The sequence below is a fragment of the Peromyscus californicus genome, unplaced genomic scaffold (genome assembly GCF_007827085.1).
Source record: "Peromyscus californicus insignis strain IS unplaced genomic scaffold, ASM782708v3 Scaffold_5__1_contigs__length_169319896, whole genome shotgun sequence".
Classification (NCBI taxonomy): Eukaryota; Metazoa; Chordata; class Mammalia; order Rodentia; family Cricetidae; genus Peromyscus; species Peromyscus californicus.
The window spans coordinates 149,184,889-149,256,977 of record NW_026294573.1 but is presented as its reverse complement, the minus strand read 5'-3'; the positions used below and the strand labels follow the sequence as shown (position 1 = coordinate 149,256,977).

Sequence of the window (72,089 nt, the reverse complement as noted above, 5' to 3'; positions counted from 1 at the left end):
CAGAGAAACACTTAAAGAAATGTTCATTATCTATGGTGATATTTTATTTGTGCTGAAATGTGATTTTATTTGTATGTTAACAAATAAAGTTGCCTGGGGGTCAGAGCTAATAGCAAGCCATAGCAGAAGCCAGGCAGTGGTGGCACACACCTTTAATCCTGATCACATGACAGGCAGATCTCTGTGGATACAGCCAGCATGGAGACACACGCCTTTAATCTCAATACCAACCGTAAAGACCTGGAGGTCTGTATAGACAGGCAGTGACGAGGAGGTCATGTGGTTGGGTTTACAACCAATGAGAAGGCAGAACAGAAAGTCAATAAAAAGACAGATACACAGGAAGTAGGTCTCTTTCTAAGGGGAAGGATGGCAGCAGCAGCAAAAGGTAAGAAAAGGTTTATAGTCTCAGCTCGTAGCTACTGCTCTGACCATTTGGGCTTTTAACTGCATTTGGCTCTGTGTTCCTTATTTAATAAGACTGTTACATCTACAATCATCCTTAGCTATTAGAGAAATAGAAATCAAAAGGACTCTGAGATTCCTCTCATCTTACACCTGTCAGAATGGCTCAGATCAAAAACACACGTGACAGTTCATGCTGGTGAAGATGTGGAGCAAGAGGAACACTCCTCCATTGCTGGTGGGAGTACAAACTTGTGCAGCCACCTTGGAAGGCAATATGGAGGTTTCTCAGAAAATAGGGAATCTATCTATCTCAAAACACAGTTAAACCACTTATGAGCATATATATGTACATACCCAAAGAATGCTCAACCATACCACAATGACACTTGCTCAACTATGTTCATAACAGCTTTATATGTAATAGCCAGAACCTGGAAACAACTCAGATGCCCCCAAAACAAAGAATAGATACAGAAAATGTGGTTCATTTACACACTGGAGTATTATCCAGCTGTTAAAAACAGTAACATTAGGAAATTTGAAAGCAAATGGATGGAACCAGAAAAAATCATCCTGAGTGAGGTAATTGAGATCCAGAAAAACAAACATGGTATGAACTCACTCATGAATGGATATTAACTGTAGTACCCAATGTAAAGGATAACCATGGTACAATCCATAGACCCAGAGAGGCTAGGTAACAAGGAGGGCCCAAGGTGGGGCTACCTGCATCTCCCAGGAAAGGGGAAATAAAGGAGATCTCCTAGTTAGACTGGGGGCAGGAGGGCAGGAGAACTTGAGGGATCAGGTTGGGGTGTGGGCAGAGGAGGAGAGTGCTACTGAGAAAGATAATTGGAAAGGGGGGTCTTTACAGAGTTGGGTGGTAGCCTGATGCCAGGGTATCTTCCATGAGTCTACAAGGATGGCCCCAGCTAAGACTCCCAGCAGCAGTGCATGCATAGCCTGAACTGGCCATCCCCTGTGATCAGATTGGTGACTACCCCGTTTTTCAGTGGAGAGCCTTTTTCCAGTGACTGATGGAGGCAGATTCAGAGACCCATAGTCAAACACTGGGCTGAGCTCTGGAGCTCCTGGAGTCCTGCTGAGGAGAGGGAAGAGAGATTGTAGGAACTAGGAGGTGAGGGACATTGCAAGAAAATTCACATGAGCCTATCTCATGGGAACTCACAGGGTCTGACCAACAACCAGGGAGCCTGGTCACAGGCTTGTCTTTCTTGGGATAGATGTTTCCTACTCTGCTTTCAATTGCTGTGATAAACACTGTGACCAAAGCAAGTTAGGGGATGAAAAGATTCATTTCAGCTTACAGCTTATAGTGCACCATGAGGGGAATTCAGCACCAGAACTCAAGGCAGGAATCTGGAAGCAGAAACTGAAGTAGAAGCCATGGAGGAGTGCTGCTTCCTCAGCCTGCTAACTCATTTACCCAGTGATGGAGCTATGTAGTCATGGCCACAGGTCAGTTTGATGGATGCAATTTCTCAGTTAAGCTTCCTTCTTCCCAGATGCTTCTAGCTTGTATCAAGTTGATAGAATTCAACCCAGCGAAATGTTTGTCATCATCATCATCATCATCAATTACTATTTTTTTTTTTTACTACTATCAAGTCAATTTCCTCATCCATTTCTTTTGGGCTCTTTGATTTGTAGAGCTGCAGTTGTTCATAATGGCCCCTATGAGCCTCTCTAATTCTGTGGTATTGGTTATAATTTTTCTTTTTTGTATTTATTATATATATTTGAATTTTTCTTAGTCTATTAAGTTTCATCAACTTCATCTTAGTAAGAAATCAACTCCAACTTTCAATAATATTTTCTATTTTTCTTATCTGTTTTACTTTTACATTCTGATTTTTTCTTAAATTTTTGTTTGGTTAGCACACAAAGTATTGGGATTCACCATGACTTTTCCATACATATATATCATTATACTTTATTCCCATTATCCCCCACTGTCTACCCCCCCCATCATTTCTCTTCCTGTCTCCAAATGATTCCACCTGCTTGTGTGGCATATATGCCATTTTTTGGAAAGATTTACTTATTTATTTTATGTATTTGAGTGTTCTATCTGCATGAATGCCTTTATGCAAGAAGAGGGCATTAGATTGCACTATAGATGGTTGTGAGCCACCATGTGGGTACTGGGAATTGAACTCAGGATGTCTGGAAGAGCAGCTAGTGGTCTTAACAACTGAGCTATCTCTCCAGCCCCATATAGGTATTTTTTTCTTATGTTTCTCCCTCCACCCTCCCTTTAGACTCCTTCCCCCCCCTCATAGTGCCCTTTCTATATTCATGTATACACACACACACACACACACACACACACACACACACACACACATACAGATTCACATATATGTATAAGTATATATCAAAATCTAGATTCCACATATGAGAGAAAATATGCACTTTTAATGAGTCTGGTTTAATTTAATTAGCGTAATGATCTTAGTTTCATGCATTTTCCTGCAAACTCTTCTTTCCCACTGAAAAAAATTCCATTGTGTATGTACCACATTGTCTTTATCCACTCATCTGCTGGTGGGAATCTTCCATAGCTTGGGTATTGTGAATAATGCAGCAGTAAACCATAGATATGCAAACATCTGAGTTATGCTGACTTTGAATCCTTTGAGTATGTACCCAGGAGTGCTATAGCTGGGTCATAGTATGATTCTGTTTTAAAGTTTTGAGTAAACACATCTCTAACTTCCATAGAGGCAGCACCAGTTTACATTCCCATCATAGTGCATAAGGGTTGCTCTTTCCCTACATCCATCCCACATCCATTAACTTTTGTTTTCTTGATGAAGCCATTCTGACTGGAGTGAGATGGAATGTCAAAGCACTTGTAATTTGCAGTTCTGAAATGGGTAAAAAGATGTTTAATACTTATTCTAATATATGTCAGATGCTTGCATTTTGTTCCTCTGAGAAATTTATATTTAATTTGTTACCCATTTTTACAGATTGGGTGATTTGAATTTTTGTTTAAATTTTAGAGCTCTTAATGAGTTCTGAATATTAATCCCCTACCCTATGCTTGCAGATTCCACCTCTTCTGACAGATGTCCCTTCACTTTCCTTTCTGTGTAGAAGCTTTCCAACTCTTAGGATTGCTTCTCTTGCTACAAGATTTCACTTTTAAAAGTCTGCCTATTTCCATGTCACAAAGTGCTGTTTCATTTTTTTCTCTAGCAGCTTCAGGGGTTTAGATCTATTTTGATTGATAACTTTTTTTGTGTGTGCAGAATGAGTGCTATTGGTTTAGTGCCGTTCTTTTACTTATGGATATCCATTTTTTCCAGTAACATTGTTCAAGAGGCTATCTTTTTTTCCTAGTGTTTATTTTTGTTACTTGTAATGGTTATTAATTATATCATAATTTTTCAATTGCTTGTTCATCAATACAGTCTTGTGGTTTTAAAAGCATTGCTATGTTTGCACTTTCAAACTAGAGTTAAAATTACTATATGTATTAAAATTTCAATAATATAGCATGATCAATATGAATGGTCCCTTACTACCAATGGGTTTTATGCTTTCCTTTACTCACAATACTAATTCCACCTCCTCCTTTTCCACTTTCTTCTTTGACTAGGTCTCATTGTATAATGTAGTGAGTTGGCCTCACTACATACCTCACTACACAGTCCAGTCTGACTTCAAACTTGCAATCTCCCCACCTCAATTCTCCAGTACTGAGATTATATACATGCACCACCATACCATCTGGTGGTTCTTTGGTTTCACCATTAAGAAATTTCTAGTATTTCTCATAAGTAAATATCCCTGGCAAGGAATTCCTTCAGTCTCTGTTTGAATGAGAATGTCTTAAAATCCCTTCTTCAATTGTAACAGGTGACTTTGGTATGTAACATATTTTTGACTTGCATGCTTTTAGTTTTTCTGACACTTTGAATAGGCTGTCTTCCTTTCATCTAGCCTGGGAAGTTTCTATTTAAAAGTCCACTGATAGTTCAGCAGAAGTTCCCTGTAAACAGGGAGACTCTTCTCTTGCTACACTAAAAATTTCATATCTCTGATTTTTTTTAAGAGTTGACTTAAAATACCTTGTCTTTGTAAATGTTGCTGTGAAGAGACACAGTGACCACGGCAATTCTCACAAAGGAAAACATTTAATGGAGGCTAGCTTAAAGTTCAGAGAATTAGTGCATTATCATCATGGCTGGTGGCAATAGTGGCGTGCAGGCAGACAGGGTGCTGGAGAAGGAGCTGAGAGTTCTACATCATGCTCTGCAGGCAGCAGAAGCAACTCTGTGTCACACTGAGCATAGCCTAAGAAAAGGAGACCTCAAGGCCCCACAGTGACATACTTCCTTCAACAAGGGGCCACACCTCCTAATAGGGGCCATTTCCTTTCAAACCACCCCAAACAGCTTGATGAAAACTTTGTGTTTATTCTGTTGGCCACTTTCCCACAAATATATTTGAGCTTCACATCTCTCTCAACATCTTAAAGTTTTTAATCTATTATTTCTTTAAATATACCCTCTAATCTTTTTCTCTTTGACTTTCCCCTCTGGAGGTACTGTAATCTTTGAATTGTTTCTCTTGATGATGCCCATGTATCACAAGCTTTCTTCACTTCTTTTTTGAGTAGTTACTTCTGTATTATCTCTTCCCCAGTTCACAGATCGACCATCTGCTTCAACAGGCTGTTTGTGAAGCTTTCTGTTGATTTTTCCATTTTATTCATTATGTTTTCAGCTCCAGGATATCACTTGGTTAAAGTGTTTTTTTTTAAAAGAAGGTTTCTAACTTATCATTGATTTTGTTCTGTCCATTGTTATTCTCTTGCTGACACTCAATTGTTTATCTATCTCTCTCTGGCTTGCTGAGATCTCTTAAAGCTATGATTTTTGTCAGGTCTGGTTTCATTTATTAGGGTCAGTTTTGAAAGTGTGTTCTGGTTCTGGTGTTGTTTTCTTGCCATTTTATGTATCTTCAAATCTTTGATAAACATTTTCACACTAACTTTTAAGTTATATTATTTATTTAGTGTGTGTGCATATGTGTGTATATGTGTGTAGGTGTGTGTACCATGATATATAGAGATCAGAGGACAGCTTGTGGGATCTAGTTTTCTCCTTCTACCATGCAGGTCCTGAGGGACTGAACTCAGGGTATTAGGATTGACAGCAGGAGCTCTTATGCACTGCTCTATTTAGCCACTCTAGATATAGTACAGAGAGTTAGGGGTACATTATAGACTAGTCATGAGGAAAGGGTGTATATATAAACCATTTGTAGTAGCAGGGATCATAATGGAACATATGACATAATTCACTGGATACTTCAGTGTAGTTGCAGTTTTCCTGGTCCTGCCCGGCTTCCACAGCCCTGCGGCCGCTTGGACCCAAATAAACACAGAGGCTTATATTAATTAAAACTTCTCGGCCATTAGCTCAGGCTATTGACTAGCTCTTACAGTTAAATTAACCCATAATTCTTATCTATGTTTAGCCATATGGCTTGGTTCCTTTTCTCAGTTCTGCCTTTACATCTTCCTTCCTCTGTGTCTGGCTGGCGACTCCTGACTTTTCCCAGAATTCTCTTCTCAGCTTGTCCCACCTATACTTCCTGCCTGGCTACTGGCCAATCAGCACTTTATTTATTAACCAATCAGAACAACACATTCACAGCATACAGCGTAATATCCACAGCACTTCAGTTTGTTTGTTTGGTTGGTTTTTTGGTCATTTTGAGCAAATATCTGACTAATGTAATCTTAGAGAAGAAGTCTGTATTTTGCTGCAGGGTTTAAAAATGGATGCAGTCCATTATGGTAAGAAGCTCATTAAAGCAGAGGTGAGGCAGCTAGTCAAATGCTGACAGGAAGTAGGGAGAGATGAACATTGTTTCTCTGCTCATTTGTCTCCTTTGACTCAGTCTGGAACCCTAGCCCATTTGAATGGTGCCAGTCAGAGAGTGTCTTCCTTCCCATTAAGCCTTTCTGAAAATACTTTCATAGGTAATTCCCAATGCTGTATTCATGGGTGATTCTAAATCCTGTCAAGTTAACAATCAAGATTGACTCCCACAGGTCCAGTTCTTGTCAATGTGACACCCCTATGTCTTAATTTTGATGCATAATATTCTACTTTGGTCCTCAAAGTCTCATGAAGATTCATAGTACAAATGTATTCTATTCATACATAAGAGTTTCCCAAGTATCAACCACTCTAATATTGCTGAAATGTCCACAGTTTCAAGTGTCTTCAAAGACTAAAGGCAATCCTTCAATTGTGAGCCTTTGTGAAATTTTTAAAATATCTAGGCTACATATCTGTCATACCATGGTTGTGGTGTTTTGAAAGAAAATGGCCTGCATAGAGAGTAGAAGTTTTAGGAGATGTGGCTTTGTTGGAGGAAATATGTCACTGTGGGGGGTTGGCTTTTGAGGTCTCCTTTGCTCAAGCTTCACCCAGTGTGACACACAGTTGCTTCTGCTGCCTGCAGATCAAGATGTAGAACTTTCAGCTCCTTCTCAAGCACCATGTCTGCCTTCACATTGCCATGTCTCACCACAAAGATAATGGACTAAAGCTCTGAAACTGTAAGCCAGCCCCAAATAAATGTTTTCCTTTATAAGAGTTGCCATGGTCATGGTTTCTCTTCACAGCAGTAGAAACCCTAACTAAGGCAACAGTACAGAATAAATATTACCAATCTAAAAGAGAGGATGGAGATCATAACAAAGCAAGATAAAGCAATGTCCAGCTAATACAAAATCCTACCAGCATCTGGGGCTTCTTCTAGTAATATTATGACTCTGACATACCTAAGTAGTCCTGAGTCTTCAGTTCTGCTACCTGTAATGTAACCTTCTCTTGGGCAAGCTCTACTCCCTGCTTGCAACTTTGCTTAGCAGATGCCCCATGGTCCTGGCATTCTTGGACATTATGGAGTCTCTACTGCAACTTAGGATTCACCTAAACATCTCCATATAATGGACTTGGAAATACCTGCCATACCTTGGTATCTCTTCAGGGACTCTGACTCTTAGCACATGGTGCTAAGCCTTATCTGCTCCCACGACCCTTTTAAATCCAGAGGTCTTCACAGCAACTGAGGTTGCACCTCCATGAATGGCCTCTCCTGGCCTCTTACAGTGCCAAGTCTAAGTTTCTGTCCATGGAACTTTCAATCCTGTAGCTTTTGTGCTTTCAAAATCATTGCCTTGTGGCTCTTATTGACATTTTGAGATGCAGCCTTGTCTTTCTGGACTACATCTTCTGAACACTGATGCTGAGGAAATACTTCCCAGAGAATTTCACCAAAATGATTCTAGTTTCTTACTAATCACAACTTATTCTTCAGCCTCAATCCACCAGCATCAATTGTCTCAGTAAAACAAAGCTTTCACTCCTACAGATTCATAATTCCAAATATTACATAACTATTCTTGATGGAGTCATAGCCATTGCTTCCCTTTGAAACTTCACAAATAAAGACCCCATTGTGTATATTTCTCTCAAAATTTCTGTGTTCCAACTTCCCACAACAGCTCATTAAACTTGGAGCATTAAGTTCAATGGTCTTTTCTAGTTCAAAACTCCAAAATTCTTCCACAAACTTCCTAAAAAAACAACATAGTCAGGTCCAACATTCACAGCAACATTCATTCACTCTTAGTACCAAGTTCTTTCTTTCTTTGCTTTCTGTTGCTGTGATAAAACATTAATCAAAAGCAATATTGGAGAGAAAAGTTCAAAGTCTCTTGAAAATATATACTAGTTTACAGATTACAGTACATCATTGAGGAAAAAGCCAGGGCAGGGTCTCAAGGCAGGAACCTGGAAGCAGGAACTAAAGCAGAGGCCACAGAGAATTTCTGCTCCCTGGCTTGTTCTTTATGACTTATTCAGCTTGCTTTAGTATACAACTCAGGACTGCCTGTCCAGGAATGTTAGCACTCATAGTCTTCTGGCCCCTGTAGCATCAATCAATAAACAAGAAAATTCCCCACAGACACTCACAGGGTTATCCAAAAAAGGCAGTTCCTCAATTGGGTTTCTTCTTCCTGGGCTATTCTAGCTTGTATGAGTCCTTACATCCCACTAAAACCTCACTCTTCACCGTTTGCATTGCTATTAGCATTCTAGTCACCTTTACTTCTACTATAATTATAAGCTCTGTTTATAGCACTTTATGCCTTCTCTAGTCCACAGCTACAAACTATGTCCCCCACAAAACCAGTTCCAAAGTTCTACAAACCACATTGTCAGGTTTATCATATCAATGACCCTCTTTGGTACCAAATTTTTATATTAGCTATGTTTCCAATTGCTCTGACTACCAGACCAAAGGAAATTAAAAGAAGATTTTCATCCAGCTTGTGTTTTAGGACATATGATGGGAGGGCATGGTAGTGGGCCATGAGGTGGCTAGCTGGGAGCATTGCATCTGCAGTCAGTCAGGAAGCAGAGAAAGGTAGATTTTGTGCCCCACTTGATTTCTTATTTGTATTTGATCTCAGGCTACTACTGACAGGATAATGCCATCCACATTCAGGGTGAGTCTTCCTTCCTTGGTTAAATCTCTCTGGGAGTACCCTTACAGATATTCTTGGGCATGTTTTCTAGACGATTCTCTATCTTGTCAAGTTGAACATCAAGACTAACCACCAAAACTGTGTTTTCCTCTATTGAGTTCTGAGTACTGGCTTGGGGAGTCTTCATCTCTCTTCTTTGTTGCCAGCTTTGTCTAACTACTGAGGTACACTGATCTTCTGTGTATATTGGTGGACTCACATAGGCAGACTCCTTGGTCACTGTTCCCAAAAGACAGAGAAGTCAAGCTCGCTAGTTTTTCCCTTTATCCTGTGGAATGATCACAAGTGGAGAGACATGTGGAGGTGCTTCCTTTGATGCCTAGCTGCACTCCTCTGGGCAGGACAGCATAGGTACAGAAGAATTGTTTTATTTATATTTAATATGTCTATCCTGTTTCTTTCTTCTCTGATGGTATTCTGAAACTCCTGAACCCCAGCAAAGACATTTTCATCTGTGGCTGTTTGTTAATTCAGTATACCTTGGAGAGAGGATAGTAGAGAATTTATATTGTGCAATCTTGTTGGGGTCACACACTCTGGGACAATGATACATTCTTAGCGGCTGCCATATAACTTCCAGAATCTCATCGTGGAAGGAAGTTGTTTTCTTGCCTATTGGCCTGAAGTTTTACTGCATGAATTGCTTTTCTGATTGGTCATGATTCTTATGATTCTCTTCCATGTCAATAAGTCATAATAAATGTTCTCTGAGCCTGATAGTAGCCAGTTTTAACCAAGACAGCAGAAGAGTGATTTTTCCTGAAAGGGATTTGACTTCTCTTGTATGTTTTATATTTTATAAACAACTTGACAGCTTACAAAATCAGAAACAAACAAAAATGTATTTTGAAATATTTTGGATTATATTTATCAAATTGGAGAAAACTGGTATTTTTCCAGAATTGAGTTATCAAGTTTCTAAATATGAGTCTCTAACTAGCTTCAGTAATGTTTTATAGTTTCCTTCATACTTTTAATTGGGTTGATTCATTCAACGGTATATCTAGTACTTTTACATTATAATTTAAAAAAAAGAAATCTCATTTTTAGTTTCCATGGCTAGGATATAAAAAAAGATGATATCTTGAATATTAAGACTGTACCTGGTAATGCTATTAAAATCACTTGTTTCAGCAATTCTAGATCAGTGTTTTTTTAATTAATTTTAATAATTAAGATTAGGGGCCTTTTCAAAATAATCTTTCCTGTGTCCCGTCTGCTACCCCTGCAATAGAGCTTGATCATACATTCAGAAAAGTTTCCCAAATGATTTTGTTGTAAAAATCTAGTTGTGAGCTACTGTTCTTTACCAATGCAGTGATGTGAGATGTAAATCAATTTTCTGTACAGTATAAGTCCTAAATATGTTTTGCTTCTGACTATCTGAGTAACTGAGGCAAAAACCTACATTGTTTTAGACACATTTGTTGGAATTTCTTTTTACCTTTGATTAGATAAGGGTAGACCATAAAAGCAACTAGTAGAAATTTAAAGACAAAATTTGTTTGTAAGAATAAAAAGGGATTTAAAGGTGAGATTCTTTGAATCCTTTAGAAGGTCTGTGGCAGAACAAGTTCAGAAAAAGATGTCAGAAATGGAGGTGTCTGGACGTGTTCTCTCTTGGCCAAGATCTCTACAAACAACAAAGTACAATGAGTAAATCACTTTTAAATGGATGAGACTAGGAATCCAGATGTTTGGAAACAAGATACTAGCTGGTAATGCACTGCAGCCTATCATCCAGGCTCTTCCTCAGGGAAACGAGAGTGAAGCCAGGCACTGTGCTTTCTAAATATCCTCTAGAAACCAATCTTGTTGTCACCAACATCACAACTTTGTTTCAGCTGGCAATTTGCCAATATCTGCTTGGCAAGGACTTTTTCCCCTTGACTCTCAGACATATATTTTCCCATTTTAAAGCACTGAACCTAACACACAGCAGAGCAAGAAGATTGGAATCACATCAGCTGTACTCCAACCTATTTGCAGGAAAACCTCCAATCTTCATATTTAAAGTATTATTTTTGCCTTCAAAATCTTGGCAACATAAATTATCAGTGTGTGTATCACTGTTCAGAGTAATCCAAAGAAGTAAAAACATATGTCTGTGTAGCCACACAGGTGGCTCTTCGCAGTTATTTTGAGTTTTATAAAGCAAATAGGTCAAATGCAGCAGTTTTAAAGCATAGAATATTTATATGCCATGTTATTAGTATTTTAATTTAAAGGTTATTTGGATTTTACAAATGACGTGATTAGCGTATGAGAAGCTTATTATGCAATACAAAATCATCAATAAATTTATTATTTGACTGGAATAAGGTCAAACACACCTTTTCAGTTCTTTGACCACTTTATGAAGATCAAACTTACCCAGTCATTTGTTGAGTGCAAAGGAATATGTATTAGGAAGGGAACAGAGTGTTTCCTTGGAGGCTAGTTGGCCAGATAAATCACGTCAGCATTGCATAAGCCAGCAGAGAGATAATTAAGTCATTTAAATGTGAGGTTTCTTGGCTTCCCCTTCCTGTTTTATTCCCTTGTCTCTTGGAAGCAGAAACTATGAATCCCGTCCCATGTCCTTCTCCAGGCTCATCTTAACATCCCTCATCCTCCCTGAGGTCAGTACACACACTTTCCTTTTATTGAGGAGAAAAGAGTATTGAGAACAAATGCTAGCTAAGATTCATATGCTAAATGATAGATTTCTGTACAGCTATGTAAGTGTGTGTGTCTTGACCTCACTTTATCTCAAATTGATCTATTTATGTATCCTCTCTCCTTTAGGATGTAAATTCTGGCAGGATAGGGGTATGGTTCATTCATCGCAGTGCTTCTAAGACCTTATATAATAGGTGATAAGGAATATTTCTTGAACAAAACTCAACTGAAGACCATCTAGAGAACAACTTATTTACTTTAGGGATAATGAGACAGACCAGATGGCAAAGTGATGAGCGCAGGTTTCCACGCTAGGCAGTGGCAATGACCTTCTTCCCTGCTGAAAAGTCTTAAAGGCCAGCACTTATTTATTTACTTATTTATCTATCCATTTATTTATTTACCATTGACCATTTGTTCACTCTGTGGTATGACTCAACCAGAGGAACACATTAAGCATATGAGGCCACTTGGAAGCATTATAAGATGTTTTGGGCAGTGGGACCATCATTTGGCTGATGGTCCTTGGCTCTCCACATTCTGTTCTCATAGTCCCAGATGGCAGCTTAGCATAATTTCCCATGCACTGTGCCCAGCTAAATGATTCTGTCCAAGCTCAATATCAAAAAAATAGGATGATGTAATTTGGGAGGGAAACATAATTTGGAACCTATAACATAGATATTCTATGTTCACTGAATTAGTGAAATCCAATTCTATCTTGACATACAAATGTTAAATGTAAATCATTTTTGTTTTTATACCTTCAAATCTAAGTAATTTTTTAAATAAAATCTAAACTTTTAGGTATTAAAAGGTCTTTAAAAATCTTATGTTTTTTTTCATTTTATTGTTATTATTATTTTGTGTGTGCGTGTGTGTGTGTGTGTGTGTGTGTGTGTGTGTGTGTGTGTTTACATACAGCATGCATGTGGATGGCAGGGGATAACTTGAGGAAGTGTGTTATCTTCATCCACCATGTGGGTTCCAGCTGGGTCATCAGGCTTTATTATGATAAGCACCTTTACTCACCATCACATCTCTCCAGACTGATATTTAAAACCTTTCAACCCAACAAAATTTGATGTCTTCTCCTTATACATTTGTCATCTAAGCCACATACCAACATGTATTCAATGATGGACCCCATGCATGGTGGTCACCCATATCACCTAGGTATAATAGGCTGTTCTATGTCTGTGTAAGTATACTTTATGTGTTTCAAATATATTATTTAACATGCATTTTTCTGATTGTATTCTTATCCTTAAGCCATGACTCTCTATATTTATATATGAATGTACACACATATACATACAAAATGTTAAACATCTAAAAATTACAATGTTATTTATGTGTTTCCCATACACATATTAGAATGTCAATATTTCATTTCTTTTATCTCATGGGCAGTGCTATCATCTAAGAAACTGTTTTGAGATATTTCATCACAAAATTATTTGAAGTGGTTTTCCTATATAACTAAGGGTTTGATTTACTTTCTATAAAAATAGGGTGCAATATTTGAAATAGGAGACATTGGTTGTTTTCCAAAAAAATTGGTATCAGCTATTTAGTTCACGTCTGAGCTATAATATAGCATTGTGCCTGTTTTGACTGCTGTTTTGACTTAAACAAAATCATTCCCTATGTAATCTTCAACAAATGTTGAATTTCAAGATAAAATTACATACATTTGAAGAAATTCAGTATACAAATAAATACAGCACGCTGCTGTTTAGGGACTGCTGGTGCAATCTGCTGCCAATTCTTAAAGCATTAAGCCCTACAACTCCTCTACTAAATAATAATGCAGGCCTGAGGTGCGCTGGAGAACAGGGTGATGCAGTTATTGAAATCAACAGAATCAAGCATCCAGTTACCAATTTGGACTGGAAACTTGCCAAGGTAGATTTTATTTATTTATTTTTTTACTACTGTTAAAGCTGACAGAATTAAGATATAAACATATACTCAAACACTCAAACTCTAAAAATAAAGACAAACATACCAGTTAGAAAGTATATTCAGCAGGATTCTTTAAAGGAAAACACACACATGTATCTATATCTCTATATCTCTAACTCTATCAATCAATCAATCAATCTATCTATCTATCTAACTAACTATCATCTATCTATTTTTAGATTGGCTTATAGCTTGATAAGAGGCCGGGTAGTCCAACAACAGCAGTTTGCACATGGGAGAGACTGAGAACCAGGAAACTGCTCAGTCCATGAAGCTGGTTGCTTCAGCACATCTAGTCCAGCACTGATGGCCTGGACTTCCCTGGAGAGTGGCTGGTAGGAAGACTAGATTGTATTAACAAAACAGCTAGAGTCTGATGGGCAGGGTGGCAGCAGTAGCAACAGATGAGCTCACTCAGGAAGAAAAAGGCAGGCAGGCACTTAGAAGCAGGTCTTCCCTTTCTATTCATTCTTTTTGGAAGTGAGCCTCACAGATGTGCGCAGAGGTGTGTCTCCTAGATAGTTTTAAAACCTGTCAAATTGACATATGAAATCAACCATTGTAAAAGGTCAGGGACCTTTGAATTTCAGTTTCTTTTTCTGCATCCAATTCTGTGTTTTTAGGCCACTTCATGTGCCTTGCCATTGAAATATCTATTCAGATGCAGTGGAACTGCCTTTGAGTCTTGTAAACAGTTCTTCTACTTCTGTGGGCCAATATATGGGCTCAGCTCTATCTTTTGCAAGTTGGCAATGATCTACTTCAAAGTTTCACAATTAAAAAGAGGTTAAAAAAAGCTTCAGATACTCCAAGAGCTGTCCACAAAATAACAGCAAACTTAAATAGTGTTAAGCTGAGGTGTGAGTGGTAGAGCACTTTTCTAGAATGTATGAGGCCCTGGGTTTAATCCCCAGCATACAGAAGTCAGATTACGTCCCCATCTCCGTTTCCATTTCCAAGCAGGGTTAGCAGATTTTTAATTGCATATCACCTCAATGCTTTTTGATATTTAATAGGATTATTCAAGAACAGGAATTCTTGGCATTTCCACGAAGTTTTATTTCTATTATCTCCAATACGTTCAGATTTGAAGGAACAGTTTTGGTGCTAATTACCAGATTTTGACTTTTATGAAAACCCCATACCACATGTCCCGATTTCCTACCCAGCTACATGTGGAATCTGAAATGTGGCTTTATCAAAATGAGCTCACACTTTGGTGTGTGGAATTTCACTTCTAAAGTAGAGATCGTAATTTCAAAAACAAACATAATTTGCACTCTGTTTTTTCATGAAAAACTACGATGCTTGGCTGTGATCTGATGAAAAATGTTTTACCCAAGTACTGGCTTTTCTACGCAATGCATCTGTAGCTAAAACCAGTTGGTCGTGAGCAGCATCTTCCTCCACACAAACACGATAGCATCTATTTAATTGGTACCTTATTAAAGAGAATGTCTTTGACATTTTTTCTTTAAAATTATTTTATTCTTCTTTAGAAATCCAAAATCCACTTTAGTATTTCCTATCTACTTGAATCAAGAGCAATGGTTTGAGCGACCAACGATGGGAGCAAAAAAGGTTTTTAATTTACTAATTAATTAAAATGAAAGAGTTGGTTAATCGTCATATGAGATAGAAATCGTCCTCATTTCCCCGGTGGCAGCTGATACATCAGAAGACAGACAAGTATTTAAATTCCTTACCACCTGCCAGCCATTTTACCTCGAGTAAGTTACATAACCTCATATGCACCAAGATTCTCCATCCAGTGAACAGCAAAACATTATAGAACAATTTTGGAGATGAAATGACAGATGAGATGTTTAGCATCTTTTGTTAAGTACTTGAAGAAAGGTGGCGGCTGGTCAGGGGTGTGGCTCGTGTTTCTGGTGAAGACGATAGAAAAGAACACGAGGCCTTGGGTAACAGCTCAGTTGGTAAAGTCCTTATCTTGGAAACATTAGTACCTCACCTGAGCTTAGTTACCCACACGTTTCTAAAAAGCTGAGCACGGTAGCATGGATGCAAGAAGATCCATGAGCCTTGCTGGTCAGTCAGCTTAGCATCATCAATAAGTTCTAAGCTTAATGAAATGAAATGTCTCAAAAGACAAGAAGGGGAACATTTAAGGAACAATACCTGAAGTGTCCTCTGTCCTCTACAGGCACATGTGTATACATATATACAAACAGACACTCAAACGCATGTATACACACACACACACACACACACACACACACACACACACAAACATCAAATGAATCACATCATACCACTTGGGTTGTTTAGACTTTCAAGTTTTTATAGTATGACATTGAGAAAGTGATTTGTAATAGTGTTATTTTTCATAAACTTTATAAATAATTATTGATTGTGTTAGACATTAAGTTAATTCTAAGAATTAATCTTCATGGTTAAATAGATACATAGTCCAATAAGAAAAGAGTACAGGAGAAGTTCCTAATAGAAGAGGATTCACACGAAAGGTTATCTTCCTAGCTGACAAGGTATACAAAGCATCCCTGGACACCACTGAGAACAGGATAAAAGGGAGAAGTACAACATGTGGTCCTGTTGTCAGTGAGGTTGGGTTCAGAGCCACTTCTATCACTTATTATTGTAAATCTTTCAGCAGGTTAGTTAGCCTCTGAGATGGATAGTAGCATGTGTCTCTGAGAGTTATTTTGAGAATCAAATGACATAATACCTCAAAGTCTTAACAAGGTCCTTGGCACATGATGAACATTCCAGAGATGCTTCAGTTCAGCTCTCATTGTGAATAGTCCTTTCTTTTGCAGGATTCACACTTAGAGGCCTGCATTGGCTTTCTTGAAAGGAAAACAAAATGGAATAAAATAGGCAGTTTTGATGTTAGACCTTCTCTTTCTGTTCATGACCTTGTCCCAAAGCTCTCATGCCTATGTAGAAAACCAACTTCTCTTTGGAGAAGAGTCATTGGGTCTACCCGACTGAATCCCTGGAAGGCATAATCAACCTTCAGTGGTGTACATCCTCCAGCAATCTAGACAAGTAGTTTTGGGCCTTTGAACTTCATCGTGAGCATTCCTTTTATAAGTCTGGTATTAAATCTGTATCTTTTTGAGATTTATCAAAGTGAATAACACTGTTAGTCTTCTAAGAGTCTCTTACCCATGAATGATTTATAACAAAGGGACCTACTTCATTAAAAGGCTCTTGTGTTCCAGAGGCCCTTGTGAGCTCAGAGAGCTAAGAGTTGCCATTACTATAGTAGAAGAAAGAGATGTTTATTCACGAGAAATAAAGAGGACATGGGATGTTTATCAATTGTTGGCCGGTTACATTTTCCCTAGGTTCCCTTTCTTTTGTATTTCTAACCAAGCCTCTTTTTCCTGTGTTTCCTGTATGCCTCAGTGTCCTAGGACCTGCTCTTAGATGAATAAGACTAGCAGTGTCTCTGCCTTAAAAGAGCTGCGGATGGTATCCAAAGTGGGCTGCTTACGAGGGCACATCCTACTGCTACATCAGTCTGTGGGTGTAGGTAGAGAACCAGAGGCAGAGAGAGCCTTCAGAATGTCTGGAAAAGAGGCAAGAAGGTTGGACTATAGTGATTGGAGCATAGCATGCTGCAGATGAGTGTGTCAGAGAAACAGGGACCTTTCTCCACACTTACAAACATTGCTTGCTTTAAACTAGTTTTCATATTCAATCAATAAAGTCTGGTCCATTTTAAATTTTATAATAAGAGTGGAATTTTACAAAGGGATTTTTTGAAGAACTTGTGTCTCATTTCAAATACATGCTGTAATTTAAATCCTACTTAATGTGGTTTCCACATGAATTTTTCAAGTCTGGGAAAAGGTGGCCTCAGATGTCTATAGTGAAATTTTCTTAATCACTTAAACTAGATGCCATGTAAATGATGTTCTGTATTTTGAGTCAAAGTCTAGTTATATAGCTGAAGCTGTGTTTGAACTCACTATGTAGCTCTAGATGGTCTTTAACTCAAGATCCTTCTGTCTCAGGTTCAGCAGTGCTAGGACTATAGTGTGTGCCACCACATCTGTCTCTCATGACAATTATTTTGTCACCATTCCCTTGCTATAGTTTACTAGTAGAATGTTCCACATACAAAAAGACCATTATGAACTAAAGGTTGGGAAAATATATTTCCCTTTTACTTGGCTCTTTATGCATAGTTTTCCTAGTATATGGTTAATTTATCATTGACCTGATGTCATCATTTCGATACTACAAAGATGTAATACCAGAGGAGAATAACATGATGGTAGTATACATGTGGGATTTTAGGAACTTATCAGTATTGTTTTGGTATGTACATTTTCTGAAACTTACTTAAAATGATAGCTGGATGAAGTTATGAGTTGTGATGCTTTTAATCTGTAATCATTATGTGGATCTGGATTCATTTTATTGCATGTTTAGAAGGATGAATGGATCTATGAAAAGTCAGCTAATGGTTTATTAGAACATTGATTTGTTTGATTCATTAGTACATAATGAAATATGAATTGTAAGAAACTACTGAAACTTTTTTTTGGCTATAGTTCAAAAACATTTACATGATTGAAGAGAATTATTTTTCCAGGAGAATCAAGTTTAATAGTAATCAGATGTTCCTTCTGGAAGCACGAGGATAGTAGTAACAGTTTTGGAATGAACTTCAAATGCTTGCCTTGTAGTTGACTTCTGTAGAACCATAGTGAAGTCAAACATATAGAAGAGCAAACTTTCTGTCATGTGTTTTGATAATACAATTTTTCCATGAAGTTTGAGTGGCAGCTCTAGACACCAGAATGAAGTTCTGCAGAGATGATAAAAAAAAAATAACCTGATCATACCTGTTCACCATTCTAGCAGCTTGAGCTCAAGCATTGCACAGGTCCATGAAACATCATTTGAACAATGCTGCCAGTTGTATTACACAGTGGGATTCCTTTAAAAAGCATTTTCTTCTGTGTCAGTTTTTGCATCTATGTGTCATTTCACAAGTTTCATAAGTGAGTTCTTTTTTTTGACAAGGCGATTTGCAGTAAAAGCTGGCCTCAAACTTGTTATGTAACCAAGGATAGCCTTGAACTTGCAATCCTCCAACCCCATTTCTCCCTCTTAAGTACTGAGATTACAGATGTGTGACACTACTTATTTTTTTTTTGTGGTGCCAAGCATCTGAAAATATAACCTCAGGCTTTGTAAATGCTAGCATGCACTCTACCAACCGAGCTACACACAGCCTTCTGACAAGTGTTTCTAATATACTTCTAAATATTATATTCTAGTCCTCGGTAACTCTACAAACCATATGTCATCCAGTTTTGCTGGGGGAAACAGGAGATGGAAAGTGAAAGGAGTAGAGTATCTGCTGGAAACTGGCAAAGAAGAATGATCTAAGTCTTCCTGACTTTATCTACTCTAATCCCATGATTCTGTCTGTCCTCTATACCTTCTTGATACCTCAGCATTGATTCTTTAATGTTTTTATCATATCTGTAACTGTTTTTACATTTAACAGTTTAAATCAAACTTACTGTCCTCTGCTTCCAGAGTCGTTATGCAGGATGAATATCCAAACACCTTAGCGCAGCTATGAATTCCATGAGACCTGGCTCTGCTTACTTTTCCAACTTCAGTCAGTTCCTCTTGGCATCTCAACACTGACTTTCTCAGTGCCCCACTCCCCACAGCCCTTAGCAAATGCCCACCCTCACATTAGTTAATATGAGGAAATCTTCAGACCTTAGCTGGCGTTGCTTCCTACAGAATGTTCCTGGTCATTCCTATTCCTTCAGTGAGAGTGTCTTGCAGACTACTATAGCTTGCCCCAAAGGGTGGGTTAGTCATCTTCTGACTGGTATGTTTGACCCCACAAGGTGTAATCTTATAGAGACTGGAATTGTATTTTCATTTCCTGGCATAGCACTTGACATCTGTTAATCACTTAAAAATCATGCATAGAATGAATAAGCAGGTAAATGAATGAAAGAATAAACAAACAAACAAATAAATAAATAAATAGTAATGGAAAGATGTAGACAGGAATGTGGGGTTCTCAATAGCAAAGGAGAAATAAAATATTTAAGATTTGAATTTTGCTTTCCAAATTTCCTTGTTTAGAATTTATTACTATATTTATTTTGTCTCGTCAGTTTCAATAGCTTCCTCTTGTTTCAAGATGGGGAGAACAATGTAAATATATATGTATATACATCACAATAACAATTGTATTGATTTTATTTATATCTTCAGGAATAATTGGTTTTTAAAAATTACATTCATTATTCTGAGCCAAATTAAAGATACATGTCTCTATTAAAAATCAGTATGCCACAATGGGAAATAGGATATTGTAGACAAAAGTCTCAAACTACATCAGTTTGACGGAAAAGGAAGAAATTATCATCTCTGGTTGTTATCTATTCTATTATAATCTATCAGAACCTCTCAGGATTTTTGATCACATGAATTTTAGTATAGAATTTGTTGTTCTAAAGGTGATTGTGAAATCTTTACTGATTTAATTACATTATGGGGTCAAAGAACTGTGAATTTCTAATAGACTAAATTCTATCTACCTGGTTTTGGAAGACTCTATTTGAAAGATGGCCTCTTAAAATACTATGGCAAAGATTCCTCCTGGTGAATACAGCATGCAGCAAATCCACTTACTGGAAGGGGCACAGTCTGAATATTCCTGTGCAGTTCTGTGCAAGTTTCCTAAATGGCAGATTCATTTAGCTGTCTGATTCATGGTCCAGATTCTAGCCTTCAAGCATTAATTGGCTCCACTCTGTTGTGATGTTTTGCATGCAACAAGTCAAACAAACTGTAAAGGATGGACCATAACAGTGACAGGAATAGACTCAGCTATTCATGAACCTTGTTTGCACTTCATTTGTTATTAAACCAGTAGGCCAGCATTATAGCGCATACACACACACACACACACACACACACACACACACACACACACTCCCACTCATGAACACAAGTAATACATATGAATAGATGTAGGTTTTCAAGCTTCTCTCAGAGAAACATCTAAAATTCAGGGAACGATGCATTTGGCACATGCAGATTAAATCATTGTAGAACTTGGGATCAAAGATGGCGGACTTTCCTCCCTGTAGGCTGGGGACACAGCCAGGTCAACACACAAAAGTTTAGCTTATTACTCCATAAGGGAATTCTTCCTATGCTGAAATTATATTGGTCCAAAGTTTAATTCTTGCTATGTCACCAGGTCTGGGGTAAGCCCTGCTATGGCTACTCATTTGCTCATATATTTTATTACTTCAGTTTAGTTCTCAAAACCATCCCCAGGCCAGTGTACAAGATAGATAAGCTGAAATTAACCTCAGCTCCCCAAATAAAATAAACAAAGCGATAGCATAACTATACTCACGTCCTAACTTTTGCTGGCTGGTTTTGTTTTTTTTCAGTCACCGTGGTGGTTACACTTCATGGTCAACTTGATGGGCTAGGGAATCCAGGAATTCCACCTCTGGAAAAGTTGTGGGGATATTTCTAGAAAAGTTTAGCTGGGACTCTGGATTGAGTAAAAGTAAGGAGCTGAGCACCACCGTTCGAGGGTCTCAGCTTTCTGACTGTGTGTGCAGTGTGACATCAGTCACCCAACACACCCTTCCCAGCACAGCGAACTCCATCTTCTCAAACCGTGACCCCCAAATAAATCCTTCCTTTCGTCAGTTCCTTTAGTCAGCTTCTTATTCACAGTAATGAAACATTTAACAAACATAGACACTGATTATCTGCGTTCTAAGGTTTTATTTTTGTATCTTGTTCTACCCAAACTCACCCCGGGGATTACTTTAGGCAACATCTTGTGCCTGTTTGGTCAGCAGAGCCTTCAAAATTATCGCTATCTCATCTACCCACTCTTGATAGACTTAGGGTAACAAGAGATTGGAATGCTGAGCAATTGTCACCAACATGATAGTGAAACTTTTGAGAGAATGAAGCCAGCAGAGTAGAGAAAAACTTAAATGATGGGTGCAGGAAATGATAGGAATATTGGTGGCATCGTGTGTGTGTGTGTGTGTGTGTGTGTGTGTGTGTGTGTGTGTGTGTGTGTGTGTGTGTGTGTGTGTGTTTTGACACAGAGTCTCAGGTAACCCAATCTAGTCTCAAAATCGCTATGCAGCCAAGAATGCGCTTGCACATCTGATCCTCCCTTTGTTCCCTCCTGAGGACTGGGGTTACAGGAGTGCATTAACCACACCTAGCTTACACTGGGGCAGGGATAGAACCTAGATTTGTGCATGTTAGACAAGCACTCTATCAAATGGCCAACATGCTCAGCTCTTAATTGAATTTTTATCCAGTTGAGTCTATCCTGGTACTTGCAGTCAAGTTAGCTGTTAAATGCTGTTGGTTTTAAGACATTTGGGCTGGTTTTGTGCCTTGAATTTTTGAGTCTATACTGGAAGAACATGCCCATTTGAATAAGCATTGGTGAGTTTAGTTCACATCGAATAGAGTTGTACATGTGCATTATCTACTGTATTGCATATGCCTTTTTACATGTCTCTCAAGTTAAGGTATAACTACATGCTTCAAGCAAACACAGCCCTTTATATGAATTTTCCCAGTGTATACATGTCTCATAATCTTTACATCTTTTTAATCTGCTTGCAAGCTTTCAGAATTTTAGGTGACACTACCTCATGCCAGTGCTTCTATGGCTGTGGTCAAGTCCTCAAAGCCTCTCCACAGTAGCAGTTGCACAATTGCTGGTGTGTGGATCTCCAGCAATCATATTCTGTGAGAGCCAGGGATGATCAGAGTCGTTTCAACAATCCTTCACTGCATCTGTCTCATATGCTGCATGTGATTTGTGAGAAGTATCCCTCCAGTTTTCCTATAAAACTAACATCAGTGTTTACCTATAAACAGACACAGAAGTCACTGCTGACTGTACCCTGCTTTGTATACAATCCTATTATATAAAGAGCTCAAGCAGCATGTCTGTCTGCCTAGATGTGTGTGTTCTCCTCTCCAGCTGCCAACCACCTAAATTATTCAGCAAGCCCTGATCATGCCAAGTTTTTAGTCAACAATGGAGATCCTGCCAAAGAGCTAATAATGTTAAAAAAAAAAAAAAGCAATGTTTGTGACAATTAACGGAGCCTGCAGCCTGCAACACACATTGGACTCATTTGTAAAGGAAAATTTAAATGATATGCTTCATTATAAATGGTCCCATGCAGCACATTGCTAATCAACCAAAGCAGCTTCTTCATCTCCCTTACAACCCCTCCCAGCTTCCTTTCTGATAAACCCAAATGACAGCACTGTGTCAAGACTCTTGGCCACTGCTCACTGCAGTTGTAAATGTGGTGTGGTTATCTATCAGTGCTATAATCAGCTTAGATCAAACTGAATAATTAGCTGGAACAGGGATGAATAGAGCACCAGCCTCTTATCTTGTCTATTAATAATCACAAGTATAACTTCACAGTCAAATCAAGAGGTATGTTACTGTTCCCCCGAGAGCCTGTTTGGGTAAAACCCCCTGTGACTGTACAATCTAAGCAGTGCAGATGGGACAGTGAGCCAATAATGACAAGCTGACAGCTGCCAAACACAGTGATCCCTCCCCCAATCCTGAATCAGAGAGGGAGAGGGAGAGAGAGAGAGAGAGAGAGAGAGAGAGAGAGAGAGAATATGTCAAATGGCTATTATTTTTCAAAGATGTTGTGAGATGAAGACAAAAGGGAGAGGAGGAAAGAGGACAGTATAATTGCTGGTTCATCAAGCCACACAGCCACATCCTTCTGGAGGATGCTGAACTCAGGGTTAGTGTATGTACACCTTGTCCCTTCTCTTCAAGGTCAGTGGTTGCTCTTTCTCTGAAGACACACTGCATAACCCAGTTCTTTAGGCTATAACAATATTTTGTGCAAAGAAGTGATTCATCTCTAAGTGTATCTTTTTAAAAATGAAGGACAAAATAACTTATAAGAAAAATATAAATTTAATACTTCTAAGCATTCATAAACAAGCTCTTGTGTACACGATGGTGCTTTCTCCCTGGTTGCTCTAAGTTGTATTTGCAAGGTTGTTGAAAGTTTCAGGCTCCCACCCCAGAAACAATTCACACATATTAAATTTACACATGGTGCATTGACTTTTCTTGGGGTGATGTGAACAAATGTCTATTCATTCCAGATAGGGCAACATCAGACTAAAGAACCAATTCTGCCCAAATCTGAGCTGGTGAATCCATGAATTGATTAGGCTTACTCACAGAGCATGAGTGAAGAGCTCTATAAGAATGTGTACAACTTCTAAACAGCTTCATCCCTAGAAAATGCCACACCATTATGGATGAAAGCCCCATGAAAGCTGCATAACGCAGGACCATTTTATTGTACTTTTTATATACTCGAACATCTGCCAAGATCATTTGCAGATGGTGGGGATTTGGGGAAGGGTGCAATGACTGAAATGTCAGGTGCAAGTCATGTGAAGTGTCCTTCTGTGGAGTGTCAGGAACTCCATTACAATTGCCATGGACTTAGCTATCACTACATTGTTCTGTTTGTCATGTTGTCATGACAACCAGGTCAACGTTATCTCTACTTCAAGATGGTGATGGGATGATAGTATTATACCTAAAGAAAAAGCCACACTATAATAGCACAGCAGTTTTCAGAAGAAAGTGAGGGATTTGTAACCTCCCTAATATTCCTGTGTGGACTTTCAAGGTGTTTATTTACTCTAGCTCAAAATTACTTGGTTTGAGCACATAAAATAATATTGAACAAGATAAAATAAGACAAGGTGAAAGCCTTCATATTGAGGCTGGACAAAACAACCCAATGGGAGGAAAAGAGTCTCAAGAGCAGGCAAAGGAGTCAGAGAGGCCTGTTCTTTCTGAAGAGGAAACAGAGCTGGTGTGGTTCTGGGAGAGAAGGGACATGCAGAGAAGTTAGGAGGAGTGGAGGGAGATGAAACTGTGGTAGGGATGTATTGTATGAGAAAGTAACCTATTTTCAATAATAAATAAACAAATAGTGAAGTCTTTTATGAGGTAGAGCAGGAGAATTAGTGAGTCTAACTCATGGGAAAGGAGTTGTATTTGTCCAATAAAGATTGTTGCATTATCCATGCTGGTTTCCAAGTCCCTCCACTTCAGGAACTAATGTTCTTATAGTAGTCTTAATTTTTCAATGAAACAGTCATAATATGTATTTTGGAAATTTAGAAGAATAATCTCCATTGGAATATAGTTTATAAAAGTCCACTGATTCATTTGTTAACTTTCATTTTTCTTCTCGTCACTCCACTTGCTCACTGCCCCCTGCCCACAAGCACCTACTGCATACAAAACACTCAGTTGAGTTCAGAGAACACAGTGCTAAAAGTCTTTAAAGAGTCTTAGGCCAGTGGAACTCAGGTTTTTACTAAAGAGTGTCTGCAGCAACATTGCAGAAGAGAGGGCAGACAGACAGGAAGGGCCAGAGGACCAAGATGCCTGATGTGAGTTCGCTTTCTAGATATCACAGGGAAGAGGAACCCAGGAAATCTCAACAATATAGCTGCCTAAAAATTGAGAGCATCAGTAGATGTGAAAACATAGATAGGGGGATTTTACAAGACCCTGCTTCTGGATAATGACATAGATAGACAATGAAATGCTGCTGAGGAGTTTCTTCATAGGTAGCCCCTTGATAGAGTGTCGAATCCCAAGTGAGGACTAAACGTGTACATAAGAGCAACCTTGAATACACTCAGTAGTGTGTGTGTGTGTGTGTGTGTGTGTGTGTGTGTGTGTGTGTGTGTGTGTGTCCTTGAATTTGCTACATACTGAAGGATAAGCTTGATCTCAGACCCTTCTACTTTTAACTTCTGCAATGGTTCTCAACCTGTGGGTCTTGACATCTTTGGGGGTTGAAGGATCTTTTCACAGAGGTTGCACATCAGATATCCTGCAGATCAGATATCTACATTATGATTCATAACAATAGCAAAATTACTCTTATGGAGCAGCAATGAAATAATTTTATGGTTGGCGGTCACCACAACATGAGGAACTATATTAAAGAGTCGCAGCATTAGGAGGCTGAGAAACACTATTGAGTGCTTAGATTACAGGTATGTGCCTCTGCATCTCTTTTATGTGGTTTTGGGTATTGAGACCAAGACTTTCAGAATGCTAAACAAGTGCTCTATTAATTAAGCTAAATTCCCATCTCTTTGAAGATATCATTAGAAAGATTTCATTTTATTCTATGTGTATGAGTGATTTGGTCTAATAATGGTGGTGTGTGTACTACATGCATGCCTGGTGCCTGAAGAGATTGGAAGAGGGCATCAGATCCCTTGAAACTGGTGTTATGGACAATTATAAGCTGTCCTGTGGGTGCTAGAAATTAAACCTAGACCATCTGCAAAAACAAGTGCTTGACTGCTGAGCCATCTGTCTAGCCCCACCTTTAAAGATCTTAGTAGGGAGATTTCAGTTGGCTTTCTAAAATAAGGGGCAGAAAAAAGATTGATAAGAAAAGGGGAGTTAAGAAAAAATTTCAAATGAAAGACCTGTCATATTCAAATGTGGATCTCAAAAACCAGTTGAAAAAGGGAACTCATGGTGCAAGAAAGAATTCTTTCTGAGTGGAACTGGAGGAGTGGATGGGGCATGGAGGAAATGTGAAGGACAGTAGGGAACTGGAGGAGTGGATGGGGCATGGAGGAAATGTGAAGGACAGAAGGGAAGCTATTGTCAGGATAGAGAATAAGTGAAAAATTTAATTAATAAAAATTTTAAAAAGGAAAGGAGAAGTATATTTGTAGGTACAAAGACCCTTGAATGCAAGGTCTTGGCATTGGACACTGTAGCTGGCCTTACAGAAGTGCACAGATGTGTGCCCATTTCGGATTTTTGGCTGGTGGGAGGAATTCTCCCAGGAATTGTGCTTGTTGAAAAGAGGAAGAAATAGGCAGTTCTTGATGGGAAGGTGGCCCCCAATTAAGAACTGGCTCTAAACAACATGACATCTTGCTAACTCTTCAGATTCTGGTTGTGTTCTCCATATGTTCTCTGGATCTACTGGCCAGAATGAAACAGGCCCCAGGCCTTAGTAGGCCCTGAGACCTTAGCACAACTGACTCCATGATGGAAGTACCACGGAGGCTGTAAAACTCAGCATATAGACAGCACCATCTACCAAAACTTAAACAAAGGTCTAATCCATCAACGTCCATAGTTTTGGAAAAATCTCTAAATGTACTAAACTTTTTTTTGGTTTTTGTAGTTCTGCTTCTGGCTAACTGTTCTTGTTAACTGAAGTATGTCAACCCAGGACATGGTTTTTGTGTTTAAAAGCTCACTTTAACAAAGGCTTGGGGCTACACTGAGATCCTGAACACTAGTGTAGTTAATATCTGGTGTAGTCTCCAGCGAGCTAATAAAGACTTTCTATTGGCCTAATCCCATGTCTGAACAGTCTTCTTTGGTGAATACTCTAGAAAAAAAAGGTCACTACCCTTTGGTGAGGATTGCATTTTCTTGGAGACTTTAAAACATTGTTCAATTCTTATTCAGATTGAAGTCTTTCTTTCTTTCCTTATCATATTTCATATCTATTATTATTTCTTTAGTAATTAAAAACTTTGTTCTTGTATCTTTATTATTATTTTTTCCTTCCTAACTTCCATGTATCAAGATGCACCCTCAGATACACTTGTTTTCTTTGTATTGCCTACAATGTGGTTTTAGGTTTTCATTTTCCCTTTCACGTTTTATCTTAGCTTGGATTTTCATGTTGATGTTTCATTCTTGTATTTTCATAACTATTTCTCTTTCCTTCACTTTTTTTGTCTTTTGAGAGAGGGTCTCTCTATTATGCAACTTTGGCTGTCTTGGAGCTCATTATGTAGACAAGACTGGCCTTCACAGAGATCTCCTTGCCTCTGCCTCCCTGTCTTTCCTAAGTATTTCTACTGAGTCATGACAGTACATTTGGCCAATGTGCTAGTTTAATCATGGAAGATTCCCTAAGGTCCAGCTGATCTTTACTTGAACCCTATGGTGAGGGTATGGGGACTTGACAAAGCATTTTAAAGGCAAGGATCAGTAAGTTAGATCATTGTATCTCTTGAAGGGAAATTTGAGATCAGCATCCTTGTTCTTTTCCATTTCTTCCTGTCCTTGGTCCTTATTTTCTATCACTTCCAGTCCTTATTCTCCATTCTTTCATGAGAGAAGAGGAAGAGGTTTTCTCTACCACTTCTTCCATGGTGTGCTGGTTCACCACAGGACCAAAAGCAATGATGTCACTTAATCATGGATGGAGACTTCTAAAATGTTTAGGTAAAATAGCCTTTTTCTCTTTGAAAGCTATCTTTTTAAAAAATGTTTTTCCTTTTTATTGAAAATATTTTCTCACATAATATATCCTAACCCCAGTTTCTCCTCCCTCCACTCCTGCCTGTTCCTCCCCTCCCCTTCTCTAGATCTACCCATCCCATCGTTCATTAGAAAAAAAGTCCTCCAAGAGATAACAACCACTTATGACAAAATCAAATATAATAAGATAAAGCAAACAACACCACATCAAGGCTGGACAAGGCCAACTCAACAGAAAGAAAAAAGCCAAAGAGCAGGGACAAGAATCAGAGACCCACTCGTTCACACATTCAAGAGTCCCACAAAAATAATAAGCTGAAAGCTATAATATATATGCAGAGGATCTGGTACAGACCTGCGTAGGCCCTGTGCTTGCTGGAAAGCTAACTAGCTATCTTAGACATTGTGTTATAGAGAAAGAAAGCAAACAAACATAAATTAAGATTTTATCTACTCAGGAGCAACATTTCCCTCTACTCCTCCACATATCTGCCATTTGTTTTTCCTGTTATTCATAATATTTTTATACAAGTTCTCCTCTGGTAAGTTTACATTTTGCTGAATCTCTGTTAAAAGAGCTTAATGTGGGGAAGAAAAAATGGTGTGTGTGTGTGTGTATGTGTGTGTGTGTGTGTGTGTGTGTGTGTGTGTGTGTGTGTGTGTGTGTGAACGTGTGCACATGCGCGGATAAGCACGTGTGCTTGATTGTACATTTCCTCATTATTACTGTTGTTCACAACTCTTCATAACATCATGGTTCCAGTGTACAGCCAGTTGCAATCCAGGCATTCAATATAATTGTTCCTAGAAGCACTAGATGACCAAGATCCCATATTATTGTTTGAGATTCATAGTGTCATTCTGTGCCTCTAGCTCATCCTTGTTTTTCTAACTAGCCAAATTTGGGGACAATAGCTAATACTTTGACACAACTCATGTTTTATTCCTAATCCCAGATAATCTAAACATTACAGAGGATAATACTCATAAATTTCAGGTTATTTTTAACTGTAAATTATTTTGTGTATTTAAAGAAAAATAACTTGTTATTGTTTGGGGCAATTTACCAGGGGAAAACAAAATAATATGCCCTTTTACACTCTGATGCCAGATATCAGAAAGCAGATCTTGATGATTGTTTCTTGTAGGATGTGTTTATGCTTGAGCAGAAATCTCAGGTTTTGGCACCACTGCATACTGATGGGAGAGAGATTATGTCCAGGGCACTTCAATCTTTCCAAATTGACATCTGGCAGAGACTACTAATTACATCCATTCATCCATCAGCCCTGTTACTCAAGATGCTTTTTTGCTGAGACAGAAAAACTCAAATCAAGATTTGGAAGTAAAAAATGAAGGATTTGTGGCTTTACATTATCAGATTATTAGAAGGTCAAGAGTAGAGCTGGGTATGTGGGAAACAATGGAACTGGGACACAAGTGCCAGCAAACTTTCAATTTCTCAGACTAGTTGAAACAATCACAGGGATTTAGGATTTGGTAACTCTCAAACTATATCTATTTTTGTGATATCTTGAACATAGAAAAGATTATTTTTCTCTGTTGGCGTCTATTTGAAAAATCTCAGGAAGGCACTTGATCCTGCTGAGTTCTACTGGTACCTATTCCTTAAGCTCTCACTGTGGCCAGGCTTTGCCTTGTCTGTCTCTCTAACCCATGTCCAGGAGATATAGCACTTATTGTTGGGAGGAGAAATAGAGAGGAAGGGTCAGGAGGTCATAAGTATTAACAAGAACCCAACTCTAATTATGATTGTAAGGCAATGTAAATGTGCTTTTCATGTTTCTTTTCTAAGGTCTGTGACAAAACATAAAATATACTTAATCTAATTTTGTATATAAACACACATGTGGAAGAAGACTTTATGATTATCTCATACATACATGAAAATTATTTTGAGCAAATAAAACATATAAAAATACAAATCCCTATTAAAACCCATTTTGTCAAGGTTGTCTCTATCTGTACTGACTATTAATTGTTAAAGGGGAGCCTTAGTGAAAGGCATTTGGAAATTTTGAGGAACTTACTGTAGATAAACTTCATTCAGTTTATCTCAAGAAGTGAGAATTAAATAGGACTAAATGACTATTCTACTGGAGTTTGGGTAAAAGGAGAGTGCTGTGGGATGTTTTCCTTTACGCTGTGAATATGTGTTGCTATGATTAGTTAATAAAGAAGCTGGTCTGGTCTATGGTGAGTCAGGTTATACAGCCAGAAAGGAAATCCAAGGAAAGAGGCAGGAAAGAGAAAGGCAGAGTCTGGAGAGAGGTGAACTAGCTGCACAAAGAGCTACATGCCAGCAACAGGTAAAGCCATGGAACACGTGGCAAAACACAGATTAATAGAAATGGGTTAATTTAAAATATAAGAACTAGCTAGCAAGAGGCCTTCCATAGGCCATACAATTTGTAAATAATATTAAGCATCTGAATGATTATTTTATAAGCGGTTGTGGGACCAGGCAGAACCAGAGAAAAATTTCGACTACAGGAAAGGGAAAAATACTAATACAAAATCCACAATCTGTAATGGCATCTCACTAAGAATTTAGTATATTATCTTTATATTTAATATTATAAAGTCAAAACATAATGTATTGAAAATCATATGACTTATTTTAATTTTTTCAGATATATTTCCAAAATATTAACTATTCTGTGAAATATGCTAATTTTATTGTGTGGAAAAAACTGGTGAAAAAAGAATGCAAAATGTTTTCTAGCTTTCAAAAGAAATAATTATCGGATTTTTATTTTATTTCAGCTTTTATTTTACTCCTTTGAAGAGCAGTATAAGTATTTTTTTTCATTCAGTCAGAGAGCACCTTCAAACAATCTATCAGGATAATGGAAGTCTCAAAATGTCTTCTTTCAGAGAAAACAGCTGGAAAGAGGTAAAGTGAGCAATGTTTTCTTATTCTTCTGTGAGTTTTATAGAGATAGTAACTTGGCACAGACCCATGTTTTCAGCATCTTACCCCTAAGGAGCTAGTTAGTGTTTAAAAAAAAAAGAAAAAGAGGAAAAGTAAAAGTAAAAAACCCACTTGGGTAAATGCAAGCAGCAATTCCCTCACTGAAAAACAAGAAGGAAAAATAATCCATTTTTTACAGTATATTACCTACAAGTATAGACATGACTTTGGTAATCACGCTTTTGTTGCACACAGACTGTAAAATATTTATGGAGACAATGTGATTTGGGTCAAGACATTAAATAAAGTAAAAGTTGCTTTATTCAATATGTGATGAACAGTATCCATATTAAAAACCATTGGGAAAAGTGTTCAAATGAAAAAATATGCTTAAAACAAATTCATCTGTTCAATGTTCATAAATGTTTTAAGAAATGCAGACAAACGAGTCTTGAGATCCATATTTACTGTACACAGTTGAAAACACTAATAGTATTTATTTAATCCAGAGGGGGAAGTGACTCAAAATTTGGCTTTTAATGATCAACAGGAAATACTTTTCCTGAGAAATTACCAAAGTGCTTGTTGTCAACCAAGCTACAATGGGGTTATCATTCTCCTCTTGGCAAATTGCTAATGCTATTAGACTAACATTGATTTACAAGGAGAAGCTTTGCTCCAGACTTGCAGAAAATCTAAAGCTCTGAATCAGAGAAGCAGTCTCCATTGAAGGTGTGTATGTGCAGAGAATGCAAAGCCATGCTTACCTGAGAGTTTAGTGTTACTCATTGGCTATTTTACAACAGCAAGTTAAGTAACTTGTTTACTCAGGAATGATAGCTAGTGCTGATTAGCATCAATCCAAGGGTTCTTGATCTGCTGTGCTGTTCTCTACAGTGTGTTCAGGATGGGGGAAGATCAGCCTCATAGTTTAAGTGCAGTATTAAAGCACACATGTTTCCATATGCATGAAATCTGCTCTCTAGAATGTAAGATCTGGTCTAGCTGCAAAGTATAAGGTCCATTGTGACCGTTGTACTTATGCATGAACTCACTCAGTATTTTCTAATTATTTCTAAATTCCTTCTTTTGACAACAAACAGAACTAGCCTTTTCCATCAAAGCAAACCTCACATGTGTCAATCCAAATTCAGCTTTAAGCATTATGCAAATTGATGAATGCTTTGCTTTCTTGTTTGTGTAAATAATGAGAGTTGTAGAAAATTCTGTGTGGTTTGGGTCCAGGTGAACTTGGGTCAAACTTTAGATAAAAATATAAAGGAGACCTATCGGGCTCATTTCATCTATGAGGCACTTTCTAGCTCTGAGAATTTTTGGCTCCTGAGTGAATCATGATTTACTATAATTTACTATAATATGGCAAAAGAAATCATCTCAGTCTTCTCATTCTGCTGTTTATGGGTAGAAAGCTTTGTGGAAGATCAAAAACAAATCAGAGATATTCTGGCTATCTGAGAAAGACATTCATTCTAAGGAAAAAGGAGGCCCAACAAATGGGTAGAAAAAACATAAAAATAGTTAAGAAAGACCAATTCTCAAAGGGATTCCAAATGTTAGTAATATCAAATCCCCTGTTAATGGCCATTTCCTCAGCATCCATGAAGTACTTGAGACAATAGAGCAGCAACCAATTGATTGCTACAGGTAAGGGTGCAAAGTGAAGAGCCAAGAGATGGGGAAAGTTTATTACACATAAAAAATTTATGCATACAGAAACCTGGGAACCCTGGGGTATAATTTAATACAGAACTTGCCTAATATGCACAAGGCCCTAGATATAACTCTTTGTGTTGCAAAGGAAAGAGTGTCTCCCACCCCAAGTTCCTCTTCCGGGTTTGTCTCCCCACTACACACAACCCTAAACCTCTCTCTCTCTCTCTTTATTTTTATTTATTTATTTTTGTTTGTTTTTGTTTTTGAGACAGTGTTTCTCTGTGTAGCCCTGGCTGCCCTGGAACTCACCCTGTAGAACAGGCTGGACTCAAACTCAGACATCCACCTGCCTCTGCCTTCCAAGTGCTGGGATTAAAGGTGTGAGCCACCACCCGGCATTTTTCACTTTCATATCTATTAGGATGGGAAGAACACAAAATAGGCTAATAGGTTTAAAGCAGATTTTCTTTTCTTATTCAGGTATTGGTTCATGGACCACATAATCTGACACCTGCTTTTCTACAGCCTGTGATTAAGTGTGCTTTGCAAATTTTTGAAAGATTAAAAATTGTGAAATGTTTTATAGCATATGAATCATATGAAATCAAAATTATATTGTCTATATAATAAAGTTTCACAGGAACACAGTCATGCTTATTTATTTCTGTACTGTTTATGTCTCCTTTTGTGTTCTGACGAGAGAAGCAGAGGGTGCAATGCAGCAGTTGTGGACTGAAGAGTCTAAAGGTATTTACTATCTGGTCCTGCATCACTCTTCTTAATCTGATTTGCTGTTGGGATCTTCAGTAAGAAAATGTACTGTCAAGAAAGAAAGGTTATGAAATGCTCTCTTTCTTATATGTTGACCAGTATACCAGGTGCACTTTATGAGTGACCTATTTATAAAACAGGTCAACTCTTAATTTGGGGGCAAATAACAGTTTATTATTTACAACATCTGTAGTATTCAGAATCAGCATTTTGAAATAAAAAAAGTTAGAGAATTTCATCTATGAGTACACTGTATTTATCTCATTTCCATCCTTCCCTCTCTTACTTCTGCTCCTCTATGTTCCAAAGTACCCACTCTCACCTCTTCTTCTATAATTGTCATTGTACACACACACACACACACACACACACACACACACACACCCTACTGTGTCAACTAATGTGGCCCATATTTGCATATGTTTAGGGTTGGTCACATTGGATGGAAAACTGAACATGGAGCATGTCTTAGGTGAAAACTGATTCTCCTCCATCAGCAGCCATTGATTGCCAGTAGTTGTTTAAACAGCACCTTGTTAAATTTCTTCCATTTCATGTTGCCATATAAATTGATGTAGTCATGTGCAGATCTTTTATGAGCAACTATATTGCTGAGAGTTCACAAATGTCGATGCTATGTTTAGAAGACACTATTTCATAGTAGTTTTCCTTCTCCTTGGGTGCTTAAAATATTTCCACAATTTTCCCTTAAATTGCTTCTTGTCAGGTATTTGGTTGCAGCATTGAGAAAATACACTAATACAGATACAGGTAAGAAATAGATAGACTGACTTTCTTAGTGTCAATTTTCTGTGGTTAACAGTGACGAGGAGGGTGATGGCTATTCTTGTCAACTTGACCACATCTGGAATTAACTAAAACCCCAAAATGGAGGACACACCCATGAGGAATTTTGCTTAATTTTAAGTAAGAAGATCCACTTGTAATCAGTATCTTTGAGGTAGGAAGATGTATGTGTCTTTAATACAAATCTTTTGAGCAGGAAAAAGACCTTTAATCCAGATCATATCTCTAATTCCACCTCTAATCCAGGCCAAACCTTCTGCTGGAAGTCTATTTAAGGACATGGACAATGGAATCTTTTGCTCTTTGACTGCTTGCTCTTGCTGTGCTACCGCTACCAAACTCATTCCTTTGTTGGACTTGGAGCCTACTTCTTTGGGATTCCAGTATATACTGAAGACCAGCTGACACATCCAGCCCAGCTCACAGACTGAGCAACTACTGGATTCTTGGACTTTCCGTTCATTGCCAGTCATTGTTGGATTAGCTGGACTGCAGCCTGAAAGTCATTCTAACAAATTCCTTTTCTGCGTACACATACACACATATGTCTCTCTCTCTCTCTCTCTCTCTCTCTCTCTCTCTCTCTCTCTCTCTCTCTCCCTCTCTCTCTCTCCCTCTCTCTCTGAGAGAGAGGAGAGAGAGAGAGAGAGAGACTTTCATTCTTTCTACAAGTTTTGTTACTCTAGGGAACCCTGACTAATACAAGGAGCAAATGAAACAGTTCATTACAAGTTAATCCCAGTGATGAGTGATGGGCTATAAAACAGTCCTTTAAAGAAGTTGTTTTACTTCATTTTTATTTCTGCCTTAAAAAAAATCACTAAGAACCGAATCTGCCTGAAGTCATCTAACTGGTGGTGCAAATCATTTCCTATCTTTCACTGTTACTTTAGGGAATGAGAGGTGCTCTCAGTCTCAGAGCATTCTACGATATGCTGAATTAATTTTTGTATCACCTTGGTGACAGTTTTCTGAAGAGTTTTATACCATCAAGAAAAGCTTCTAATTAGTTTTTTTGCAACCTTTGAGGGGAGGGGTAGAAGCATGAAGCCAGGGACAGCCTAGATTCCAGCACTGACTCCAGTTTTTTGATCTTGAAGTTACTGAATGTCACTTGTCAGTTCCACACCCATATTATCATACCTTTTGTTCTAGTGAGAGTTTGTAGCAGCATTTTCCAGTTAAATATTTTCCTCTTCCAACTCCTAGCAAGCCTGCTCCTGTATGACTGACAGATAATAGACACTGGATGATGGATTGCTTTGTGCATCTTACCCTCCAAAAGGCAGTGTCTATGTTCCCTAGAGCTTGCTGCCAGCATCTGTAACTTCTTCCATTATGGAGACTTTCAGTGACTTGAAACAGAGTTGCTTTGCTTAATTTTGATATTGGTTTCGGTTAGGTTTGAGTAGTATACATTAACATCCAAGCTGAAGGTTAACCCTGGTGGAGGATGCTACCAGCAAATGTGACACATGTGAGGTTAACCCCCAACATGGATCACACACTAGTGTTAAAGGTTGTGATGTTAATTCCTGTTTATGGATGGGTTGGCTTCTGTTTTCATTTTCCTAGTGCAAGTGCTGAGACAAACAACGAAGAGACAATATTTAGAGTCTGTAGGCTTTTCCGTCGTTTTGGTCTTGGTAAGACTCATCCCCGGACTCAGGGGACTGGTACCTATTTGATGAGGTGAAAATGTGCTGATTACCCTTCCACGGGTGAGCCAGGGCATATTTTCAGTGGTGTACCAGGGGTTCAAGTGAGAAAAAGTAGAAATTCGCTTTTTCATGCTTTCCTCTGCTTGCTTTCAGTGTGTTATGGTTCTACTGACCAAGGGCAGAGTCTGTGTATGAAGGTTCAACCAAAGACAATGAGTACAGGAAGGCATGAGAAAACTGAGCTATACATCCAACCAATTTAACACAGTATCTATAGGTAAAAAAAAAAAAAGGTGCTAAAGTAAAAGAAATTCTATAGAAAACAATTTCAGTCATGTGATATTATTATAGAAATTAAAATCTCCTGGAAAGTTATCAATCAATATGTGTTTATTGTGTTTATCTTTTACAATAATGGCTGCTGGGTAGTTTGTATGTTTTTGTGTGGTTCTTCATACTTTAATATACTTGTGCTGAATAGTTTTATGTCAGCTTGACACAAGGTAAAGTTATCTGAAAGGAGGTAGCTTCAACTGAGAAAATGCCTCCAGAAGATCTGACTTATGGTATTTTCTTAACTAGTGATTGATGGGAGGGGCTGTCCCATTGTGGGTGGTGCCATCTTGAGCTGGTGGTCCTGGGTTCTATCAGAAAGTAGGCTGAGCAAGCCAGGCTGAGCAAGTCAGTAAGCAGCACCCCTCCATGGCCTCTGCATCAGCTCTTGCCCCCATGTTCCTGTCTGTTTGAGTTCCTGTCCTGACTTCCTTTAATGATGAAGAGCAGTGATGTGGAAGTGTAAGCCAAATAAACCCTTTCTTCTCCAACTCGGTTTTTCTGGTCATGGTGTTACGTCACAACTACAGAAACCTTAACTAACACAAACCTTCTGCCTTGATTTTAAACTACCATTTTACAAAGTATAATTTTAAAATTCTAAGGAAGGTATTTGTTTTACCATCAAGTGCAGTGACTGGGGACTATAGAAGAAGAGAAGGAGTAGTTCTTTTCCTCATAGGCCTCTCTCTCATAGGCAAACCTGTATCCTGGTCTCATTCTAGCATCTCCGTCTGTAAAGTTTTTCAGGAGAGTTAAGCACTGTTTCAGTGTCAGTTTCTTTGGCTTCCGTGGCAGTCCAGAACCTGCTGAGCCAATATTGTGCCTGTTGGGCAAAAGACAACTTCAAAGCACGTTGCCCTGCCTGGTTTGTTTCCCGACCTGCGCAGAACCACGTAGATTTTGAGCTCTGCCACCCTCAGGTTTGAGGGTGATGAAGTTCCTTTGATTTCATCTTTCATTTCTGGGAGTCAGTTTCTTCACTGTCTAGTTTTGAGTTCTGACGCCTTTTCCCCATTGCTGCCTGGACGTGGGAAGGGAGTCTGGTCAGGAGATAATGAGAAACTATGGCTAGGAGACGGAGAAAGCCTGTTGAGGTAACTACTCATTCAATACGTTTTCTCTCTAGGACCTCAGTATCTGCACTTGGAAAAAAAAGGAACGAGAGAATGAAGAAATCACACCATCTATAGATGCTTACACAGAGAAACAAACTTGACAACGCTTATGAATGTTTGTTCTACAGAGAAATGCTTTCAAAATCTTCATGCTCTTGGCTTGAGTTACTGCTGGAATTGAACACAGACTTGTTGGTGTTGAGAAGTCCAATATCCCTCAGAGGACTGTGACCTTGTGGTGATTGTTCCTGCACTACGACAAAATATTCGCTAACAAGAGACAACACTTGCTCTAACACTTTCAGCTCAAAATTCAAGAGGTTGGCTCTCAAGTGGAAAAGTAGGAAGGCTGGGGACTCTGTAATTCTTCCCATGGAAAGGGGCTGAAGGCACCAAAGCTTTGTAAACCTACTTTCAAGTTCACCTAAGGATGACCTTCATTTTCTAGGTTAAAACCTTGGAGTATGCTGGGCGGTGGTGGCACACGCCTTTAATCCCAGCACGCGGGAGGCAGAGCCAGGCGGATCTCTGTGAGTTCGAGACCAGCCTGGGCTACCAAGTGAGTTCCAGGAGAGGCGCAAAGCTACACAGAGAAACCCTGTCTCGAAAAACCAAAAAAAAAAAAAAAAACAAAACAAAAAAAAAACCTTGGAGTATTCATGGGAGTCGTCCATTCTTTAGAAGAGGTCAATGAATTTTAAGTTGCTTCTGAAATACTTGCTCTTGGTCAAAGTTGTCTTGCTTTGTTGTTTAAAAAGAAACCAGCCAATGCATTTAGCAACAAAGATTCCTTCTAAAATGACTGCCGGCCGGATTCTGACAAGAGCACACTGGGCAATGTGAGGCTCCATCCAGTCAAATACAGGTGATATGAGGCTCACACAGCGAGACAAAATACATGTGAAGGCAGTTAAGCCAAACAAGGAGATTTTATATTTTGACCTCGTTCTAGGTATAAAGGAAACTCCAGGAGGCCTACAATTCCGCATCAGTTCAGACGAAATGATTGATCTCTTTTCAATGGAAATGAAAGCTCATTTTAATTATTTAAAAATTATCCAGACAATCATAACTTTCAGGCTATCAGAGAAAGAAGAGCAGTGACAAGAAAAATAGCATCTAATTTAGTTTTCCTATTGTATATGAGCACATGGGCTTTTGTAATAGGGCAGAAGCAAGGACAGAATAATATGGTGCTCAAACATATGGTGGCTGATCTAAACCAAGATTAAAACATTTTAGTGAAGTTGCTGTGAGTCAATCATTGGCAAAATTAAATTTCCCTGGAAAAATTTCACCTTTGAAGACCTTCTGCCCCAAGCAAACAGCTCATAGGCTAAGGGTTCTTCCTGATGCCCATTTTTAAAAATTCTGTGACATGATTTAGTCTCTGAAAAACCCAGTCTTCTCTTTTGTAAACTTGACTTTACAGCATGCAAAAATATACTTTTTTGCATAGTTACATATTAGACATTTAAGAGCCATTATCTGCCAAGTGCTGGCATTACAAGGGTATGCCCCCACACCCAGCACATTATCATCTTTAATTCTCACAATGATCCTAGGAGTACTGAAGCATATAGACTGTAAGATAAATAACTTGTCCAAGAATGACCTAAATGTTAAATCAATTCTCTTTGTTTCCTCCTATAAAATGCTGTTGATGTTGGGTCATAACCATCCGTAGAATTTTTTGAAGAGAATGACTGTTAAGAATGAGAGAAGAAAGATATTTCCCAGAGTCTACATGGCTTTCTTCTTCAACCATCAAAAAGAAAATGAGGGCCAGAGAAGCAATTAGCCCATAGTGGTCCGATGCGGAAGGTGTTGGGTGGAGACAACTGCAGAATTGGGAAGAAATGACCTGAGAGAAGCAGAAAGTGATGGGCTGAAGAGAAAGGTAATTTAAAGGTAATGAGGGACTGGTGTGTTAGTTCAAGATAAAGGGAGGTTTTAACCTGATGTTGGAGTATGAAGTGCTGAGGGGAAGAGATGGTATCTTTGAGAAAAATCTAGGGAGTTCTATATGAAGAACTTCTGTACAACTACTTCCTTTCCCTTTAAGTAATTTCAAAACATTTGTTTTATTATCAAAGTAGAGATTTGAGCTATTGGAGTTTGGATTTTGTTTTGTTTTGATGTTTTTGAATGAAGCAGATATTAGGACAGGCTGTGTATGCAGCCTTCAAGTGTCAGGAAATGGAAACTGCCTGAATTTAAGATCAAGAGTGTCAAGATCACCAGAAGGACCCACGGACAGTGGGAAAGCAGTGACCAAGAGGCGCAGGCTCAAAATCCTGTGGCATGACTGATGTCAGTAAGTAGTGCACTCCTTCGAAAGTGAGAGGCACAAAAATATATCTCAAACAGATTCGTGGCTTGGATGAGGTGGTTCTCTTATCAACTGCAGCTGCTCCATGATTCAGCTTATAAGGAGTATGCAGAGTCTGGATGCGCTAGCTCCAAGACTGTTCTACAGCAAGCAAGGAGGGTCTGAGTTGTAGATCCCCTAAACTTTCTTCTTTCCTGCAAGGTAGTAAGGTCGTGGCTTTCAAGGGTTACACACTTGTGTCTGTGTGAAGCTCAGAGCGTAGGGACTGTTGGGAATTGTGCTTCAGTGACATGTTCCCGTGGTAGGTTCTACACCACATCTTTTGAATCCATATGAAGGGCATATGATCAGACAATGTATTAGTCAGGATTCTCTAAAGTAGCAGACTTATAAAATGAACCTCTTTATATATATATATGAAAGGATTTATTAAAATCACTTACAGGTTATAGTCCAATATGATGGCTGTGAACAGAAAGACCAAGAATCCAGAAGTTACTTAGTCCACAAGGATGGATATCTTAGATGCTCTTCAGTAGACACTGCAGTCCAGAAGGTAGGATTTAATGCCAAGGAAGGAATGGACTTGCTAGCAAGGCAAGGTCAAGTAGGCAAAGAGCAAAGACTTCCTTCTTCCATATCTTTACATAGGCTTCCAGCAGAAGCTGTGGGTCAGATCAAAGGTGTGTCTTCCTGCTTCAAGATCTGAATTAAAGACTTGTGTCTTTCTGCTTTAAGATCCAGATTAAAGGTATGTTCTTCCTACCTCAAAGGTACAGACAAGAAATTGATTCATCCACTTCAAACAAAGCAAAAGAAATCTCTCACTGGTGTGCCCCCCTCTTCTGAATTGTAGTTCATCCCAGATGTAGTCATTTGACAACCAACAATAGCCAACACAAACAACAAGAAAAAATATTTGAAATAAGATGTATCTGTAAAAGTCTACTTTTCTTGGTAGCCAGAACTATAAGCTGGCATTGTCACAAAAATTCTACAATCTCTTCATTTTCCAGGTCTCTGCAGGGGGCAAAATTCTGAGTTTAGGAAGGAAAACACTCTAGGCTTTCAATTTCCTGTCTCCATGCAGGAGGACAAATAATTAGCACTTTCCTATATCTAAAAGGGTCCCAGAGCCCAGAAATGTTATTATCAATCCTTGCTTACTAGGGAAAAAAAAATCATGGTTGTGTCTTGTACCAACAGGAATTATAACAGATTAGAAACTCAGTTTGAGTTAATCAGAAATAATCCAGGATGAGGAGAGTTTCAACAACACTGCCAGGTTGATCAAGTTCCTACCTAAACAACTAGAAAAAATAGAGCTAATATTGGAGAAGCAAATATGTCAAATATTGTGACGACTGGTGGATATTGAAAAACAGTGTTGCCACTGCCGTCTGTTACTCTGTATTGATTACATTCAGATGCTGTTATGATCTAGAAAATGTCCATTTAAAAGACTTCACCAAAGTTCCTTAATTTACAACAGTCACCCAAGAAACCCCTCTGAATTTATCCCAATGCATACAATCTTAATATACATTGATTTGAGACTTTCCAGGTCTTTGGATGAATTATAAGTAGATTGTAAAATAGATTACCTCGGTTTGTTTCCAGAATTGTCATAAACTGATTGAAGGCTACAAAACAAATTTAAAATGATTTGATTGTAAAATTCACTATGAGGTTTCTCCATAGCCATCCAGGGGCGTGTAGAGGCTACTTCTATTTATTTATTTTTTACTATCATTTTGGGAACATTGTTGTCTGTAAACTGACATTTCTTTTATTTTCTTTCTCTTGCTCAATAACTAGATACTTGACAAAGTTTGAATGAAAAAGCCTGTCCAGGAGTGAAGGCTGGACTCTGGACCTAGAAGATCACCTCTGTCAGAAATGATGAGCAAACTTCTGCAACCCAGCAGCTCCAAGCTCACTCCAACCCACTAAGTAAGGGTATGTGTTACTTGGCGAGACAGCACAGCACCGCACCAACGGGAGGCGGAGACCTAGCGACTGCCATTCTGGTTACTCAGCTCTGACAATCAACCCACAACTGTAATAGCGTGAGATGCACAAAGGAGAGAAAGGCAAATGCAGGCCCAGGGCTCCTTAGTGTTTTCAGAAGTAGGACGAAGACTGTTACAGAAATTGGAGTTCAATGTCATGAACAGATAAACAGTCAGTTCTCATTCCTTGCAAGTTGTCTAGGTGATTTGCAGAAGACGAGGGAATTACTTGATTCCCCTCTACTTTCAGAAATAGATGAAGTAATTAAAAACCTGCCCCAGGAGAAAGTTCTTGGCCCTGGCGGAGCTACAGGAGATTTCTATAAAACCTTTGGCTTAGCTCTTTCTGTACATCTACTTGATGAGCTCAGTCACATGATGGACTCAGGTGAATTTATCCCTGCCAGCCCTTATATCCAGATTATCTTAATTGCTGAAAAGGATAAAGAGACAGAAAACTGTACCAAAACCCTTTTCAGACTTGTGATTAAAGTAGATACCAAGTTTTGGAAAGGACCCTGGCAATGCTGATCCATGTCTGTGATCTGAGGGCCTGGAATCAGGCTGCTGCTGGGGCATGGGCTAGTTTTTGAGTGCAGTGATATTTTTAAACCCTAGATTCAAATTCTGTGCATATCACAGGACAATAACACCCTCATTCATTGTTTTTCTTTACTGGCGAATAGGGTTGTTGTATTTTTTGGCAGAATAGTGAGTATTAAGGATGTACCCTGGGCTCTATAACGCATGATCTTCATCATTTAATATATTTTTTTGTTTTTGTTCCAAGTAAGTGTCTGTCTTCTGAGTAAATCTGAGTTTCTCTGTTGTCAAGCATTATAATGGTAAGGTGGGAAGATGATCTTCCACTCTACCAGCAACCTATTGCTAAATATAGGAAAAGATCTAAGGAGGGATAATTGAGAACATCTAGCAGGAGAGAAATGGTCCTTATAAATATGTACAATCATTATACAACAACTAAAAATGAAGGAAAATAAAAATCCAAAGTGACTTTCCAAGTTATGAACATCACAATATGCTTGTCAACACCACTCATTCCAATAAGGCCCAAAGTCTCTTACATGGACTATCTACTTCATTGCATTTTTCTCTCAGCACAGCGTCCTGGGTAAGGCATTCTATAAATAAATGGCCTGCAGAAGAGGAAAGTGTAGATGCTACCATACCTATGTTCTGTTTCTGAGGGAAATTGTTCCATCTACTATAAGGGATGCGATGTTAAGGGACACTTCTCTTCCATAGCTTGCCCTCATGGGTACATTCAACCAATCAACAAATGCAATAGTGAAGGGTCTGAGCATCAGAGCTTTACATGGAGCCAGGCAGGAAACGTTTACCTGGGAGGCAAAGTAAGGGAACTTGAAAACAGGGAATTGAGAAAGAAAGTGGGATGTTTTAGTGTATGATGTCTGGAGAAGGCCAGATAAAAGAATAATTAGGAACAGAAACCTCAGATCACTCCGTTTTAGCTGCGGGTGGCATGAGAACATAATCGGTTGGTAGTTATGGGACTTCCTGATTGTTTTCCAGTTCTTTAGACATACTTGCACCGTCTTTGGTTTTTGCTATTGTTTGGTTGTTTTAAAGATGAGGCTTGTGGCTTCCCTGAGATCTTGTCACTCAGTGAATGATCACTGAGCACTCATTGCAGCCTGGGCTCTTTGTGAGGACCTAGGGAAACAATGGGGACGAAAGCGGGCTTGGTTTCCTTGGTGGTTTTTCCAGTTGACACCTTCAAGGAGGCGTTGATTACCAGCATTTGGGACTATATAAAAAACAAAAAAACAAAACAAAACAAAGAAAACCAACTACATTTCCTGTGAGATGTTTTAGTAGAGCATTTTAGTCTAGTCATATGAGAAAGCTATCTGACATTGAATTCTTTTCTCCCTGATTTCGATGTGATTCTTAGACTAAGCCCTTCATTCTCTGAGTGCTGTTGAATGGAACAAGACCACCACACCTATGAATAAAAGCATTAATCAATACTTTTTTTTTTGCAGTGCAAGTTGGCTTTACTGAAAAGCATTCAGTGAGGCAGAAGCATGGTAGCAGGAAAGCTGGAAGGATGAGGTGAGCAGTGCTGAGGGACATTGAGAAGGCCCTTATTTCTTATTAGTGGCATACTCTATGCTATCCTTTAGTGGTATACCCTTTGATATCCTACCCTGATGGCAAAAGCATATTAGTGCTGAACTGGATGGAAATAAGTTACAATAACACCAGTATCTTAGTAACATGTTGAGGAAAACAGGAGTATTGAAAACAAAACTTCAAAACTTGAAAGCAGAGTTGGGAACATTTGGCTGCTTGGTGCCCTGGAGTTGCTGGCTACTTCCTTGTCCAAACATCTTATAGGCATGAACTTCATGATCTCAGAGGCAGGCAATTTTACCAGGTGTATCTTCTGTTCTGAGTAGCTATACAAGGCATGTCTCAGAATACATCAGGGGCAGGAATTTAGAAGACTGAGAACCTACCCTTATTTATTAATTCATTCCCTCAACCACCACTTATCAGCACTGGCTCTTCTTATTGCTTCCTACCATAGAGCACATAAAGATAAATATATTTTGTGCCTGCCAGAAGTATTTCGTCTTGGCTGCAAGAGGTCTACTGTTGTCATGAATAGATCTTCTTTATTGAATTAAATCGTTTCTATTGTCTTTTACTCATCTTTGGGTCCTCTCAATTTCTAGCTTAAAGCTTTGACTCTGTGTTTTCTACTTCCAATGAATGTTCATCAAATGTCCACCCTGGGTCCACATTAATTAATCAGAAGTGGCAACTTGTTTCTCTCACATACATTTAACACACACACACACACACACACACACACACACACACACACACACACACACACAAATATAGCAAAAGGGGCAGAATGCACATACTACACCCCAGTCACTCTGGGGAAGCAAGAAAAGCATGGTACTGAGCGCACAATTGTAGAGATAATAATCAAAACAAGAGGCACTTATTTGTCTATGCCTTGTTATGTGAAGGGTTTCAATGAACCCAAACATGGTACAAGAAGACAGTATGTTTTAATAATAAATTTATCCATATCAAAGCCAACTTCTCTACAGTGTAGGCTGAAATAAAAGTATGGCAAAGTCCAGAGCCAAGGGAGAACAAGATATAGATCTTTTAAGGATGAGAAACATCAGCATCTGCAGGGAGAGGACAGCAAAGGCAGAAAAGTAAATGGATGAGTGAATGAATAAAAGGCAGAGCATTTTCTCAGCTGGATGCTTGGCCAGTGGTGTACGGAACCTAAGGCACTAAGAACAGCCCTCCTTTCTGTAAAGCAGCTGTGTCTCAGCCAGTACTCACCAAAGGCCTAGTACTTCTCTAATCCCTCTGCTTCCTCTTGGAGTTTTCTTTTACATTATTTTTGTTTGTTTGTTTCAAATATGTAGAATAAGAAATGGTTTGGTAAAGGCAGGCAATAGTGGCACACGCCTTAAATCCCAGCACTTGGCAGGCAGAGCCAGGCGAATCCCTGTGAGTTCAGGTACAGCCTGGTCTGCAGAGCGAGATCCAGGACAGACACCAAAACTACACAGAGAAACCATGTCTCAACCACCATCCCCCAAAAAAAATTTAAAAAAAGGAGAAATGGTTTGGTAAGAGAGCAAATGTTTGATTTTCATGATTCTTAGTTAGTGGTTTGTATGTAATTATACATTTTATACTGTTGGAAGTTACACTTCAGTGTTTCCAAGTATGAAATTATTAGAGTAAATAATTTTACCTTTCATGAGATTTCTGTTCTAGGTGTCTGACTATGGATCCCATCTACTTAAGCAGAGAAAGAATTGGTTGCATGCTGTGGCCCTAGCTTGCATGGACTACAGCTCCAGATGAACTTGAACTAGATGTCAGCACAGGTACATGCCAGCTTTATTCCATGGAGCATCATTTGCCAATGCTACATCTGAGGGTAGGATGAGCTGTTGTTAACCTATAGAATGTTATTAATGGTCTACAGATAGACAGATGGACCTGGAATGTAAACTGCTGCAGGCACTTGTGAATGGGACCTCTTTTTCATATACAGCTGTTTTCTTTGTTGTTGAGTCTCTGGTTAGGCAAAAGGTTGTTGTGTGGTCTTTTATCAATGTCACTGGGACTCTAATAAGTTTTTAAGGATGACTTGCTGCTATGCCCCAGATCTTATTTCCTTGTGTTTTAACCCAACAGTGAGTATTCTGTTAATGACTGTTCTGCATATTGAATGGAGAAATGTTCTGTGAGAAGGACCTATTTTTCTTTCAGACCAGTAAGGGTATCATGTGCCAGATGGCTAATTCCAATGGGTTAATGAGTGTATCCACACACTTTATGACTTAAAATATCCTGCAGATATTTCCTTTGGTGAAAGGATTGCTAGATTTTTAAATTTACATTTGTGTGAAGTTTATATTTGCTGTTCTCTGCTGATACCTGAGAAAAATAGATTTTTATAATAATGTGTGAAATATATGCTATTCTCATGATATATCCTCTTGGTCTTTGGTACATACAGGAATATAAGCCCTTGGTAGACCTGAAAAATTATATTTTAATTATCAATTCCTTTTTAAATAGAGAGTAAGAATATATCTTCCTTATGTGACATATGAAAGTATTCAAATGAATAATTTTATGTCTCTGTTTCAAAATATTTATAGTTTAAAATAATGACTGATCTTTATCCTGTTACATCCAATGAATAAACTCATGATTTATGGGCATTTTAGAGGAAGAAATTTCTTATTGAGCAGTAATGCTGAACTTTCTAATGACTGACATGGACAGAAAATTAGATTTGAGTGAACTTTAAGAAACGGCCAAAATAAAGCAATCAAAATTTTGATATTTTCAAGTAGTTGGTAATGATAGTTGACAATGATAGATACATTAAAAAAGTTGATATAATTGTGTTTTACAGATTCCCGGGTACATAAGCTGAACACAAAAGGCAAAGATACTCAAAATGTGAATTATACCCATAGGTAATACATAACATATTGTAAAAGCATAATAAAATGATATTTTTCAGTACTGTATAAGCAACTATTTTTACATAGGCAATAGAATGGCATGGAGCATCAGCCACCCAAGATTCATAGAGATGGTCTTGGTCATGGTCAACAAGACCACGCAGAGGCCTGAAAGCATATGGCTTCAAGTTCAGAGGAGCTCATCTTCAGTTGCTGGGTCACTCTGCTTACTCCACAAGTCACTTCATGCTCACCTTGGGTGGACATACCTTTTTTTCTTAGATGAAAATGAAGGTTTTGTCTTCTCATTGGTCAGCTTGGTGGGTAATACACCTGCTTTACTTTAGCCAGATTACTGACCAAGCAATCTGCCCATAGTGCTATGGGTAGGATTTTAGATAAATGTGTGATGAACAGTGGTCCACTGTGATAATGGCTAGAGGTAAACTAAGTTCCAATAAAGCCTTAGGCATTTTTTGAGTAAGTAGCTAGATTTTGGCATTGCTCCCATCATTTTGTTATTTTACATATGCAGTCCTAGGAGTAAGGCAAAATGATAAAACAAGAACAAAACTCACAATACACCGTCTTACATATCAGTAAGTAGCAGACAAAAGAGAGAACTGGAGAACAGAATCTAGATGGGGGAAAAGAAAAGTGTTAGGACACTAGAAAAGCCAAGAGCTAACAGTGTTAATTTATTGTTCTGAGTATTTTTATAGGCACATTAATGGGTATACTAGAATATTTAAAAATATAAAGTCCAATAATGTTTAGATTAAAGCACAAGACAAATGTTTCAAGATAGAGAACATGAAAGTAGAAAATAATATTTCACAGTGAAATAAACGAGACAGGTGTTTGGGAATCCATTTCATGTCAGATGTTTGAAAAAGATTGGCTGCTAACTGTGGGGTAGATAGAATTAGAATCTACAGGGGGTTTTTGACACCCCCCACATTTCTCATATCATTTAAGATCAAGGTGCAGACATTCAAAAAGAACACATTCTCATACCAATGCTGTTTCATGTTTTCACTTTGAATTTAAAACTCAAATCTGATTATGGCCATATTACATTATCTAATCCATTTCCCAACGGAGTCTGGCTATTTCGATCTAATATTCCCAACCTCTTTATTCCTTCTGTGTTACACTTTGCATTTCCTTCATTCCTACCCCCACCCCATCTGCACTCCTTTGCTTCATCCAATTCAATTTACTCTGCTAATGTTTGGAAAGAACATTGTAACTCAACCTTCATGTAATGGCTTCTAACCTCCTGATTTTGTCATCTTTTTAAGGGCTATTATATTGACAAGGAAATTATACTTACCTCAGCCAACTGTATGCACTTATGTCACTTTAAATTTAACTTTATCACTACTTGTCAAATTCTCCCCTGTGGCCTTTTTAATGTTCCTATGTATTTGGCAATATTTTTTTATTGACATTTCAATTTTGTTTTGCAGTATGCTAAACTTACAAGAAAACAAATGGCAAAAAGTTAAACCAGAGCCAAACCAAGCTAAAGTTAAGCTTTTGGAGTCTTTGGGAAGATATTCCTTTTGTTGAATATTCAAACTTCTGAATCTACTAAGATCCAGGATCACCAGTGCTCTTAAGAACAGCTCAGAGGTCATTGCTAAGCAAATGCACCTTTTACCCTTCCCTACTAGCTATATTTTCAGTGTTAATTTTGTGGTCCATGAAAGACAGCAAACTCATTTCAGTGTCTTGGCTTGTGAGTACTTTATGTTTTCATTCGGTTCATTAATTAACATTTACAGAATTGTTTGTTTTGTTTCTTGTTCTGTGATCAATTTGCTTCAGATGCTATCAGTTACTATTCACAGCCTTTTCTGTCTTGTTCTCGATATTCTCTTGGTGCCTATCAGGCATTCAATAGTTGTTTGATGACTTGCAGTTACTGTCTAGCAAATGGCTAAATCACACATAAATACTATTTTAAGAACAAAAATAAGCCAAATGGTGGTGGGTCACACCTTTATTCCCAGCACTCTGATTTCAAGGCTAGCCTGGTCTATAGAATAAGTTCCAGGAAAGCCAGAGCTACACACGGAAACCTTGTCTCAAAACATCCAAAAAAAAAAGAGCAAACATAGATGGCAAACTATTGAAACTATCGATTATGATTTATGAAGTTTTCACTTATTAGTTTTGTAGACAAAGACAATGCCCATTTTGATTTGCTACTTCTATTGGATAACTCTACTGCAAACTGCATGGAACTGCTCTGTCCAGATTGTGACCACTAGCCACGTGTATTTAATTTAAATGTAATTAAAATAAAATGAAATTTACAATTCAGTTCTTCTAAACTACATTAGTGACATTTCAGATGTTCAATAGGAACATGTGACTTTTGGCTTCTGAATTCTACAAGCTGGTTACAGAATGTTTCCATTGTAGCAGAAACTTCTTTTGGGCCATGTCAGATTATTATGTAGTCTTGAGCAAGTATCTCAAGTAGATAATTATAGAATAATAAACTGTCTTTTTGATTTCATATTGCTTTATGAAATGTCCAGTAATTCAGACCTCCAAAAATAGGTAGAACTATTATTAGTGCTAAGTGAAGAAAAATATTTAATTGATGGCTATCAAAAATCAGAGTAAAATTAAAATTATTGTTAACTATTTCCAGCAAACAACTTTATAACAGTCAAGTTGCTTATTTGTACTCCTAGAGATAGGAATGGCTGTCTGTAAGACCTAGCTATTGGACGGTGGAGAGCAGCACATTTGGGAAGTTTTCTCAGGTAGTCTATATTTACACAGACACAACAATCATTAGCAACATCGACAGTAGGTACTATATCCATTCCTATTCTACCTCCCTATCTGCTGTGTATGAACACTGAAAAGGAGTTATCCTGAAATCTGTGTTTCTACTGAGAGAGAGAGAGAGACAGAGAGACAGACAGAGACAGAGAGACAGAGAGACAGAGAGACAGAGACAGAGAGACAGACAGAGACAGAGAGACAGAGAAAGACAAAGACAGATATTTTCCTCTTTAGAGCCGTATCAGGAAGTCATGCTTCCTGCCAAAAGGAAATTTAAAGACTATCATTTTTGCATCATGGGAGCAAACAGATCACCCAGAACCCAGACAGCAGATAACAAGCAGATCACTCCAATTAGAGAGTGGGAGCACAGGACAAGCCAAGCCTGGCAGTAAGAGGCAGACTTTAAGGGGCCTCTCGCTTACATCCTTAACATAAGCTTCAGATAAATTATACACAGAGACTGAGACTCAGGACCTCCATAAGAAAAACTGGCTTCTCATTACACATCAGCAACGCCTAGAGAAGTGTGAGAAATTTAAAAAGTAAATCCATATAGATCCCGAACACAAATTCTCTCTTTACTTTACAGAATGGAGGGTTTTTTTCAAGATAAGGTCTTCCTAAGAAGAAAGTAGGAGCTGCTGTCATAATTGCATATCTTGTTTACATGTGTGCTTCTATTTCGAAAAGGTATTCTGAAAGTTCCCATGGGAAGTAAAGGTAGAAAATATTGGTTAAGGTAAGATTAAATAGATACAATAATCACTATAAGACTTATCTGGATAGTCACTATGTTAGTCAATGCTGCAATCCTGTTAGAGGTGCAGGAGAGAGACAATATCCATTAGGCTATTATAATAAGTATTTAGAGTTTCAGGTGCTTTGCTCAGGTGGAGGAAGGTGAGTACAAGTGGTTTCATATTATGAAGGGTCATTTCTAAACACATTGCTGCAAGAATCAAGCAGTAACCACATGATCCTGAGAAGACCAGGAACATGACGTTAGTGAATACTTGTAAGGTTCTCATAACAGTGTCTTTCACATAGTAAAATGAAGCTTATTGTTAGGGCTTTATTTGCACTGTGGAAGATACAGGCATATGGAGACACTTGGGATCAAGCAGAGGGAAAGATGCTAGAGAAACCAAATGACATGAGGTGAAAGGTCAGAGTGCTCTCAGGGTTAGAGAATTGCTACATATCTTACCGGGTAGTGATGGAAATGGTTCTTCCCATAGGTAAGATTAAGATCTCATGGTGGTCATGGATCCCTCAAAGACTCCTGTGGCTGGTGGGGAAATGAACCAGGAGATGTAATTGCAGGTGAATTAAAGGTCTGTGAAATGATAAACCTTGATATTAAAACCAAACTCATTTCTTGGCCTCAGGGATCAAGTTCTTTCACAGTGAGGCATTTAAGCAAAATGAACATGCCTGCATTTTTGTATTCATTTGTCAAATAATGAAATAGCAAGGAAAACAATCAGATATGATCTCTGTCTCTCTATCATTTTTTAAAAAAATGGCTTTCTCAGTTACGGCTGCAATGGAAGATCTACTCAGGACTGAACTTCTCAGGTAATAAATTTAGGAAGGATGTTTTAGATACAATGAATATTATTGGGGTAAGAGTGTGAGTTATTGAGAAGCAAAATTAGACTCTGGGAGGAAAAGACAAGCAATGGGAACTCCAAAAGAAGTCAGCTTTTCAGGAAGAAGCATACATGCTCATGTCCCAGGGGTGAATAAGGAATGAGCCATGGATCTTCTTTGGACTCCTCTTTTCTTCTCCCTTAGTTGCCCTCTACCAGAGGCATTGGGACCGATGGTTGTCTAAGCTGATTCTGGGGAAGTAAAAACAATGCACAATCATAAAATAATCTCAATCAAGCTAGAGCAATAGAAGTTAACCTAAGATATAAGGGTTTTAACTCATTAAAGGTGTTATTCAGAATCATTTCTAAATGCAGGGATATTTCTAGGAATCAAGATTTGATTGTAGCTGTGACACCAGAGGTGAAACTCAAGTGTAAACTGTTCATTCACAGGATAAACACTGAAAAAAAGATGGTATTTTCATACCTAAAATCGACTGGAATCCAGGAAAAGGAAACTGAACATTGTTGTCACTACCACTGCCCTGTGGATAATTCTGAAATTAGCTGTGGGTACATCATTTTATGCATTCGAGAGAATATTATTGACTTTGGAATCAGTTATCTATTACTACACAAGTAAACCCAAAGTTTTGTGGTATGAAATATCAACAAATGAACATATACTAACTAGACCAGTTTTTCTGTAATTACTTAGTTCACACATTGAGGATCCTATCAACTTGGAGTCAGATTAATTGGTGAGATTGTTGGAATAACTTCTTCCACTTAGTCTTATGTCCCTTGAATTGCCACAAAATGAAATGGTCCCAGGATAGATGGTCTCAGGAGAGACAAAAGATGAAAGGTCCTTGCAGAGAGGGAGTGTTGTAAATCTACAATGTTATTTCTTCTACACCCATTCAACAAAAATTGTAACAGTTTAGATTCATAGAAAGGAGAAAAGTCACTATCCCTTGATGACTGAGATGGCAAGGCCACAGAACAAAGAGGCCCCTGTATAAAGGATTTTGTGGTTACCTTTGCAAATCATCTACTATAGTTCTTAAACCATCTCTGGTAAAAGGAATAGTTGAAGAGTGGCATATTAACAACCTTATTTCCTATTTGATACTATTCTCTTTATTATTTAAACCTGAGTGCTTCAAGAATATGGACCTCCAAATATGGCCATGTGTCTGATGATATGGATTGTTATCTTTGTATTCATTTGTAGCAGAAAAATTATACTGTGTACTGGGTCTAGGTAGTAAATGAAATTCATCTAAGATTGAGCTATTTCTTAAATTGGTAAATTGACCTTTGCTGTGGAATGCCATTCTGTATGCTGTGAATATGTGTTGCTCTGATTGGTTAATAAATAAAATTCTGTTTGGCCAGTGGCCAGGTAGGAAGTACAGGTGGGATAAGCAGACAAAAAGAATTCTGGGAAGAGGAAGGACTGAGTCAGGAGTCACCAGCCAGACACAGAGGAAGCAAGATGACAAGGCAGAACTGAAAAAAAGCACCAAGTAATGTGACTAAACATAGATAAGAATTATGGGTTAATTTAAGTGTAAGAGCTAGTTAGTAAAAAGCCTGAGCAAATGGCCATACAGTTTGTAATTAATATAAGCCTCTGTATGTTTATTTGGGTCTGAGCAGCTGTAGACTGGTGGGACACAGGAAAACTTCCAACTACAAACCTTTACCTTCATGACTTAGGAGCTTAGACAGAATCATTCTCATCTATCTTTCCCTCTTTCCAAAATTACAGCCTTTGGATCATCAAAGAAGCCTACAAATTTTAATTCTAAAATCATTATCTAACTACATCAACATTGTCGACTTTGTGAGCATTTACATTGTGAGTTACATAAAGCAAACACAGATGATGTTTATATTTTAATTCCTTTTATTTTATGTTCTCCAAAAGGGCAAACAGAGCAAAAATACTGACACAGTTCCTGTTCCCATGTCTGCATTCCTTCAGAATCAGGACATCAAATAGAAAAACTTGTTGATAAACAGAGGCTTTATTAGGTTAAATGGCCCTTCAGGACTTCTAAGTGGAAGAAGTAAACTGACAAATCCCATTATGTAATTTCCTAGTTGGTTATTTAGAGTCCTTTCTCTATTGTTGTCACACGTTACCTTTATTTATAATTATTTTATTCCTCTAAGTTAGAGAGATAGGCACAAAGCAGTGTTGTGAACATCTGTCTCCACTGTGAAGGGAGAGAAGAGGAGGGAGAGAGACAGGAAGAAGGAATGAGAATGTCCTACTCATTCACACACACTGACCCCCATCTCTGTCTTGTTTACATTCTTCTTGCTTTCTGGAGATTATCAAGCCTAATTCAATTATTTAACTTTGAGTGTCCAAAATCCTCAACAAAACCATTCAGTGACTTCAACTTTCCTTTCTGAAAACATCTCTGATTATTTTAAAATGCATAAAACATTTCACAGTGATATATAAAAGCATTTAAAAAGGTTATCCAGCAATACCTAACTTTATTGTGGAGGGAAAGATAAGAGTGGAGGTGGAACTGCATGCCTCACATTTTTATTCAACAAATATTTTTGAAGGCTAAGTAGTTAAACCAGTTTGTGAAGTACTGCAATTTGTGAAGCCATACTCATTTCTTCTGATGAAGTTTGTAGATCAGGAGTCAGTGAACTCTTTCTGCCAAGTACCAGAACTTTAGAATTTTGATAGTTAGAAGTTTCTGCTAATCATTCAATTCCATCTATATAACATGAAAGTAGTCATAAAAAACACATGAATGCATTGATGCTACTATCTTCACATAAAAATGGTATTCATAGATACAGGCAGCAGATTTCATTTTGCTTCAAGAATATAATTTGTTGATTCTTATTCTATATAAAGGAATGATATATATATATATATATATGTCTAATATATATATTTATATATACCTGTATCTCTCTCTATATATATATATGTATATATTTCAAGGGCATTGAAGTTTACCAGCCTATAACAAAATACACAAAATAAATAACTTATAAAGAAGGAAGGAAGATTTATTTTGGCTTGTGATTTTAGAGTCTTTAGTTCTTAAACATGTAGGTCTGTTTCTTTGGATCAGTGGCAAATCAGAGAATCACATCTGGGGGTGTGTAGTGAGGCAAAGCTGCTCATCCCGTGACCACTGGGAACAAAGTAAGATAGGAAAGTGCCAAGGTCCCTATGTCATCTTCAAAGACATTCCCCAGTGACATAACTGCCTTCCAGTAGTGGCAAAACCTGGTGACCCAAGCCTTAAAACTGCTTTTGGAGAACATTCAAAGTCTGGAAGAAAACACCAAGCTGGACATACAGAGAAAGAAACGGTGGCTTTGGGTGATGATCAGCTAGCCCATTGCTTTTGGGTGTGTGATAATGCAACTCACTCTGGTGGAGAGTGTAGTATGCCAGGGTAAGAGCAAGAGGGGGAATATCAACAGCATGCCAGTGCTTGTTTGAGGTAAATAAGCTATCACATGCAATAGGTGCTGTGCCTGCTGCTTCATACTTCGTGGCTCACCTCACGGTCAATGCACACTCCCATTGACCTGATGCCCTCCCATGAGGCTCCATGTAAAAGGTTCCACTTCCTAACAGCCCCATGCTGAGAACCATGCCTTTCATAAAGATCCAAACATAGAAGGTGTGGTAATAAACATGCAATAGTAAGCACAGGAGCATAAAGTGGCAGGTACAAGTTAGGAGACAGTCAGGACAGCTTGGCAGGAAAGCTGAGTGGTTATCTGTTAAGTGACCAGTGCAAGAAGAGACAGCCTATGTTTCTAGGGAACTATAGTTGGTTTGGATTGACCAAGCCATCAGGTGTAGCTGCCATGCTATCATAACAACTGGAACTGATAAAGTCAAAGGATCATTAAAGTTTTAAGCCAATTACTCCTCTCCTTCATGATCCTCTTAAAACATTCCAGAAAAATTTGTGAAAATGGGATATGTACTTCAATAGCACTCCTGAGTATCAAATAGTCACTAAATCAAATACCTTTATATAAAACAGCGAAGTCGCACATACTAGCTCATTTATTTCAAAAATCATCAATGTAATACTTTTAACTGTTTTTTTTTCTTTTTCTGTCACCCTCTATATTGCTCTATACCCTGGTTTGCCTTAAGAGATTCAGATATACATGGTCATTTGTCCTAGAAAGTCAGATTTTTGGAACCCAAGTTTATACTTTGAGACCTCTCTTTTACTAAAATCAAATAAACAAACAAAACTATAAACTCAAATATACTAGGTTAGACCTTGGAACAACATGTGTGAGTAAAGACCATAGAAGCTTAAGTCATTAACTTTCTCTGCTTCTGTCTAGTAAATGTCATTCACATGTTTTTACACTCATTGACCTCTACATAAAATTACCCATAAAGATTCCTCTCTGACTTGGAGCTTAAGTTTGGAACGTAGAATGTCTTAGATTTTAAAAAAAATTACTGTAATATATATATATATATATATATATCATATATATATATATATATATATATATATATATATATATATATATATATATGAGTCTTTTGTCTGTCTATATGTTTTTCTATCACATCTGTTTCTGATGCCTGTTAAGACAATGAACGGGTGTCAGATCCCCAGGGACTAAAGTACTGGATGGTTGTGAACCACCATATGGGTGCTGGAAATCAAACACAGGTCCTCTTCAAGAGCAGTTTGTGTTCTTAATAGCTATGCCATCTCCCCACCTTGATGTCTTAGATTTTAAAATCCAGATACCCAATACTTCCATCCCTTGATTATACCAGAATCATACTGTGGCTGACTCCTGTGGATGTTACTTTGCAAATAACTGCCTGTTCCCACTCCCCGCCCTCGGTCCTTCTTGACAGTTTACAACATTTTGAGCCTCTTTACTCATGCTCAGTCTTGTTGCTCTTGATCAAGTTTTTATATTGTAGTCTCCATAATTCTTCTAAAATGCAAATAGAATGAGTTTACTCTCTTCTTCAAATCTCTGAGGAATTTTTCATGGTTCCATGAAAATATTTAAGGCTGTACTGAGGCTTCCATGGTTGGTCTTTGTCCGACACTTGTTCTTTCCCATCTTTACAGACTCGAAAGAATGATCTTTTAAGTCTCTCAATACAATGCCATTTTTTGCTTAAAATTTATTCATTATTTCTACATTCCCATAAGAAAAGAAGTCACTGAAATGTATTTGCACAATGTACAAGAACTTCCACCAACCATGCTTACTGACTTCTTCAGGCTCATAGCTCTCCAAGCCTCCAAACACTTCACATTCTCTCAGGTTTCCTTGACTTGCAAAGCTATTTATGCTTTCTGCACACCTTCTCCCTCTTGTCCACCTGGTTCATTACACTGAGTTCTCTAAATCTTGCTCTGTTAAACATTCCCTATTCCCTGAGTTATTTGAAGTAAACCAGGATGTGCTTTTCTCCTACATATTGGCTAGGTCTTCAATACACAATCAGTTGTTTAGATTCACTTATTGTAAATTCTTTCTCTTTTTATAATCCAGCTGCCTAGGCAGACATAACTTTTAACTTTTTTTTCTAAAGACCATATCATGTAGGTAACAAAATATATATTTCTTGAAAGAATGAAGGGATGAGTGAATTTAAAAATAAAGAAAGTATGCATAAATCAATAACTCATAGCACTTCAAACAATAGGGTATCTTCATTTTTCATATTAAAATAGTTAAAAGATTCAAGTCCTCATGTTCCCTGCAGCATTATTTATAACAATGAAGATACAGCATCCACCTAAGCACCTACCAATGGGCAAATGGACAAAGAGCATGTGTGGTTTTGTTTAAACACACAGGAATAGAGGAATATCATTTAGCCTTAAAAAGAGATCCTTTCATTTTTAATAGTACAAGCAAATCTGGAAGACATTGTGCTAGGAAAAATGAGCCAAGCAGAGAAAGACAAATATGCATAATCTTATAAGTATACAGAATCTACAAAAGCTGAAACCACAGACAGAATTTACAGTGGTTACCAGAGGCTGGTGGTGAAGATGGGATGCTATTGATCAAAGAACAAAATGATTTGGTGACCCCAAATCCTGATGATAAGCATAGTGATGATAGTTAGCAATGCCTTAAATTTGCTGAGGAATTTCCAATAAATGAGGGGGAAAATGTGTTAATGTCTTAGTTAGGATTTTTATTGCTGTGAAGAGGCACAATGGCCTTGGCAACTCTTATAAAGTAAAACATTTAATTGGGGTGACACATTTACAGTTCAGAGGTTCAGTCCATTTATCATCATGGCAGAGAATATGGCGGCATGCAGGAAGACATGGCACTGGAGCTGAGAATCCTTAGATCTTGATAGGCAGGAATCAGGAAGTCAACTGACAGATTGGATGATATCCTGAGCATAGGGATTCACAAACCCTCCCCACACAGTGACACACTTCCTCCAACAAGGCCATACCCACTCCAACAAAGCCACACCTCCTAATAGTGCCACTTCCTATGAGGTTATAAGATTATGAAGGCAAATTACATTCAAACTACCACAGTGAAGTATTAGATATGTCTATAGGTTGATGGTGGTAATTATTTCACTAATATAGATCTATCAAAATATTATCTATCTTAAACAGAATTTTAAACTTGTTAATTATACTTCAAAAATACTGGAAAAAAGGAAAAAGTTGCCTCACCTCCACCTGTTTTTCAGTGCTGAGGACTGATAGACCTTAGTGTAGGTTAAGGTGGACATTCTTCCAATAATCTACACCTCCAATCATCCTTGCCATTTGAGTGTGCATATCAAATATCACACAATTTATATGTGCTTTATGCTTCAAAGTAACCCACAGTCTTCCATAATGTGTTCCAGAAAGAGCTAGAAGCAATTGTCATTTGAGGGTTGATGTCCTATTTAGCAAAATCTCTTCTTTAGGTTAGTTATAGTCCAACAATTAACAATAGGAAAACATTTCACCATTCATTTTCTGGTGCTTACTTTCTTTTACTCTAACATTGGAAAAGAATGGGAGTGTCCAAATTAAATTGGCCCAACTAGCTGAGGGGTGGGCAGACTTCTTTCTGGGTTATCCTGATCTCTCACTTAGAGCTATATTGTTCGATTTATTAAAACAAAACAAAACGAGGCTGGCTGTTGGACTCTGGACAGCTCTATGTCCTAATTCCTTCTTGACAGCTCACAACATCTATTTTAAATTTAATTTTCTAGAATATATGTGTGAGTGGGGAGGGGATGTCTGTTTATGGCCAGGGGAAGACAGTAGACCCCTTACTCTGTCATTGTCCACCTTGTTCCTTTGATGCAGGGCTCCTCACTGAAGAGGAAGCTCACCATGTCAGTTAGACTGGGTGAGGAGGGAGCTCCTGGGATCCACCTGGCTCTGCCCTGTCAGACAAGGGCTTCAGAAATGTGGCACGGGGCCCTGTTTATTATATGGGTGCTGGGGATTCAACTCCGACTCTCATGTCTGCACAGCATCGCTCTCATCTACTGAGACATCTTCCTCCTCTCCACTTCGATTTTAGTGTGAATTTGAATTTATTATTTACTACAGAATCCTATCTTAAAGGAAATCTTTCCTAATGTGAACTCCTTTTTTTTTTTTTCACAGCCTTTGGTGATTCCTTAGCCTTGGTGTGGCTGCTAGAAACAGGAGGTGAGACTCAACTCCTATGTCTTAGCAGAGTTACAGCGTCCCAGGATGAGCCAGTAAGAAGAAGGGAAGATAAAAATCATCACTCCAAAGGTGGGGTCCCCTCACAGTCATCTAGTCCCTCCAGAGGCTTGTTGAGTATTCAGGTTACTGGACCAACTGAGGAAGAATCTCAGTGGACTAACCAGTCTACCAGTTTCTTAAGTGAATGGAACCATGAGAACGTGTGTATCATGATATATTTTTAAGTGTAATATTGAGAGGATTTTAATTCAACACAACTTATGGTTAAGCAGAATTCACTAAACAACAACTATGCTGAAGGTGCTTCTAAAACTGCATGTTAACCCATTCCATATCTTGAAGGAAAAACAGGATCTCAACATTGCCAATGCTCAATCATGTTTCAGAATATACCCTGCTTATCACAGCAGCTCAGAAAACAGACACTGAATTAAATCCTATTTTGATCCAATAACTTCAAAAAAGCTGGAAAGCCAAGCAAAGCATTTGTGATTTGCACGTTAGACTTTTTTTTTCCAGCCCCGAAGGCAATCTCTATAATCAATTAGTGTTGTCTAAGAACATAGAAATTCCATCAGGCTCTAGCCTTAAGATTAATTGTGCATGTGGCTTGGCCAGTTTTTACAGCATTATAGTGCCTCAAGATTTTCATCTCTCAAATGGGAAGTACACTTTCAGAAATGTCTATTTCAGTGCTTGGTTATGAACATAAGAAGATACAGTGTGGAAAAACATGAAAAAGCATTAGCTTTTCTTCACATGCATTTTATAAAAGAATTTATACCAATCATTTGTTGGTTTGTTTCTTACTCAGTAAAATTTAGTCAAATGGGTGTTTATTTAAAATCTATAAACCCTCACTAAGGCCCTCAGTAATTTCCTTAGTGACTGTTCAATGCAATATTGGGCATATTTCCTGTAAAATGTATAGTCTTTCAATGTTGATATTTTAGGAATTATTTCAAGTTTTAGATTTTACTTTATTGATGTGTTACTAATTTACTTTATCATGATGATAGCAACATATATAAAGTTACCTATTTTTGAAGAGGGTTTTGTTAAGTTTATATTCCTGTGGAGTTTCATTAATGTGTGAATACAGATTTTTATGATTCCACAGTGTTTATCTTTAGATCCCCCTCTGTTTTTCACATTTTAAAGTGTGTGTGTATGTGTGTGTGTGTGTGTGTGTGTGTGTGTGTGTGTGTGTGTGTGTGTGTGTGTTGCCTGTACTTCACACATGTGTTCTTGGAGATTAGAGGGTAATTTTCAAGGGTCAGTTCTCTCTGTCTTCCCTTCCCTGACCATGTACGTCTTGGGGATTCAACTCAAGTCATTAGGCTTAGTTGCAAGCGTCTCCATCCTGTGAGCCATCTCAGAGGCCCCACAGGTGCTTCCTTACATTTTACTGTTAAGGGTGGTATTACTTGTCTTTCTCTCTTTGTCCTTAGGGTTTTTCTAGAACAAACTTGGAGAGGATCTGACACTCTGTGTTATCCCCACTGAAGATCACAGTTTTATTTGCTTGGTCCCGACATAGCCCCATCCCTCCCCACATTCTTACACCGCTTGGGTAGAAAAGAGAAGGGACGAAGGGAGCTGGTGGGAAGCAGGAAGAAGCATGGCTTCAGCTTCCAGGGAGCTCCTGTATGTTTCTCTTGTTCAAGGATTCCAGTTGTGGCCTCATCTCTCAGGATGAAGAATGGAATGGGGATAATTTTCAGGCAATACCCATCCCTTCCTCTTATGTAGGAAGCCAAGCACTGGAGGAGATGCTGTGGGAGTCTTGAACTCCATCCTCTGTAAGATCAGTGCTGACTTGAAGGACATGTGGCCAGCAGTGTATCCAGGTACCTGAGTTCCCACCCATCTGCTCTGGCTGAGAGAGAGGACTGACTACCTATGTCTCTCTGTTTTTCACTGTGGAGTGGATACGACGCTAGGGAGTTTACATATTTTTGTCACAGCTCTGTGAAATGTCTATTGTTATTTCCTCATCAGTAAACAGATCATTTAAGCTCAGAATTTAATCAACTTGCCTAAGCCAAATACCTACTAAAACAGAACTCCAATTAGCCGAAAATGAAGAACTAGACTGAAACTCAGTACTAAATGTTCCCATATCTTCTTATACAGAAAGTTCCCCAAAGGCCATGTAAGTCGATGTTTGCAATTGCACATTCACTGTTAACAGAACACATTCTGAGCTTCTTGGAGCCTCTCCTTAAACAGAGCTCCGAAGGCATCTGATCATTTGGGTGATTGGATATGTTTTCCATTTCAGGGGAGCTTGTCATCCAAATCATGCTTTTCTCTTATGCTTGGACACTCAAGTACTCACCCAGCCATTCTTACTCTAGCTATTGCATATTGCAGAGTGTATTGGTCTAATGGTGTCTCCCAGTGAATCCTCCCAACTCTACTCCATTTGCTGTAGTGTCTCAAAGGAGTTCAGTTTCAAACTTGTGTCGAGGAGACTCCTTGTTTTGTAGTCCCTGGATTCCTGTGTGCATCAGTCTATAGGCCGAGATGTGCACTCAATGGTTCAGGTAAAGCGTGGCTGACACTTATGATGGAAATTCATTCTGTATGTGTTTAGGTCCTAGGCCAAATAAATCATTCAGTATACAGTATGTAGTAGTAGATACTTCAGGGCTGACACTTAGGAAGAAATGTGGGCATAAAATTTACCTTCCAATACTTTTTAGCTCTCACTCACTGAATTACTTTGTAACATTCTATCCTACTCATGTCCTAATGGCTAATTGGTGCATCTTAAGTTATTGAACTCCATCAATAAGAAACAGTGAGGGAGGCCCTTGGGGGCTGGTGGGCTTGTCCTGAGAGCTTTCTGAGGAAGAGAAACTCTGGCCATTTGCCTCACACTGTGTGAGAAGTATGGTCCCATCTTTAAATGGCAAAGCAACAAACTTTGAAAGCTTGAAGCCAGCTAGAAAATGACCAGTGCTCACTCTCCACAGAGCTAGAGACAAAGGCCTCTCCATGTTCTGTCTGATCATCACTGTGCCCAGACTTACTGGTTCATAGCATCTATTCATTGTGCTACCAAAACGCATGAAAAGAAATTTAGACTTTTCTCCCTCTCTCTCACTTTTTACTTTCTCAAAAGATAAGAACTGAAATCTTATTAGTTCAAGGTCTCCTATGAATATTCTGGGAAAAGCAGGCAGACCTGTGAAAGGTTCTATAAACCTTTAAATTGCCATTAGCTAATCAGAACCATTGTTCAGTGATCATTATCTTTTATTAAATGACCACTGAATCAGAAGGTTCATACTGCTTTTCAATTAAAATGTAGAATAGCTAGAAATGCCTCAATAGCACACAGAGCGGCAGCAACATGACCCAGTGAAGCAGCCATTACCCAGAGGTAATTGACCACTTAAGAACTTAAGTTAACTTCTCGATGCTGCCAGTTATTTCTCCTGATGTCATTTCTAAAGGTTTTTCCTACAGAAAGAACACTCTTACAAACAATATCCCCTGTAATGGGGTATTCAAGATAAAAACTGCATGGGATTTAAAAAATCCCATTAAGGCTAACTGCTATTCTCCCCCCTGTCATTTGTTAGGGATCCACACAATATCACATGAGATGGAATGAGGAAAGGTGACACCAATATAAAGGCAACACGGACAGCACAGGGCAGGGCCAGTAAGCGTTTGTGTTTTGAGTGAATAAAAATGAATTTGCACGTGTGCTCAGACGCATGCAACTGTGTGACAAATCAAAGCACTTGATGGCGAAATGAAAATTTTAGTTCATCGGCTAACTCATATATAATAGGGATAATGTTTGGCTATTGCGTTGGCTCTCACAAACGGACAGAATTGGTCTTTTGAATTTTTCTGTTGTTGTTATTGTTCCCTGGAAAGCAGAAAGAGCCTAACTATACCAAGGGGAGATGCACTAGCTAACAAAGAGTTAAGTTTTCCGTAAGAAAGAGAAACACAGTTAAATACTACATCACAAATTACCATTTTTATGTTACCACCCCACCATGACTTTAGCACTAAGCCTGATCCATCTTCACACTCTCATTAGGATATAATGCATATTCATGGTCCTGATTATATAGCCACTTTCTTGACTTGTTTTAATTGTGCATAAAGACACTGTGACAGGAGACCTGACCTTTTCAAGATCATTTTCTCTCCATTGCTTTTCACAAAGCTATTAACTTGTCTCCTTCCCAAAGATTGCAATAATTTATTTCCCATTAATAAAAAATTCCTGGTGCCATGCAAATTAAAATTTATTCAGCAAATAGAATTCTTTGGATTATTTTCTAATGGCTTTAAATACTTCCAGCTTAGGAAGAAAAATAATATTAATGGGTGCAGGCTGAGTGGATAATTGCATACATTGGAGAAAAAATGAATATACAACCAATGCCGTAGCTTATCTCACATCAATTACCCAGAAGACGTACTTTACTTCTTTTTTCAAAAAATATATTAAATAATTTATTTCAGGGGGTATTATTAGGACCTTGAAATTATCCCTATTATATGAAAAACTCCGCTTATGTGTATAAACAACACATGTTGGTAAGAAGACCACATTGAGTTAAGGAAATATGTGTAGGTGTAAATGAAATTATTTAAGGGGGTCACTTAGCTAAAGTGGTGGCTAGATTGCTGTATAACATAAGGGCAGAAGTGACATATGGGAATTGTATTTCTTTCTTACTACACAGTGACTATCTTTATTTTTGCAATCAAGAGTACTCCAGGAGAGACCTGAACTTCTAGAAGATGCTCATTTATGACCATATTTTCCTTGACAGAGAGAGGTTTCATCATTAGGCTATGCACACTTCCTCCTTTCCTTGTATTTGATGTTAACATGATAAAACCGAGGCACTAAAATGTTTATATACAAATGTTTCAGACCTAATATGCCATGGCTAGCATGCAATTACTGTCAAGGTATTTAATATGTATTAAAACACCCTTGCCACCTGCATGAAGGATGACATTTCGACTTTGAGCCGTCATAACCATAACTCCTGCTTTTTGACATACTAAATACACTGGACAAGAGGAACTGGAAAGCCAGAGAGAGCTGTTCCAATTCCGATCAAGCTCTTTGAGTGTTTGCTTCATAGGAAATTAGAGAAGGAAGGGTACATGGGTAGTTAAGTTAATCTACCCTGTGGGAAAGTTTTTCTTCTAAGTGGGTCCTTTATTATTGATACAATATAATTTTAAAGACTTGCTTCTGTCCATCTTTCCCAAAGGAAAAAGGAAACCAGAGTAAGAGCTGCTACTTGAGTCCTCCAGAATTTACAGTGAGATTTCACCCACATTTTATTAGATCCACACGACCAGCCTTTAAGACAGGTACAGCATTTGTTAACCCCCCATTTTACAGATAAGGTACTGAAGGCCCATAACATGCAATTTCATGTTCAGAGTTTTAAGCTAATAAACTCAAGAGTCAAGACAACACCAAATTAAGTGATCCTTCTTAAGTGCTGAACAAGTTAGCTCCAATCAGCTAGATGACCAGCCTTTGTGACAAGGGGGTGATACTGGCCTCCAGGGAACAGTCAACAACTCCCACCAGCAGTTTGGGATCTCCTGACTTGGGCATTGGGGTGACTGGGTGCTGCTGGTATCTAGTAGGTGGAGGACAAGGGTTCTGAAAGGCATTCGATAATGCACAGGGCAGCCTTACACAACCCAGAACTTTGATCCAAGACATTATTAATATCATTGTTGAATACCAAAGAAGTAAACAAAAAGAACTTTCTAAATAAAATGTTTTATAAAGAATTGTAATTTTCACCTGACTGAAAAGTAATGATCATGATTATGAAAAAAGAAAAGGAGCGGGAGGAGGGAGGACAGGGGAATCCGGGGCTGATGTGTAAAATTAAATCAAATTATAAAATAAAAAAAGTATACTTAAAAATGCTATCACCAAAGTGACTACAAAAGAAGAAAAAAAAAGAAAAAAGTGAAAAAGATCAAAGTCAATAAAGGCAGAAAATAAAAGCAAAAAAAAATCTGAAAAAAAGTGAAAAAGATCAAAGACAATAAAGCAGAGACAAAATAAAATCAAAAATAGTCCCCCCCCCAAAGTGAATTGTAGCTCAGAAAATAAAAATAAAAGAATAAGAGGAAAAGGTTTTGATAATGGAGAAAGGAAACTAAGATACACAGCAGATGAAAAATAACCTTAAAAATATTCCCCCCAGACATGAGGGGTAGGCAATGGAGCGTAGAGGATGGGGGATGAGAACATAAGGAAACAGGATGGTTGAGCTGGAACAGGGATGGAGTGGGAGAGCAATGAAAGAGATACTATGATAGAGGGAGACATCATGGGAATAAGGAGAAACCAGGTGCTAGGGAAGTTCCCAGGAATCCACAAGGATGACCCCAGCTTAGACTAATAGCAATAGTAAAGAGGGTGTCTGAACTGGCTTACTCCAGTAATCAGATCGGTGAGTACCCTAGCGATCATCATAGAGCCTTTCTCCGGTAACTGATGCAGGCAGATGCAGAGATCCATGGCCAAACACCAGGCTGAGCTCCAGGAGGCCAGTCAAAGAGAGAGAAGAGGGATTCTATGAGCAAGGGGCACCAAGATTCATGATGGGGAAACATACAGAAGCAACCAAACCAAACTAGTGGGAACTCACAAAATTTAGACCATCAGTTGTGGAGCCTCCACTGGACTGGACTAGGCCCTCTGCATAAGTGAGACAGTTGTATAGCTTGATCTGCTTAAGAGGGCCCCTGGCAGTAGGATCAGGATCCATCCCTGGTGTATAAGCTAGCTTTTCGGAGCCCAGTGCCTATGGTGGGATACCTTGCACAGCCTGGAGGCAGGGGGAGGGGCTTAGACCTGCCCCTACTGAATGTACCAGACTCTGCTGACTCCCCATGGGAGGCCCTTACCTTCTTGTAGGAGGGAATTGGGGGGGTCGGTTGGGGGTAGAAGGCTGGAGGGGTGGGAGGAAGGAAGAGGGAGATCTGTGTAAAATGAATAAATGTATAAATTCATGTAAAATGAATAAAAAATTTCTTAATAAAAAATAAAATTAAAAAAGAAAAAAATTATTCCCCCCAGAAATGAAAACTGAAGAAGATGTGACTCACTGAATATCTAGAAAATTATGTTGGGTTGTTGTAGAAATGGAAATAGGTAACGAATTCTGTGTAATTAGAGGAAAGAAACTTGAAGGAATACTCTTTAAGGTTACTATTTAAATATTAAATATACAGAAAGAATTATATATGCTGAAAAACATGTATTATATATATTTCACACACACACACACACACACACACACACACACACACACACACACACACACACACAAGAGAAGGGTGGGAATAATAAAGTGACCAGGACAGGGAAAAGGAGAAAGTCCACTGCAATGGGAGGTGATGTTCAAAACAGAAACTGAGGTGGAAGTAGATCTTCATTCTAGGATCTGCTATGCATTGCAATCTATTGGGCTAGGAATTATAATTTACCCTGTTCAATCATTGTAACAAAATTTAAATGCTACTGAAGTTTTTTTTTTTTTTTTTTTTATCAAACTTGAGGTAGTTTTAGGATTTCTAACCTTAATTTGGAAAGTAAAGTTAACAGGGCTTAATCAAAGTATGTGTATATGAGTGTATGTTTGTGTGTTAAGACAGGTCTAGTCTTGTTGAAAGAAAAACATTTTCAAAACTGTATAGCCTCCTGGCTAGGGAGATGGCTCAGTGGGTAAATTCCTTGCCTCAGAAGCATGAGGACCTGTGTGGAGATCCCTAGTATCCACTTAAAGGCCAGGCACAGGGTAAAATGTATTACTACAACACTGGGCTTCGAGGAGCTGGAGACACTTGCTGGCCAGCAAGATTAGGCAAATTGGAAAGCTACGGTTTCAGTAAAGAGACTCTGTCTCAACAAATAAGATTGGATGTAATTGAGGAAGAATTCCAATGTCAACCTCTGGCCCTTCACATGTATGCATGTACCTGCACACACACACTGGTATGTACATTGTACATGCACACATGTATATCCTTAATTAAACCAATATTGCTTGTCCGTCAAGTGCAAAGTCTAGGAACAAAGACTGATGAAAGACTAGCAGGAGAAGTCCAAGCCAAGAAGAGATGTGAAGCCCCTCATCTCTAGCTCTGATTGACTCTTATATTGTTAACTTTCCCAAACTTATTTAGGCATCATTTTGCTACTTGATAAACTAGGACTAATAATATCTATACCCAATGATGGTATTAAACATATAACTTGCCTAGTACAGGTTCTGATCAATGGGAGTGGGTACTCAACCAATCCAAATGGACATACCCTTGTCAAACTGGTAGTTTGATTAACTACCAGTATCAAAATGGTTCGAGAGATGTAAGCATCTGCTTACTTGCATAAATAAAAGAGGAGCTGTTAACACCAAACTTCATTCTATCACCCATTGCTTTTGGGTTCTACACACAGTCAAATCTCCAATCTTATCCTTGAGGATGTAGGTGTTCAATGTTAGATCTTTGCTGGACATCTGGCTAGTTACCTATACCTCAACATGACATTCTGATAGCATTCTGTTGTCCTGAACTAAAACTGTGGGGTGTGAGGTCATCATTATGGCTTCCCATCCACTCCAGTCTTGTTTGTAATGTCTCAAAAAGTTTTTTTTATTCACCTTCTTTCCCAGACCTCAGTTGATTTATAGTTTATTATTTTCTACCTTGCTTTCTCTGATAAAGACCTACCAAGTTTCTCCCTTTAAAGTACCATACAGCCAGGAAGCAGTGGCGCGTGCCTTTAATCCCAGCACTCAGGAGGCAGAGCCAGGCAGAACTCTGTGAGTTGGAGGCCAGCCTGGTCTACAGAGCGAGATCCAGGACAGGCACTAAAACTACACAGAGAAATCCTGTCACAAAAAAACAAACAAACAAACAAACAAAAAATACCATGAAGTCAATTCTTCCTCATTATTTGTTTTGAAGCACAGCTATTTGGCCAACCAATTCTAGTCTAGTCTACATTTCTTCTTCTTTAATACAGTGCATCCCAACTGCAATATCCCCTCCCTTCCCTACCCCCCACACCTCCCTTTCCCCCAGATCCACTGTTTTTCTGTTTCCCTTCTGAAAAGAGCACACCTTCCAGTGATAAACAAACAACGCCTAACAATGTGAGTCGGGGTGTCTCTGACTCTTTTGCCTGCTCATGGGACCTATTTTATCCTACTGGGTTGCTTTGTCCAGCCTTGATATGATGGTATATGGCCAACCATTTCTTATTATTCATCCTTATGACTGAGTTCATCTGGTTCAGCCTAGAGCCCAGTTTGTACCTGTAACTTCGTTACCCTCATATGCCTTATACCATGACTCCATTAAACATGGTCATTGCATGCTACAACCCTTATGAGGCTCTCTACTTTTTTTTTTTATCTAGCATGTACCTTTCTGAATTGCAGCTTTACTAATTTTCCTACCATTTAAGGACATATCACCTTGTTCTGTTTATATGGGCTATTTTCTGAACTCGGCTTGTCCATTTAGTTTTCTATGTACTTGTCAGTCTCTTTGTTCCCATTCCTCTTCCTCCTCAATAACCCTAAGCTATATAAAAGCATAAATATGCACCTAATGGACATTTAGTAATTTTATGTGGTATTGGGAATTGAACCTACATCCTCACACATGTTAGCCGAAAGCACTACTGTTGGGCCGTATATTCAGCTCACTGTGTTTTGGATGAACGGACAGGTGATTTGTGCTTTCTACATCATTCGGGTATATGGGCTGAAGCCCCCACATTTTCTGTATTCCTCTTTCCCAGCCCTGGTCTTGGTTCATATAATCATTTTTTGCCTTCCATAGCACCAGTCACTGCTCCCAAAGCAAGTAAAGACCACACTCAAAGGCAGTACACTGGAGAAGCAGTTCTTGCCATTACTGAAAACTGTAACAGGTAATTTTGCTTGACCATGTTTTTTTTTTCCTGCCTCAATTATTTCATTATTGCTGCTTAAATAAAACTATGAATTTTTTAAAAAGTGGCTTTGACATGAAACAGAAATCTTAGCCTTAGCCCATTAATGCAAAAACTCATTTTCTTCTGCACCTAGATAGAAGTAAATTAAAGAATAAAGATTAAAACTGAAAGTATGTAGACCCTGCTGTTTCTCATTTACTGTGTTAATCAGGCTATAGGATGAAGTTTCTGCCTCCATTACCCTCATGTTTCCATTTTCTGCTTCTCTCTAGCTCATTCTTTATTCCTTATAGCCTCTGCCACACATCTGAGCCTTTGATACTTTTCCAGGATAAAAATTAACCTTACTCAAGCATGAAAGCTTTACCTTAATTGTAGCGCAGTACGTAGCTGTAAAGACATACACTTTAACCTGTTTATTTTATGAACTTTTTCCTGAAATAAAATTACATGTTAATTTTTAGTAAATTCTCGGCTACAAATAGGGAACTGCACTAGACGGTGCATGCTAAGTGCCAAATTAGTGGTGCTGATAATGAATTGTTCCACAGCACTCTCATGATTGATTTCCAAATGAACCAGACATGAGTTAGTGCTATGACGTTCAGAGGAAGAGAACTCTGCCCTGTGTGACCCTGAAGGAGATACCTCTGCTCTCCCAAATCCCCTTCATTCACCCAGATCTGAAAGGGGGGTCTATTTATCAGCCCCCCTTTTACTCCTCAGCTGCCCTCTGCATTTTAGCTCATTGCTAATTTGGCATCACTAAAATTGATAAGAGAAATGATGCACTTGTCTGACAGATCCATTTGAGGGGTTTCTTCTAGGAAAATCAGGAACATACCCTGAGCTACTTTTCCTGGTTCTGACTTTAGCAATCACTATTCAAGAGGTAGCTATGGGATTTCTCTTTTCTTAGAAAAGACTTTTATTGGTGTCCTAATTTATGTGGCCACTTAAAAATATTGATTATTGCCTAGAGATATGGATGCTGACTCCAGGATTGAATTATGGATTAGCTAGTTGAAATATTGTGCTATGGATGCATATCTGCTTAATTAAATAGAAGTCAGGTGCTCTTACATGAGAAATTCAGCTTTGCCTTCTCAAATAATAAAAAATGGAAGAGGGCTGCTGGTGCCTAGGAAAGGAATATATTTATCAAACCCGTACCCATGGGCCAGCCTAAAGCTAGAAACACCACATGAAATTGGGTGCATCCAGCTGAATTGTGGTTGTTGAACTCTGCGTTTACTTCTGCTGGGAATTGTCTTAGCCTTTTCCGACACACCTGAATAATGAAGTTGTTGCACCTGTGAAATAATCGTTGCACAGCTCGAAGCCACCCAAGGGAGGTTCTGGAGCAGCTGTCCCAGATTCTTGTCCACTTGTGGGCTGCCTCTTCCTAAGACTTGCTCAGGAGTCTTATTGTCTTCAATGAAAACATGTTATTTAATCACATGGAGACTAACTCAGAAAACAGCATAAAATTCATCTGCACCTTTTTTTCAGACGAATGTGGAATACAAATTTCCTCATGCCCAAATTTCTAGTTGAAATACGGAATGAGTATAAGAAAATGGAGTTCATGGGCAGTAAAGCTGCTCTGTGAAGGAGAAAGGAAATATTTAAAACAACAACAAACCTTTGTATCAAAACCTTATTTTCAAAGGAAACCAACAAATAACATCTTTTCCCCCTTATTTTTAATGTCTATTTGAGAAAATGATAGTTTAATGTATAGTAATAAGAAAACGCATCTCTTAGTGCCATGAAAACCCTTAACATTGTTGTAATGCTTTTCAACTTTGGATATAGAGAACTTGGTTTCAACTTAATTTTCACATGTGCACCCAAAGAAATTAGGAATACTTTACATTCACAGTGGTTATTTTTTAGTACTTTTATAATAAATGCAGTATAAGCAGTTGAATTGAACATAGTGAATATCAACCCATTTTGAATTTATAAAAATACAATCTTGACAGTGATGGATTATGTAGTAGTCTGAGTAGTAAGCTTGTTTACTAGACCTCTGACATTTCTTAAACATTTAGTTATGTAAAAAAAAAAACTGTTAAACCGTAATTCTTATGCTGTTTTTGCTTATGATTCTGGTTGCAAGTCAGGAACAATGGCAACTGGGTGTCTGCTTTTTTTACAAGTACAAAATTTTGACTCTATTACCCAACCATCTGAATCTAAAAAATTGTTGTGTCAGTTCAAAAATCTGTTTTTTAACAAGTACATATTTTGATTTTGATACATGCTGAAGTTGGACAATCATTACTAAGTATTTGATTCTCAGTAACTAGATAGATGACGACCTCTCCAACCTTTACTTCTCCAGATTTCTGAGTATGAGAAGCAATACTATCTTGGTATTGTTTTCTGATTCAAAAGCTGAATGTCTGTTTTCCAGTGTTTCTGAATGTGGCTGGCAGTCTGTCCCTTTCCATGCCCTTGGATATTGTGTCCCTTAAAGGCAGAGTCTGTCCCAATAACCACCAGTTTTGTTCTGGAAGTCATTTGAGGCTGGACTAACATAGACCTTGCTTCTATAAGTCTTATGAACATCTGCCTATATTAATGTTTTATTTTGCTCAGTCTTTAGCATGGAATCTTCTTACATTAAATGTTCACTGTGGCAGTTTTGAAACATAGCCCCTAAATGTTTTGAATTACTTTCTATTGAAATCTGCGGTCCCCTTGAATCTGGGCTCTACGGTTGTTTGACCAACAGTGTATAGTAGAAGTGACTTTGCTTATGCAATAAGAAATTGGATGCTTCTAGTTCCTATCTCTGGGGAGACTAGCTCTTTTAGCCCAAAGAACTGGTCAATAGGGAAGCCAAACACTAACTTCCAAAGTGTGTGTGAGCCATGCTGGAGGTGATTCCCCAAGCTAGTCAAGGTGCCCAGCTGGTGACACACTGAAGATGAAACTTCAGCAAACAATAGACTGAGGAGTTGTTTATCAAAGATAAATCACTGGCTTAAAGAAGTTTACTATTTATCAATTTGCTTTCTATGATACTTAATTCCAGGGTTTTGTAACTTCAGTAAGGTGAAACTAATTGAGTGTGAAGACTAGTTCCACTTCTTTGGATAAAAACATTCCAAGGCTCTGTTGTTTTAAGCCACTAAGTATGACTTAAGGAGATAAAGATAGTTGAACTATTTTCTAAACTGAGACACTTGTACCATAAGAATAAGATACCAAGTCTTGGTGAAAGTGTTGTCTCAGTTTGGATTGTGCTAAAGCAGACCCAGATGTGAGGTGGTAAGGACTGAG

The 72,089-nt window shown here is 38.3% G+C and overlaps 1 long non-coding RNA gene across 4 annotated transcripts; it reads left to right on the top strand.

Moving 5' to 3' along the window:
• Window positions 1–37,883: 37,883 nt before the first annotated feature.
• LOC128097775 (uncharacterized) lies at window positions 37,884–59,962 on the top strand. Of its 4 annotated transcripts, XR_008213986.1 has the most exons (9): window positions 37,884–38,180; window positions 39,003–39,226; window positions 40,093–40,203; window positions 40,299–40,398; window positions 41,466–41,606; window positions 43,687–43,756; window positions 45,464–45,576; window positions 46,620–46,683; window positions 58,733–59,962. It is a non-coding gene; the product is annotated as an uncharacterized LOC128097775 (long non-coding RNA). The 4 variants fall into 4 exon arrangements; XR_008213987.1 differs by having other exon boundaries at window positions 37,933–39,215; XR_008213985.1 differs by having other exon boundaries at window positions 37,933–39,226.
• The last annotated feature ends 12,127 nt before the right edge of the window (window positions 59,963–72,089 follow it).